Raw genomic sequence first — 71333 nt, 5'->3', positions numbered from 1 at the left:
TTATCTGAGGTAAGAGGGTTCACACCTTCAAATACCTTTTCTCGTCTGGTGTGTGAACGAGTTAAGGGACCCTTTTTATCCTGGGCGACGGTCAACCAGGATGGATTATTTTTGGTATTAATTTTCATTTCATTTCCTTATTGTCAGCGGCTTCTGATTTAATATTCAAAGCTGCCCTCTATAAATAGAGGGGTTTCCCCAATCCACAACCTGGGGACGCTCTGTATGGCTTGAGGATACAGCACAACAGTCTTCCCTTTCAGTATGTGTTTGCATACGATGAAACAAAGTTGACTTGGATTTGAAAGTGAAACCACATAATTCACACAAATATGGTTTGTCTTGTGTGTAAAGCAATCACATATTGCAAGGTGGGGTGACTCTGGCCACCTGGAGGTGACTTTGAGCCATTAAGAAAAATAAAAATAAAATAATAATGAGTAAATAATATAGGATCTCTGCTTTTTAAACATAATTTCTAGGTCCTATACAATTTCATAATTTTACAGACATATTGTGGTGCAACATCACACATTTTCTGTGAAGATAACTTCAATTCAAAATGGCCATTTGACTGCATGATTTTCTCTGCTGAAATTTATATTTTCAAACTTCTGTGAGTACAAAGAATAATTTTCATTGTTTTGTTAAGATTTGGTTATATTAAGCAGTAAGAAGGATAAACACTATGAAAATAAATTAATATGATAAAACACACTATTGGTGAGATTTGGAGGATGGCCAAAGTCACCCCGTAGAATGTGGACATGTGTGGGGTGAATTTGGCCATCCTAGTTCAGCATAAAATTGAAGATTGGCTATTTTATTTTGACAAGATATTGAATCTTTTAACTTTTATTTGCTGTTAAAAAAGACAGGAGTGTTTATACAATGATAATTTCTGTGTTTCAGTCAGAAAAATGCCAAGATCATATTGACCAGTACAAGGAAGGAGATGCTACAATTCAACTCCAGCATCCAGAAACAATTATGAACAGTACAAAAAATTCTACAAGCCTTATACTAGCAGGAACAGTAACAAGACAAACGCTGCCATTGTACGTTGTGTAAAAACAAAACTTCTCTGGTAAACATGGACTGAAGGTAGGTCAGACAAAGTTTGCTATAATCGTTCCAAATCTGTATGGTTCGACTACATCACTTTCAAAGATTGGTTTAATTCGATGGTATTTCCATACTGTATGAAGCTACAAAGAAAAAGTGCCTCTCATTTGTGACAACTTGTCATCAAACTTGAGTGAAGACATTCTAAGGCAATGTTAAGAGAATGACAGTCAATTCATTTGCTTTCCCCCAAATGTAACACTTGTGTCAGCTACTGGATGTTGCTTTCTTTGCACCAAAGAAGGCGATATGGAGACTACTTCTGTCCAGGATCATGAATGTACTGAAAAAAATCTAAAAAATCTTGTTCCCAAAACTTTTGAAGAACCTCACATAAGAACTAAAAACCAACAAGATCTTCTTGTGGCAGGCTTCAAGAAATCTTGAATATTTCCTCTTGATGAACATCAAGTTTTGAAACACCTTCCACAAATTCCATCTGATCCCTCGGAGTCAATCAGTGAGGTCTTTATTTCCGAGCTCAAAAGATTTGATATGGAGAAAAATTTGGAACAACCAATGGCAAGTGAAAAAACTGGAATTGCTCCAGGAAAGGCCTGTAATAACACCAGGGAAAAGCAGATATGCTGCTCAAAATGTCCCCTGTGACAGCAAGTCTCCATCCCCAGGTTCTTTGGGGGTCAAAATAGTGGCAGCTCCCAGTTATCTAGCAGCAGATCCAATATCTGAAATCGTTGCTTCCTCTTCAGATCCTGACACAGATACTGTTACCAGTCATACAAAGTCAAGCAAAGACGAATAGACACCATCCAAGAATGTTAAAACAAAAAAAAACAGACAAAACATTTTCGACATTTGAGAGTGATAAATGGCTGGTACCGTATCAATATATACCACATGTCAAATTTGTGCAGAATCAATAAAGCTTGTGGGTTATTAATAAATATAAAGTAATAGAGAGTTCTAGTCATTTCAAAATATATAATAAATCAATGTATACACTCTTGTTTTAATGTTGGATAGGCCATAGTCACCACATGCCAAGGTTGTTGTATACATCAAATAATACGAGGTACGTCCCCTTGATTGGGATTACTCTCACCATCACCATTGCCTGCAACCTCCCACCACACAATCACGTGGTATATTGTAGTAGCAAAAATACTCCCTTTTCCCAGTCTTAATAAAGTTTCTGTTACATTCACACGTGTCTCTCTTCTCTTAATCCTTTCACTAACCTTTTTACTAATTCAGTCACATACACCTGTATGAACATAATGTAACAGAGGTGACTTTGTCCACCTAAAACAACTGCCAACAATTACTAAGCATGTAATATTTGATAAAATGTCCTTTGTTCTCCGAGTTCCTGTCCACTTTCTTTATAATTCAACACCAGCAAAAATGTTGTGTGTACTTTATTTAAAAAGATTACAAGCATATTCTTCCTTATCTGGACAAAATTATCATACTTCAAAAATTTGGTTTTTCTCTATTTTTCAATTTCTTATAAGTTAGTTCAAGCTGGGGATGGGATATCCTGCCAAATGTCAGATATTCATCCACTATCTCATATATTCCAACTGAGAGATCCTTTTAATATTTTGACCATTCATAAGTGCATTTATTTGAATATTTGTACACCGGGTATATTTGCCTGGCAGTTTTTTTTTCATAAGTCTAATTGTTCCTATTAGTACTGGAATTATAAAAATTTTCTTAAGATTCCAGTTTCTTTCATGTTATATATAAGACCTTGGTATTTTCTTATTTTTTCCCTCTCAGCTATGTTTAAACCAGCATCATTGAGGACACTAACTTTTACTAAGGCTGCATTTTACTCCTTTTTTTTATTCCACTGTCAGGTGAAATAGCCCTATTTTCAAGAAATGTAGTTGTAAGGATCGCATAGTCATCGTGGATGGTATATGATTTATTTTCTACTGTTCTTTCTTGTATAGGTTTCCAAGATTTGTTGATGCATTTGATATTACACTTTTTCCAGTCCAGTGGATATATTTACGTACTTTATTGTGTCACGTTGTATAGTAGTCATTCTGCAGCAAAATTACAGCTGAATGTCACATGGTTCACAATCTCTTCTTCTGTACTTCTCTCCAGATCAGCTCGCCTATAACACCTTCTTTTTCAATATAGTCCTGAGTAAATTCATCCAAAATTTATATACTTCTGGGTAAATATATCCAAAATCTCTATAGTTCTGGGTGAATTTATTCAGCATCTATTTAGTACTGGGTAAATTCATCCAGAATCCATATAGTCTTGTGTGGATTCATCCAGAACCTATTTAGTCCTAAGTAAATTCATCCAGAATCTATAGTCTTAAATAAATTCGTCCAGAATCTATATAGTCCTGCATAAGTTCATCCAAAATCCCTATAGTCCAGGATGAATTGTAATACCACAAAGTTATTTGTATAGAAAAAATACACTTAACAAGTATGCTGTCTCTCCTTTATAATTTCTTTTATCATAATTTAGTCTATAGGAGCCTGCTTATCTATATAGTCCTAAGTAAATTCATTCAAAATCTATATAGTCCTGAATGAATTTTGATAACACAGTTATTTGCATATAAAAAACACATACTTAACAAGAATGCAGTATATCCTTTTTTTAAAACAATAACTTAATCATTTTTTAAGGTAGGGTGGGCCACCCATTTATCGTTTTGCATAATAGCCATGACCCAGCAGAAGCTTATATTTATTTTACTTCAGTTAGTTTTAGATCATGGGGTTCCATCTTGAAGCTAACAGTTAATTCTGTTACGATTTAAATTTATACCTGAGGGCTCTTTTAAGAATAGACGCTGTTCTCTTTATTGCTGCTATTTGTATTTCGTCATAACTTGGTCTTCCAGGATTGCTTCTAAGTATTTCTTAAGATTTTTTTTTTATTAAGCCACTTGATCCTACCACAACCAGTAAAATGTTTATTTCTTTCAGAGACAATGTCGTTTTTAGATCATTTTTTAGGTCCTGATATTTTATCATTTATTATCTAGCTCTATTAAGGCCAAAATCATTTGCAACTGTTACATTGATAATGAGCGCAGTTCTTTCGAGCTTGTTCTATATTATGATGTCTGATGTTGATGACCTTGTCTTTTATGTATTTGCATACCTGCATGTCTTTGTCATAGAACACTGTCAGTTTTCAGTTTGATGTTACAGGTCATGGTTCATGATTCCAGATGTTCGACAATCTGTTAAGTTGCATCTTTCCACAGATCTTCCAATGGAGGTATTTACACATTTTGTTGTGGTGGACAGTGTAAAGGCCATCAGACAATAAGATAGGGCATCTAAATATTAGGGGACTTGGGCTCTCAATCGCTGAGTGGAAAAACCTACAATGGCTTGTCGGCCAGCCATTTTTAAAATCCATTTGTGAGTAAGCCCTGATCTTAACTGGCTATAATGAGTCTTTCTTCATCAAATGGAAGTCTCCCACTTTTGAGCCATTAGAATGAAGCATCTTTGTCTATATATTCCTAGTTAAACTCCTTCAGGAACTTTGCTGCTCTTTATGTTGCTCCCATTCTTGTTTTCTTGTGTCTATCTCAATTTTCATGCACTTCTGTCTTTTATTTCTTGCAATCTCTGTTGCTGCTTCATCATATGCCTCGGCAGTATATTCATGTATAACATCCCTAAAGTTTTTCAGCAAGCTTTGTGATTGAGGTTTGTTGGGGTAAATGTTCATGGTGGTCCCTCACCATTTCTATTTTCATATTTGTTGAGCTTTTGATGTACTGCCCCATGCTTACTATAGTGGATTGATATGCATAGTTTATTTAAGTGAGGCAAAGACACATTAGTTTTGAAAGGTACATCCTGTCCAAATATTGGTTTTGTTATATTATTTTATGTAAGATTAGGAGTTTCCAGGTCTTTGTATCTAGTCTATTGATATTGCATTGAAACCCGTAAATAATACCAAAACCACATGAGATGACAGCGATTGCAATCTGGTTTATGGCAGTAATTTTGTATTGGGGCTTAATTCACTTGAGACTTGAAGATCTTTTTAAATCATTCGTTGACATCTATGCTGATGACACGACCATCTACGGCAACATATCAAAGGCTGTAAATGACAAAGTTCTCTCTGATTCTCTCTCCTCTGATCTCGAGCATGTGGTTCAGTGGGGGAAGATGTAGCTGGTTACCTTTAATGCATCCAAAACCAAACTCCTATCCTTACATCATCAACGCTCTGATTCCCATCTGGCATCAATTGTGATGGATGGCTCTCGTCTGGGTGAGACCCCATGTTTTGACAAGCTTCTGGGTTTGACCTTTACTCCTGATCTGAAATGGAACACGTACATCAAGTCTGTTGCCATGGTCGCTGGAAAGATGGTGGGATCCTTCTACCGCTCCAGAAGATATCTCACTACTGATGCAATTCTCTATCTATATAAAAGCAAAGTACGTCCAAGGATGGAATACTGTTGCCATATCTGGGCAGGAGCTGCTAAAAACAGCCTATCCTGCCTTGACAGAGTACAAAATAGACTTTGTGGCTTAGTGGGGGATGCCCTTTTCTCTACCCTGCAACTTCTCTGCCACAGAGGAGACGTTGCAAGCCTATCCGTTTTATCTTTATTTCCATGGCAGGTGCTCATCTGAACTCCAATCTCTGGTCCCCCCTCGCCAATCTTTCACGAAAAACACCCGTCTAGCTGAATCCACTATCTGTGCCTAAATCAAAACGCGGATTCCATGAACAAAGCTTCTTTCTTAGAACTGTACGCCTGTGGAACTCTGTTCCATCTGCCTGCTTCCCACCGGACTACAACTTGAGTGTCTTTAAGTCCAATTTTAACAAATTCCTAATCAACCGCCCCCTTAAGTAAACACTTCATCAAATCTCCACACTAATGTAATGTACTTGCAATAACCCTTATCCCTGAGTGGCTTCCGGGCCTTGATAAGTGGTGATCACTGTGTAAAAAAAAAAAGGGATACTACACATGCCTGTTCCACCGTATGTCTTATTTTTCATGCTCCAGTTACATTTTCTTCTATACCAAGGTATTTGTATGTGGCATCCTTTCCTAGGTCTTCAATAAAGCTGTCATTAAACTAAAGATTTTCAATTATTGTCTTTTTCCTTTTTCATTGTGCATCTGACACATTTGTTGTTATGATTTAATTTGTTGTTAAGAGTTATCCCCCTTGGGATTGACATTCATAATAAAAGCGCCCTCTGTTTCATTTTCCCGCTCGATCCTTTCAAGAGCGTACGTGTATTTTACAGTTAATAAAACCTTTCTAAAAGGCAATTCTTTACTTACTGATACTATTCACTTCAATTTTATTAACTGTAAAAAAAAAAAAATAATGGATCGAATCTTACGTCCCGACAGATTCGAGGTGGAACCTACATGCCCTAATTCCGAAAAATCCTATAGGCATTGGAAATTAACCCTCCAGAATTATATCCGCTCACATAATAACGGATTAATCGAAAACACTTCAGATAATTTCTTTGCCTTGATCAATTGTATTTCAGCCTCTGTTTTCGATTTAATAAGCGATAAAACCGACTACGATAGTGCATTAAGAACATTGGACGCCGCTTATTTAAAACCTGAAAATATTGTTTATAATAGCGATTGATGACGACGAAGCAACAAACAACACAAAATATAGATGCCTTCATACTACAATTGGAAATGCTTGCCAAAACATGTAACTTCGAAGCGGTTTCTGCTGAAGAAAACAAAAATCAATACATTCGGGAAGCTTTCATCGGCGGAATTTCTTCTTCGTCCATCCGACAACGACTGTTAGAAAAACCCATCCTGACTTTACAAGACACATATGCCACGGCCAGATCTCTTGAACAAGCAGAAAAGCATTCGATAAGCTACGCAAATAACTTTACTGTAGCAGCTACAAATAATCCTTCGGGCTACAATCGTATAGCTGTGACTAAAGAAAATATGCATCCAAAAGGGGTTTGTTTTTTCTGTGGAAAATCACGTCATCCTCGATATTTATGTCCTGCACGAAACGCCGAATGTAAAAAATGCAAAAAAAAATGGTCATTGGGCTAAAGTGTGTAAATCTTCTATTTCTAACACTCATACTGCTGTTCTTTACGACGACTCTGACTACCCCTCACCTTCTCTATCCTGACTAGGAACTAACTCCAAAGATGTCACATTCACTCAATGCCAAATTAACGGGCACTTCGTGAACGCTATGGTGGACTCCGGCAGTGTAAAAACATTCATTAATGAAAATACTGCTAAAAAACTTAAACTCTTCACAATACCTAAAAACAAAACTATAGCTCTGGCTGCTTCCGATCAACATGCTAAAATAACTGGCGAAGCTGTCGTGGATTTAATACTGAAAGATAAAACCCATTCTGGAATAACAATTGAAATCATTGAAAACCTTTTCATTGATTTAATAATCGGAAAAGATATTTTAAAAAAATATAAAAAAGTAACACTTAAATTCGACGGTCCTAGAGACAAACTTATAATTGGAGCCATAAACACGAATAATTTTTTTCCTACCATAAACGTTCCACCCCCTCCTCTCTTTTCTAATCTTTCTCCTCATACTACTCCTATTGCGACAAAATCCCGACGTTACACTTTTGCCGCCAACAAATTCATAAAAGAAGAGACTGCTAGAATGTTGAAAGAAGGCATAATTGAACCTTCGATATCTCCGTGGCGAGCGCAGGTTCTTGTAACTTCGAATGAGAATCATAAGAAAAGAATGGTAGTCGACTACAGCGATACCATCAATAGATTCACGGAACTAGACGCTTACCCAATGCCTAATATCAATAAGATGGTAGACGACATCGCTCAATATAACATCTTCTCTACTCTCGACCTAAAATCTGCTTATCACCAAATACCTATAAATCATGCTGATCGTAAATTCACCGCGTTTGAAGTAAGTGGCAAACTTTTTCAATTTACTCGTCTTCCTTTTGGCGTCACCAATGGAGTAAGTGCTTTCCAGAGGAGCATAGACTATATTATAGAAAAAGAAAATCTAACCGATACCTTTGTGTATGTTGATAACGTAACTATATGTGGGAAAAATCAAGAAGAACACGATTACAATCTTCAAAAATTCTACAAAATTGCTAAACAATATAACATCACTTTAAATGAAAATAAAAGCATAATTTCTTCTAGTTCTATTACTCTACTCGGCTACACCATAGAAAATAATCAAATAGCTCCCGATTATCAAAGACTAAAACCATTACTCGAAATGCCACCTCCGCTGAATCTTAAATCTCAAAAAAGAATAGTTGGAATGTTTTCCTATTACTGCAAATTCATTAAAAAATTTTCTGATAAAATTTTATTACTAAATCAAAACAAAGAATTTCCACTACCTCCATCTGTATTAAAATCTTTTCAAACATTGAAAAATGATCTAAAAGACGCCACTTTAATAACGGTAGATCCAAATAAAGAATTTGAAGTAGAAACGGACGCTAGTAACTATTGCATTGCTGCAACACTAAATCAAGAAGGTCGTCCTATTGCATTTTTTTCAAGAACTCTCAATACTAACGAAATTAAGCACCATGCAGTAGAAAAAGAGGCAGCCGCTATTGTAGAAGCTCTCCGTAAGTGGCGACATTTTCTACTCGGCAGGCACTTTAAAGTCATCACAGATCAGAAGAGCATCAGCTTCATATTCGACAATAAAAGAAAATCTAAAATTAAGAATGACAAAATGTCGTTGGCGTATAGAATTATCCCAATACAATTTCACTATAGTTTATCGACCTGGACCTGAAAATATTGCTGCTGACACATTCTCTCGCATCTCTGCTCTTACTTACAATCTACAAGATCTTTGTGATTTACATAAACAATTATGTCATCCTGGTGTTTCAAAATTAAGCCATTTTATAAGAACGAGGAACCTCCCTTTTACTTTGGATCAAATTAAGAATATTACTGACTCTTGCTCATCCTGTCAATTACTGAAACCCAAATTCGCCAATACCAATGGAGGGACTCTCATTCAAGCCATATTACCTTTTCAACGATTAAATCTTGATTTTAAAGGCCCTCTACCTACTTCTATACATGGCAACAAATATCTACTTACTCTAATTGATGAGTATTCCCGTTTTCCTTTCGCTTTTCCTTGCAGAGATATGACAAGCAAAACCATTATCCACTGTCTAAACAAACTCTTTTCAATTTTTGGTTTGCCTGACATGATACATACTGACCGTGCTTCTGATTTCTTAGCAAGAGAAATAAAGGATTTTTTACACAAAAAAGGAATTGCTACTTCTAAAACAAGTAGGTATCATCCTGAAGGTAATAGACAGATTGAAAAACTCAACGGTACCTTATGGAAGGCCATTCAAACAACATTACATTCTAATCAAATGAAACTACCTTATTGGGAAGACATACTACCGGACGCACTTCATTCAATTAGATCATTACTTTGTACTGCCACTAATATGACTCCCCATGATAGACTGTTTAAATATAGTCGTAAATCTGCTTCCGGAATTTCAATTCCTTCTTGGGTTAAACCAGGCCCAATATATATTAGAAACCACACTAAAACAAGTAAACATGACCCTCCTGTAACGCCTGCCACCCTAATAGATGTCAACCCTCACTACGCTTATGTTCAACTACCTTCTGGTACTGAAACCACTGTCAACGTTCGAGACTTAGCTCCAAACTCATCAAATGAAGAAAACTCTAATAATAATCCTACTACTTCAGAGACTTTATTTGAACCTTCTACTAATGAAAACATTGGTCATGAGGAAGACAAAAATCAATCGTCTGATCTTGAAGAAAATCAGATTTCACTAAAAAATAATACTGAAAATCAGCATTCCTGCCAATCTGTGCGGAGGTCGTCCCGAGTTCGACAATTCCCTAGTAAATATAAGGATTTTGTGACTAAATACTGAAAAAACTGCAGTTTGGGTTCATATGTTATTTGTAAATAAAATGATTCTTATGTGATTGTAAAAAAAAAAAAAAAAAAAAAAAAAAAAAAAAATTTGTCTCTAATTAATTACCCCTTACTTGAATACTTTAGGACGGGGAAAATGTTATGATTTAATTTGTTGTTAAGAGTTATCCCCCTTGGGATTGACATTCATAATAAAAGGGCCCTCTGTTTCATTTTCCCGCTCGATCCTTTCAAGAGCGTACGTGTATTTTACAGTTAATAAAACCTTTCTAAAAGGCAATTCTTTACTTACTGATACTATTCACTTCATTTGTCAAATCCAAACTCCATGCAATCGTCCTCTGTGAAAGTTTTTACAGTTTTTATCAGAGAGGCAAAGTGATTTTCTGTTTTTGCATAAAGCTTGAAGTCATCCATAAAGAGCAGATGGTGCACTTTTTTATTTTTCTCCTTTTCTACCTTTACGTAGGTTGCATCCAGCATCACATTTCTTTAGGAACTTGCTGAATGGGTCGCTTGTTAGACAGAAGTGCAATGGTTACAAGCTATCTTCTTGAAAGATATCTCACTACATACTGAGTATTGGAGTACATATTGTTCCTTCTATGTGGTGTAGAGTAATGGATGTTTTCCACATCATCATTTGCTTTGTAAGGAATGTTCTTATGTTTTCATAAACATTATATAATTACAAGCACTGCAATATCCAGGAATGAGGCACACTGTCAAATGCCTTTTTATAGCCTATCCAGGCCATTGCTAGTTTTTTTTTGGGGGGGGGGCGCTTTCTACAGTCCTCAAGGATGGTTGATTCAGAAGGAGTTGGTCATTTGTACCAAGATTATTTCTGTACACCCTTTCTGTTCTTTTTCTAGGTAACTTATTTGTTTTATTTTACTTCAGTCGAAATTCTCAGAAATCAAAGGGCCTACTACCTGGCGCTAACACTTGAACTCTATATGAGATACATAGATATTCGAATGTTCCATTAAAGTTTTTATCTTTCAAACACCGAGTTAGTAAAGAAATTGAGAACATACTTTTCCTCTCCCCAATTTACCATTTTCATGTGTTGTAATTTATCTTCTATTTTGGTCTCTTAGTCTTACTGGATTCCAGGACAAGAATTTATCTAGTCTGATGGAGTATCCAGCTTTGTGCAGTTACATAAGGTAACATCACTTGAAGGTGCACTATTCTTCATAAAAGCTAATGTAAGTTAGCCATAGTAAGGAGATCTTATTTGGGCTGTGAATACTATGTGATTTGTAATATTTGGTCAGGGTTTACTTCTAGGAAAAAGTATCCTCATGCCAGTTTGTTCTGAAAAACTCCTGTACAGAGAGGCCATAGACATGCGAGAATAGTGTCTAGAAGGCATTCACTTTTTTTATTTATTTTACTTCAGTAAGTATTAAGAGATCAAGGGGCTCCCTCCTGGAGCTAACACTTGATTCTGTTATGATTTAAATTTATATCTGAGGGCTCTTTTAAGAATAGATGCTGTTCCCTTTATGGCTGCTATTTGTATTTCGTTACAGCTTGGTCTTCCAGGGATTGCTTCTAAGTATTTATGAAGATTCTTTTTTATTAACCCAGTTGCTCCTATCACAACCGGTATAATGTTTATTTCTTTCAGAGACCATGTCGTTTTTATATCATTTTTTAGGTCCTGATATTTTATTATTTTTTCCCGTTCAGCTCTGTTAAGGCCAAAATCATTTGGGACTGTAACATCGATAATGAGCGCAGTTCTTTCAGGCTTGTTCCATGTTACAATATCTGGCTTGATGGCCTTGTCTTTTATGTATCTCCCTGCCTGTATGTCTTTGTCATAGAACACGGTCACTTTTCCATTTGATGTTATTGGTGGTGGTTCATGTTCCCAGATGTTCGTCGCTCTGTCAAGCTGCATTTCTCCACAGATTTTCCAATGAAGGTACTTACATACTTTGTTGTGGCGGGCAGTGTAGAGGCCATCTGCCAATAGGATAGGACATGCAGACATTAGGTGGCTTGGGCTCTCAATTGCTGAGTGGCAAAACCGGCATTGGCCATTTGCTTGTAGGCCAGCCATTTTTTTTAATCCATTTGTGAGTAAGCCTTGGTCTTGACTGGCTGTGGGTTTGCATGTGTCTGTTTAAATATGAAATCCTAGAAAATGGCATACCACAAATTTGAAAAAAAAAGTTTTTTCTCCCGTGTGTGTTCACATATAAATTTTCAACAAAGATTTTTCAGAAAAGTTTGATTCAACATTACAAAAATGGTTTCTGTCTATTTTTATTTATTTTATTCAAGTAATTTTTTAAGAGATCAAGAGTTTCCCTCCCAAAGCTAACACTTTATTTCATTATGATTTGGATTTATATCCCAGGGGTCTTTTTAAAATAAATGTTGTTCCTTTATGGCTGCAATCCATATTTCATTAGAATTTGGTCTTCCAGGAATTCTTTCCAGGTACTTCTTAAGATTCTTTTTCACTAAGCCAGTTGCTCCTATCACTACTAGTATAATGATTACCTCTTTCAGAGACTACGTCATCTTTAAGTCATTCTTGAGGTCTTGATACTTGGTTATCTTTTCCCATTCTGCTCTATTAAGGCCAGAGTCATTTGGGACGGTGACATCAATAATGAGCACAGTTTGTTCAGGCTTGTTCATATCACAATGTCAGGCTAGACGGCCTTGTCTTTTATATATCTGCATGCCTGCAAAACTTTGTCATAGAACACAGTCACCTTTTCATTTGATGTTATCAGTAGTGGTTCATATTCCCATATGTTTGGTCATCTGTTGAGTTGCATCTCTCCAATGGAGGTATTCACATACTTTGTTGTTGTGACCAGTATAAAGGCCATCTGCCAACAGGGTTTGGCATCCCGACATTAGGTGGCTTGAGCTTTCAATCATTAACAAAACCTACACTGACCATTTGTTTTTAGCCAGCCATTTTTTTAAAAAAACATTTTTGAGTAAGCCCTGCTAAAATGAGTCTTTTTTCATCAAATGGAAGTCTCCTACTCTTGAGCTATTGGAGTGAAGCTCAGATCTACTAGGAACTTCCTCACTCTCTTATGTTGTTTCCATCCTTTTCTTGTTTCTATCTCCATTTTTTCTTTTCATTCTTGTAATCTATGTCACGGGTTTATTGTGTATCTCAACAGTGTTCTCCGGTATGACTCGTTTAGAAAGATGATCATAATGATCTTTCACCATTCCATCATCATGTCTATTGAACTTTTAATGTATTGATTCATGCTTACTATAGTGGCTCGATATGCATGGTTGAATTAAGTGAGGCCTAAACCCTACTTCTTTTCATGGTAGGCATATCCTGTCCATGCATTGGTTTTGATAGGGATAGCGGTTTCCTGGTCTTTGTATCGAGTCTATTTATGTTATATTGAGGCCAATCTATAATACCAAAACCGTATGTGATAATAGGTATTGCAAGCTGATTTATAGTAGTAATTTTGTTTTGGAGGCTTAGTTACCATTTGAGGATCTTTTTCAGACCTACTATATTTTTCTGTTCTGCCCTACATCTCATTTTATATGTTCGATATTTACGTTTTTCTCAATACCAAGGTATTTGTATGCGACATCCTCTCCCAAATCGTCAATGAGGCTATCACTGCTATGAAGGTGTTCAGATGTTGTCTTTTTGCCCTTTTTTATTGTACATTTGTCACATTTATCAAATCCAAACTCCCTGCAGATATCTGAGAACATTTTCACAATTTCTATCAGGGAGACAAGGTGTTTTTCTGTCTCTGCAAATAGTTTCAGATCGTCAATGAAGAGTAAATGTCCATGAGTTCAGTTATATAATACTGCATAAATTCATCATGAATCTATATGGCCTGAATAAATTTACTCTTATTTTTTTCTCTGCCTCTACTGAAATTGTACCCAGCATCACATTTTTTTTAAGCTTGCTGAGTGGATCACTTGCAAAGCAAAATTGTAGTGCTGATATGCTATTGCCTGGAAATATGTCTTGCCGGATGCTAATATTTGAAGATTATATTGTTCCTTCCATGCGGTGTAGAGCAATGGATGTTTGCCATGTTGTCATTTGTTTGGTAAAGATCTTATGCTCTCATGGACATTATACAGCTCCAAACACCACAATATTCAGCAATGAGGCACACTGTCAAATACCTTTTTGTAGTCGATCGAGGCTATTGACAGGTTTCTTTGAACCTTTCTGCAGTCCTTAAGGATGGTTTTGTTCAGAAAAAGTTGATCTTTTGTTCCAAACTTGTTTTTGGTGCACCCTTTCTGTTCCTTTTCAAAATAATCACGAGGGCTATGACAACAGAATATTTTAATCATTGTTTTGACTCTCACGTATATATCAGACACAGTTAATCAACTAAGAACCCCATCATTCTATATAAAAGCATATAAAATATTAACGAATACATACTCGAGAGTTCAAACAATGAAAAGAATATTCTGTTGTCCGAGCCCTAATAATCACCATTGGCAAAGTGTGTTCACCAATGAACTTTTAGTGCTGAATATGTTGCAAACGCTGAACAACACACTTGACATAAGGTTTCATTAAGAGACCCTGTCATTTTTAAATCATTCTTTTGATCCTGATAGTTTTCTTTTTGTTATTTTTGTATCAATTTATTCAAGCTGCGGATGGAGCTAGTCATTTGGCATGGTGACATCGATAATGAGCGCATTTTTCTCGGGCACAAGATTACAATGTCTGATTATCTCCATTTTTTATGATTTTCTTTGGTTGATTTTAAGAGATCAAGAGGCTCTATCCTGAGGCTAACACGTGATTTCGTTACAATTTTAATTTATATCCAAGAGCTTTTAAGAATAGATGTTGTTCCCTTTTTGGTTGCTATCTGTATTTCATGTCAGCTTGGCCTTTCAGGGATTGTTTCCAAATATTTTTTAAGATTATTTTTCATCAGGCCAGTTGCTCATCTCGTATCACAACTATTACTATGTTTTTTAAGGGACCATGTCGTTTTTAAATCTTTCTTTAGGTTCTCATATTTCCATCTTGGTTTTCTTTCACTTCCATTGAAATTTTCTAAAATCAAGAAGCCTTTCTTGGAGCTAACATTTGATCTTTATATGAGATACATTGATTTTCGAATATTACATTAAGTCTCCTTTACATCTCAAATGTTGAGTTAGTAAAGAAGTTAAGAATATTAATTTTTCTGTCTCCAGTCGACAAGTAAAATATGTTATAGTATATCTTTCTTTAACTTACTAGTCTCTTTAACTTACTAGATTGCAGGACAAGAATACATCTAGTTCGGTGGAGTATCAAGCTTAGTGATGTTACTATTGGAAACATCACTTAAAGCAAATGCACCATTCCTTGTATAATGGGTTAGAAATACCAAGGAGGTCTTATTTTGGCTGCGAATACTATGTAATTTTGAATATTTGTCAAGCTTTACTTGTAGGGCAAAGTATCCTCATGCCAAGTTATTTGGACAAACCCTGTACAGATAGGCCTCAGATATCTGATGATAGTATTAGGAGGTATTCAAGCTATTTGTATATAAAAAACACAAACTTAACAAGAACACAGTGTCTCCTTTTTTAAAAATAATTTGATAATTTTTAAGGTGTGGATGGGGCATTCTTTGTATCACCCTATATATTATACATCATCCAGCAGAAGCTTACTTTGTTGCTTTTTATTTTACTTTTGTTAGTTTGAGGAGATCAAGGGACTCCCTCCTTGGGCTAACACTTGATTCTGTTAAAATTTAAATTTATATCTAAGGGCTCCTTTAAGAATAGGCATTGTTCTCTTTATGGCTACTACCTGTATTTCCTTAGAGCTTGGTCTTCCAGGGATTGTTTCTCAGTATTTCTGAATATTCTTTTTTAGTAAGCCAGTTGCTCCTATCTCAACCAGCATAATGTTTATTTCTTCAGAGACCATGTCGTTTATAGATCATTTTTTAGGTCCTGATATTGTGTTATCTTTTCCCGTTCAGCTCTATTAAGGCCAAAATCATTTGGAACTGTGACATCAATAATGAGTGCAGTTCTTTTGAGTTTGTTCCATATTACAATGTCTGGCTTGATGGCCTTGTCTTTTATATATCTGCCCACCTGTATTTCTTTGTCGTAGAACACTGTCACTTTTTGGTTATCAGTGGTGGATCATTTTCCCAGATGTTTGACGACCTGTCTAGTTGCATCTCTTTGCAGATCTTCGAGTGTAATTATCTACATACTATGTTGTGGCAGCCAATGTAATGACCATCGGCTAGAAGAATCTTGCATCTAGACATTAGGTGGCTTGGGCTTGTGTGTGTGCGCATGTGTGTTTAAGTGCAAATTCCTTGCAAATGTTAAACTGCAAATTTCACAAGTTTCATCTCTCCATAGATCTTCAAATGGAAATATTCACATACTTTGTTGTGGCGGACAGTGCAATGATCATCTGTCAATAAGATTGGGTACCAAGACATTAGGTGGCTTTGGCTTCAATGTGTGTTCGAACGTGTCTGTTTAAATGCGAATTCCTGGAAAATGATAAACCACAAATTTCACAAAAATAAGGTTTTTCACCTGTGTGTGTTCGCATGTGAATTTTCAATGAAGATTTTTCAGAAAATTTTGACTCGCAAACGTCACAAGAAAAAGGTTTCTCTCCAGTGTGTGTTCGCCGATGCACTTTTAACGCCGAATATGTTGCAAATGCTGAGCCACACACCTGACATGAATAAGGTTTCTCTCCAGTGTGAGTTCGCAAATGCACTTTTAATCCCGAATTTGTTGAAAAAGCTGAACCACAAACTTGACACTGATATGGTTTCTCACCTGTGTGTATTCGAATGTGCGTATTTAAATCTGTGTTTCGTAAAAATTTGGAACCACAAATTTTACAGGCAAAACGTTTCTCTCCAGAGTGTGTTCGTACATGTGAGTTCAAATCGGAATTTCGTAAAAATGCTAATCCACAAACACCACATGTATATGGCTTATCGCCTTTATGCATTCTCATGTGTGTTTTAAACGCATGATTGAACAGAAATTCAGAACCACAAATTTCACAAAGGTATGGTTTTCGACCAGTATGAATCAGTGTATGTTTTCGTAAAGCAAAACTGCTTGAAAATGCAGATCTACACACATCACAAGAATAAGGCGTATCTCCAATGTGCGCTTGTTTGTGTGTTTTTAAGGCAAAATTCGTTGAAAATGCAGAACCACAATTTTCACAAGAATATGGCTTTTCACCAGTATGTGTCCTCATATGGCATTTTAGATGCGAATTTCTGGCAAATGATAAACCACAAACCTCACAACAAAATGATTTCTCTCCAGTATGCATTAACATGTGCGTTTTTAAATAAGAACTTGTTGAAAATGCTGATTGACATACTTGACAAGAATAAGGTTTCTCCCCTGTGTGTATTCGTATATGCGTTTTTAAAGATGAATTCGTTGAAAAAGCTGAACCACACACTTCACAAGAATGAGGTTTTTCTCCAGTGTGTGTTCGAAGATGAATTTTTAATGCAGAATTATCATAAAATGCTGAACCACATACTTCACAAGAATAAGGTTTTTCTTCTGTGTGGATTTGCATGTGTCTTTTTAGGTTAAACTTTTGGGTAAATGCCGAATGGCACACATTACAAAAGTATGATTTCTCTTTGCCGTGTTCTTGCATGTGCTTTTTTAATGCTAAATTGTCTGCAAAGGCTGACCAACAGACTCCACAAGAATAATTTTTCTGTTCAGAGTCTGTTTCCATATCTTTCTTTGCAAAAGGAACTCTATGAAAATCCTTATTTACATGCTTACAAAAAAATATATGTTTGTTTCTTTAAAATGCTTGTCACAAGCTAGAAGGTTATATGGTTATTTAAGCCTTTGTGTATTCATATATTTACTTCAATAATAAATTATTAAAAATGTTGATAGACCTCCTCCTGTTTAAAAAAGTCCATTTGCACTTCTCTGCAGCCAGTATCTGGAAATGATGAAGAAATATTAAACAAAACATCTTGTAAACTGCTGATATATGCATTAAAATCAATTTAGCAAACTGAACATGAATAATCAACTCAATATATTAGGATTACTTATTAATACAGACACATAAATAATCAAATCGATATATCACATGAAATAATTAGTATATCTAAATATAATCAAATCGATATATAATATATATATATAGTGATAATCAGATCGATACACCACATATATGATTAATAAAATCATGATATATCATCTAATAATTAATATATATCATATACATAATCAAATTGATATATTAAATATAATATATATATATATATATATATATATATGAATAATCAAATCGACATATCATTTAATTATATATAAACAATCAAACCAGTATATCTGAATTCATATATGTATATAAATATAACAATTTATACAGCACATATATTTAATATATATTTTTCTATGAACTACATGAATCGCATTTTTTTATTCTGTAAACAATATAACTAAAATTGCAGCAATAAGAAGAGATGATGTATATCATGTCAGTCTGATATATATATATATATATATATATATATATATATATATATATATATATATATATATATATATATATGGTTTCCGCTAAAGCGTAACTTATTTATAAATGTAATTTATACACTATTAGGGCTAAAAAACTGAAATAGGTTTCATTAAAAAGAACAAGGTTGTAAGTTTTTTTTTATAAGAAACTTTAGCATTCTACATGCCCATCACTGATCCAGAGGAGCAACAAACATTCTTCAGGCTATTATTATCGAAAAAAAACCCACATTATTTCTTAAACTTTATTTTTCGACTGGGTAATGCTAGACAGTGCACTACAAAATAACTTTTATTTTACAAAATCCCACAGGAAGAAGTCTAACAAGAACAGATCAGGTGACTTAGCTGGCCAAAGGAAATCCGTTTTGTGGGAAATTAGCAGTTGATGAAATTGGCTCTTCCGTCAAGATGTGTTTTACGTCTACCATTGATTAGGTTATGTATAATTAGAGCTTATTGTTGTCATTATTTCTAGATAAGTATCACTATTATTTATTAGTTCTGTTTCTGGTCCTCAAAAAAATGTCCATATATTTTAGAACCACACTGTTCACATCATACCATTTATTCCAGGAAACATAAAGGCTTTACAATTAAATTATTTGGTTTAGTTAATGACCAAATTCGATAACTTTTTACTGTTTGGGATAATTTCTTAAATAATGTTATTCAACAATAATTGACCAGATATACTCATGGTTTTTAATATTCAGCAAAAGGTTCACCTTCTGTCTTTATTCTTTATCCTTGATGAAATTGCATTTTAATGGTTACAATTGAAGTTTTCTATTAAGGATTAAAATTTATTTGTATCTCAGCAGATAACTTTCTCATTGATTTTCTTTGATCATGATTAATTAAATTTCGTATCATGTAAAAATTTCAATATGCCCTTGCTGCGTTTGGATGGCTGACTTTACTTTATATAAATTCCCTTAGCATAATTAGTTTTCTTTTACTCAATTGTACTCGATATTTTTCTTGAAATCAACAAATTTTAGTGATTACAGATTAATGTTTAATCTTTTTTTCCACGATAAGTTTTTTCTGTAATGCTGTTAGTTGAAAATAAACCATGAATGAAATGTAAGTTTTGCAGATGTTTTTTATATTCATTGCGTTATAGGTATAATACCAAATAAAACTTTACACCTTACGCTTTTTAATATAAGCTATTTAAGCTTTCTAGAACTAATAGTCTACACATTACAATATTTATAAATCGACAACTTTTTTAGCAGACACTCTGTAGATATATAGATTTATATGTATACTAGCAGGCCTACCAGCTTTGCTCTATAATAAAATTTCTTAAATATATTTTAATTCATACAGATTATGTATTTATTATTATCATAAATGCAGATTATGTATCTATTAACTATTACAAAGAAAATTCTCTATCAATTATTATATTATACCTAATACAGTAGTGAGATGAAAATAAAAACCATTCCTATTATTTGTGTGCCATCAGCTAGAATCGAAACTAAAGCCTACAACTCTTCACCCTCAGAGCCCATACACATTATATATATATATATATATATATATATATATATATATATATATATATATATATATATATATTGATTGATTGCAGAAAATCCCCTCTGAACCAAAGTGCCATAGGTTTGCAACAACAGATGCCACATACAAATTTATTATACCACTATTTTATGTAAGTTTATTAGCTACTATCTAATGTAATTTTAGAAAGCCATTTTAGGCACATGCGGTCGTTATAATAACATCCTACATTCCCTCCTAGGAGCACCATCATCACAATTGCAAACATCTTCAGAGGAAGTAGTTCCTATTTCCCCCCCTAAATAACAAGTCCTCTTTCCACTCCCAGTAAGCCCAATATGTGGCTGCACCCTTCATAACTGGATTCTAAACTCATTGACATAACATAATCTTTCCTTTTCCATTACAAAAAATAATGAAGTTTTCCTCAACTAATTCCACTCCTTCTGATTGGATGAGCTGTGGCTATTCCTAAATTCTAAAATAATGCTATTAGCATGCTAAACCAACGCTAATACAACATTCAAACATGGCATTGTAATGATACCCACTTTTGGCATATGATTAAATTGCTCACCCACTTGTTTATTTAATTTCTTTCTCTCGTTTCAAAGACAAAACAACAAACATTCATGTAATCTCTTTTTTCTCTCGCTTTGAAGACGAAGCACAAACATTTATTTCCTCTCTCTCTTGCTTACTCGCTTGATGCGTATCTCACTACATATTCTTCCAATTATAAAACTATTTCTATACTTAACTGTTTATTTTCTTATTTACCACCTTTATGATAAAAATATATAGAAATATGCAACCTTTCTTTAGCAATTTTTTTTTTATATGCACCTGTTATCCAATTTAAAAAAATGAAATAGCCTGATCGTCGAAGACTGGATAAAAGCAAACAAAATACAGAGTTTTATAATTATATATAACATGTTTTTGTGACAATTATCAAAAATAATCACACAAAATATTTCTCGTCATTTGATAAATTAATTTAACAACTACATTAATCGTAAATTCTGTCATTATTTCAATGTCTCTCAAAAATGGAAATTAATAAAAGCATTGAAGAAAATAAATGCAGAAAATGCTTTTAATAAGTTTTACCTGTTACATCAATACTATTATTTATAAATTCAAAATAAAAGTTAATAAAAATTATACTGTAATATGTACATATAAATTAAAATAACTAATTACAAATCCAATCATATTTTATGAGAGTTTCTATTTTCATGTCAACAATTTGAAATTAGTACATCATTTTACTCTGGTGTTATTTTATCATTGGACTTCATATAAAAATGATTCTATTTATATCATAATTATGAAAAATATACTTTAATCATGTACATTTTACATAAAATGAATTATTGTGTATATTTTAATTTTATTCTTTCTAATTCTAAATAAATATAAATATTTATAAATTAAAAATTCAAAACATATATACTTTTCCATGTATCTATGACATAATTTTGGCATATTTATGTGGTTTTTAAAATTTGGCGTTTCAGATGAAAGTGGACGAGTGAGAGTAATTTACAAGCCTAAAAATGTTCCAGACTAAATTTTAACTTGAACCAAGAGACAAAAATGCTATTACTAAATGTAAGAGAAAAAACAGGGAGAGTAGATAATACAGTGGATGTGTTATCAGCAGCTCCAGTAACTTTCGCTTCTCCTTTTTTGTCCCTCAGTCCTCATGCAAATGAGTGATTTTTCTGACAAAGGGCGAAGAAAAAGCCGCGGTAGTACTTGGTGAATAGTAGTCTGAGATGTCGGAAATTTTTCTGTCTCTATGTCTATCCTTGTGGCCATGTCACTAGTAAAGGTGCTGGAGGTAAATGTTTCGTCTGGGCTGACGTTATCCGCCTGATAGTCAGGGACCCAAACCTTTGATTAACCACTAAGGAGGCTGTCCTATCAGCAGGTGCAAAGTACTGGGACTGCTGTATTGCCATTTGGTGAATGGACTCTGGACCATGCAGTAGTCTCTGGTGGGACTTCTCGATGCCATACTAGTGGGTAATTTTTATGGCTTTACCTTTTCATATGCTACAAAAAAATTTCCTGTATTTTCTCTCTTACTTTCCCTCTCTGTACTGCTCTAACCAAGTATGCCGACCTGTTCCACAAATCCCAAAACCTCAACATGAAACATCTCCAGAAAAAAAAACTCGAATAAACCTAGAACCCCATCTTCCAACGTAGACCCCTACTACCATGTCTCCTTCTCCAACATCAGGGGTCTACGTTCCAACCTTCCAGAGGTTGAAACCCAATTACAGGAGACGTCACTGGACATATTCTTTCTAAGCAAAACTTGAATAAGGCCGACCACTTCCCTAGATGAGTTCATAATTAACAGATACTCTAACTTAACATCTAAATTTGACCCCCAAGATCGCCATGGGCATGGAATATGTGCCTACATTAAAGATGGCTTACCATGTGGCAGGGATATCTCTAGAGAAGATCCTAATTTACCTTATATGTGCTTCCGGGTTGCACTTGCTTAAAAACGCCCGTCTAGCTGAATCCACTGTCAAAAACTTTCCCTACTCTTTATCTATGCCTAAATCAAAACGTAGATTCCATGAACAAAGCTTCTTTCTTAGAATTGCACACCTGTGGAACTCTGTTCCGTCTGCCTGCTTCCCTCCTGACTAAAACTTGGATGTCTTCAAGTCCAACGAAAACAAATTCCTGATGAACCGCCCCCTTTAGTAGACACTTTATTAAATATCCTCACTAACGTATTGTACTTATAATAACCCTTATCCCTGAGTGGCTTCCGGGCCTTGATAAGTGGTGACCACCTTGTAAAAAAACAAAACAAAAAAACACAGAAATATAAAGTAAAAAGAAACATCAATTAATCATACATTAACTTATCATGACTATTATTTTCCACATTGAATCATCTTCTAATCATAGTAAAACCAAATATGAATAGTATGCTTATGTAATGTATTGCACTTAGAAACATTCTAGATTAATATGTGAATTTGTTAATGAAACGAAAGATGAGTATTTTGAGTTACAGATTTCCTGCATAATTTTGCAGCCTTATCAAAATACCCCCTAAAAAGCGATCAACTTAATATGAAATGATGTTTCTTCCAACCTCAGAGCTAGCTTTGCATTTAGTTAGGGACAATAGGTCTTACCAAATATAGTGTTGATATGAAAATATAATAATCGATAAATGCAAAATGGAAGCAAATACTAAAAAAAGGATCTGAATCTCACTTAAATTTCATAAAAGAAATGGCTAATGAAAATTAAATATCTAACTCATAAAGTTATGTAATTATATGCTGCACATTTTTGCCATTCAAAATTCAAGTAAATCTTTTTATTAACATTATAACTCAATAACTTGAGTTTTATTTCTTCCGCCCGTCACACCAATAATTTCCTGGGTAAGGTTAACACTTTTGTCCAAACTTCCAACTTCTGTACACGTAATGCACCTTCTCTCAACTCCTAACGTACTTCTGCTAATTCAACTTATTGCTTTGAAATCCAACTTCAAAATGAACAACCCTCTCCAAAATCAACCCTGTTTATCTCCAACCAGGAGCATCTCATTTGCATATCGGGTGGTCACATTGCAGGCATATAAAGAGATGAGGCAGCCATTTTTGTTTCTTTCTTCTTCATTCATTTCATTCCACGACCGACCCATTGAATTATACACATGTGCTAATTAGGTAAGTCGCACGTTTCCCTACACTCCCCCCTGATCTCATGATCACACACAGGGCAGAGGGGCAGTCGTCTTTGTTGGGTACTTCTTTGAAGAATCGGGGGAAGCACTTCCTCATTGCCATCTTCCTCATTACCACCGTTATTGCCACCAGTCTGTTCCATTATCCCCTCTTGTGGTTCCCTATGTGGTGTTTCACAATCAGAGCAAGGGGGCAGTATCCGTCTTTGTTGGGTACTCCTTCGAATAATCGGAGGCATCACTTCCTCGGTTCCATCTTCCTCAGTATGTTTCATCATTCCCTCTCGTGGTGCTTTAGGTGGTGTTTCACAATCACGGCGGGTGGGCAGTATTCGTCTTTCTCGGGTACTTCGATGAGGAACTGGTGGTATTACTTCCTCATGTCCATCGTCCTCATCACTATTGCCACTAGTATGTTCCATCATTCCCTCATCTGGTTCTGTAGGTAATGTTTCTATGCTCACCTGTAGGGGCAGTAGGCGATCAGGATCATCCCTGAACTGTATGTGATCTTCTTCATTATCCTCAGAATCAGAAGAGGTATAACAGGGGTGGATATTTTTTACATGACATGGTACACCATTAGTCAACATGGTCTGAGGACTTATGATTTTGTCTAGTTTTCCTCTGCAAAATTTTACAGTGCACCCAGCATTTGGGGGTTTTACCCAAACACGGTCTCCCACTTGATATGGTGTATTGACAACACTAACCACTGATGGTGTGACATCAATTCCTTTTATACGCTGTTCATAGCAGTAAATCCCATTAGCTGGTGCAGTTTCTGGTGTCGCATCGTCCTTTGGTGTCACATTATACCAGTACACAGCTTCTGGAATATAATACTGTGTCCTGGCCGCAATTCTTTTAATGGTGCGGTGACACCGCTCCGCTATACCGTTACCTTCTGGAAAATATGCACATCGGTAACGCATTCTAATCCCCCATTCCTGCATAAATTTCTTAAATTCTAAACATAAAAATGTAGTGGCGTTATCAGTCAGAATTTCAAGTGGGGCACCACGTTAAAAAAAGACAGCTCTCAACTGTCGTATAATGCTAGATGCATCCTGTCGTGTCAACAGGCGCCATATCATGAAACGTGTCGGACAACACTCTGTCAAGGTAAAAAAATGCTTGCCCTCATAATGCGTTACATCCATTCCTACTCGATACCAGTTGTCCTCCACCTCAAGCTTCCCTTTTTGCCATTGGGATGGTGCTGGATCAATTCGCTGACACTCTTCACACGAGCGTATAGCTGCATTGATTGATGCTCTTGTAGTTGAGGGACACACTCTTCGGACAAAATATGTTGTCCTCCGAATTCCGGGATGTCCACTCTGCTGATGTATTGTACAGATCTGGTCAGGTTTTAATTGATCTGTTACGGCCGCACATGTCTGTTGTGGAGGATCAGATCCCTGCCTCATTACATCAATCCACCTCTTTGGTACTCTAGTCAAGCTATCAGCCAAATTCTGCATCGACGAAACTAAGGTAATGTCCACCTGCAAGCTGTATTCGTCAACTATACGCTTTATTATTGCCAGTCTCCTTCGTACTAACATCTCACTTGCAGCTCTAGTCTTAACTCGAGCCTTTCCAGTCAAAGTGTCGGTCAACCAGTGGTAAACACAAAACGAGTCAGTGTGGAGATGCACAACCTTAGCCTGCCATTGCAATGCAAGATTAAGCCCTTTTAACGTGGCATCGAGTTCTGCCAAATTTATATGCTAGGCATCATTTTTCGGACGAAGCCAGCATGCATCTTCCACAATGGCACCCAACTGTTCCAACACGATACCTGTAGCCAGTGAACTTGCGTCAACCCATGCATTCAGTTCGTTTCCAGATACTTGCCACTCACCCTGGGCAGGGTCGTTCCTATGTACTCTGGACAACATTGCAGCCATCATTTGCTGGAGATAATCATCATACACCATGTCGTCCCATCCTTTGGTTACTGCAGTTACTCATCTTTTTAATACTCCTGTTGCCGATCGGAGCCATCCACAGACAGGTAGATGTCCTACTAATTTACCACAAATAGAAAACACAATGCATCTTGTCAATACACTGAATAACTCTGGAATTGCGCTCCCTCGCTTCCATCCCAAAGTATTGCCCTTCTCATAGACCTCTAGGCCTAACACGGGCACCCCGTCCTTTAGGCGCTTAGGGTCTTTGCTTATTAATCCAAACGATTCCAGTTTTGCTCGAACCACATCTGCAGACATTATATCCTCATTAACGTAGATGTCGTCAATGTAAGCCGAAGCAGCTTTTGCTGTGGTCTCATCCTGCATCAAAACAGTTTTAATAATAGTTGTCATTATTAAGGGTGCTACGTTTAGGCCAAAACCTAAAAGTGTCAAACAATATCGTTTTCCCTTGATTATCACTGTCTGAAATGGCCATAATGACTCATGGACACGTAACTGCAGGTAGGCTCTCTTTAAATCCAGCAGTGCTACATTACTCCCTTTCTGACGCCACTCTCTTAGTTTAGCAGCGCACATGTCTGCGTTTCCAGTGAAAGCATCAACATGTTGATTCAATTCTCGGTAATCCATTATGGGCCGAATTTTGTCTTTAGTACTTCGTTCAACAGCCATGAGCGGAATTAATCCTTTGGGTGGTCCCAGACGTTCCTGTGGGTATGGTATTAACCATCCGTTATCAATCCACATCTGAAGTTCTTCTTCATATGCGGCCCTATTCTTTGTGGAAACTGCATACTCTGGAATGGTGTTGCACAGCCAATCTGGTGCCTGGCTCATAGTCCATTTCCACTTTGCAGTCCACGCCTTTTCCTTGTCATCAAATGTAGCACAGAAGTCCTTTTCTTCAATAGACATGGTTGCACAGACTTCTTTTCCTTCTCCAAGCATTACACCTCCAGTCGCTGTGATTATGACGCCTCCTAGTGCTTGTATTGCATGAATTCCAATCAACATGTCATAGCCAAGGGGTTTTTCTTGCATCACCAGAACATCAACTTTGGCTGTGTCACCCTTCTCAGTACAGATCGTAATCGTCCCTTCACCACAACATGCTCGGGATAAACCATTGATCGTCATAATACCAACTGGTTGCTCCCGCCACATCTGACAGTAATGTGCACTAACTATAGACCGGGAACACCCCATGTCTATGAGTGCTGAACACTGCACATCGTCAATTTTAACGGCAATGACCGGTAATCTTGTGTTTATTGGTTGGCAAGGGGCAAGGGTGGTGATAGTACCTTGCCCCCAACGTCGTTTCATGAACAGTTGCGAGATATGTGCATATACTTATTGCAGCAATAGCATTGTACTGTTCTCTGTGCTCGTGGATATACACACCTCCTATTACTCCGGCAATCCTTAGCAAAATAATTGGCCTCCCCACATTTATAGTACACTGGGCCTACACGCTTATTACTACCTGGGAGAGAATCTACATTGCCTTCATGCGGTTCGACTGTTGCATGTTGAATGCTAGTTGCTACTGCAATTGGCTCCTGTTCCTTACAGATGTTTCAAGCTTGGGCTAATAACTCGTCTGTTGTCAATTCATCAATTCATGACAATGCCCGCAACAGTTTGCTGACCTCCTAAGGTAAGCCTACTAAAAAAGCACATCTTAATATCCTATCATTAACCCCACCAAATGGTACCGACAACTTTCGTAGGTCTGCTAGGTACACACCAACGGTTTCCTTGGGGTGAAATCGCCGGCTCGTGAACTGTTGCCATGCAACAAATGGATCTGTACCAAACGCTGCATACAGGCTGTGTTTGATTGTATCCCAGTCTGGTTCATCTCCGAGTTGATGGTAGACTGCATAGGCCCCTCCGGTTAACATCAAAGGAATGACTGTGGCTGGTTCTTTAATTCTGCACAGTGTACAGATCTTTTCAGCCTTTTCCACCCATTCGACGACAGACGGTCTAGTGGTAGATCCATCAAACTCAGGTATCAAGCGAAAGTCGAATCTGTCCATTTTCTGCCTTTTGAGTCACTGCACACCGAGAGCTGAAATAGCTTATAACTCAATAACGAGTTTTATTTCTTCCACCCGTCACACCAATAATTTCCTGGGTAAAGTTAACACTTTTGTCCAAACTTCCAACTTCTGTACACGTAACGCACCTTCTCTCAACTCGCAACGCACTTCTGCTAATTCAACTTATTGCTTTGAACTCCAACTTCAAAATGAACAACCCTTTCAAAAATCAACCCTGTTTATCTCCAACCAGGAGCATCTCATTTGCATATCGGGTGGTCACATTGCAGGCATATAAAGAGATGAGGCAGCCATTTTTGTTTCTTTCTTCTTCATTCATTTCATTCCACGACTGACCCATTGAATTATACACATGTGCTAATTAGGTAAGTCGCACGTTTCCCTACAAACATAAACAAAATAAAAGTAAATAAACCATAACAATGAAACAACTGTTAATTGATAAAATACAAAAAGTAAATAAACTGTTTACTAGTGTAAAAAAAATAATCATATCACATATTGCTTCCTGATTGTCAAAGTGACACAATGGAATACTTCTGCCTTTCAGACCAAACAGATGCAACTTTTTTTTATATATTTTTATTTTTTTGCAAAACGTAAATAAACTAATTTTGTTTCTAATTACAAAATATTTCATTTTAATTAAGTATTTTTCATATTAAAAATTGAAAATTATGAATTTTCTTTAGGAAATAACTTGACTTGCAATGTTTCGTCTGTTAAAATTTTAATCACGTGATTACAGTGTACCATCAATAAAATATACCATTCATTCAAGTGTCGCTTGTTATGGATTTAGCTGAATACGATATTAAAAATCACTTTATTGGTACTTATGCACTTATGTTACTGGGCTGGCGGGTGTATTGTAACTATTCTGTACTTGCATCTAACAATTTAATAAACAAAAAAATATTGTAAAATTTTAAGGACCATTTGAAGTGTTGTGTAATTATTAAAAAAATTCAGTTGCTCTTGTGCTTTGTTTTGTGAAAATTAATTTTCCCTTAAAATCCAATGACTGCTCAGTCGAGGAAAGGAAGCAATGTGCACCTACCTTAAATGCATCTGGGAAGACCAAAACCACTGGGAAGAATCTCCCTTTAAATAACCAAAAGGTCATATGATTAACTGTCACCAGACCTGTGGAAAAAAAGCTTTAAAAAGGCAGAGAAGGCAAGACAATCTCTTTTTTGTTAGTAAGCAAGGCAAGTGCACACCGCTCTCCCTCTCTTGAGCAATCATTAATCCCCCCCCCTTTTTATTTTTCACAGTTTCTTCAATTTTGAATAATTTCATAATTATGAATTAATTCGCGTGTACTTAGAAAGAAAAGTAATATTTTAATCAGATTATTATCGATTAGACACTAAGCTGAAGCGGGAAAAAGGATGAGAAAGGGAAGGTAAGCAAAGAACTAGTAATTCAGACTTCGGTACTTATGCACTTACGTCACTGGGCTGGCGGGTTTATTGAAACTATTGATTCTGTACTTTCACCGAACAATTTAATAAATAAAAAGATATCGTAAAATTTGAATTTAACTTGAAAATACAGGTTAAAAAATATGGGTTTAAAAAAAAAAATAGCATAGTAACATGCACCACTTTATTTTACATATTTCTTTTCCAAAGGACTGTTTGAATACATTGATTTAAATTTAAAATATGTAATTATTCCTAAAAAAAAATAAGTACTAAAAATTAATGAGCAATGTAGGTAGACAAGTAACTTTTATTGGTCATGGTAATATTTATTTATCATATTTAAAAAAAAAAAAACTTTTGTTCGTTTGCTGGCTTCTTAGTAATATATCAATTCAATTCGAATAATAAGACAATAATCCGATTAAAATACTACTTCTTTTTAAAGTACACGTTTATTCATTCATAATTGTGAAATTATTCAAAATTGAAGAAATAAAGCACAAGCGGAACTGGATTTTTTTTTTTTTAATAATTACACAACAATTTAAATTTAAATCAATGTAATCAATCGTTTCTTCAAGTTTTACGATATCTTTTCGTTTATTAAATTGTTAGGTGAAAGTATAGAATAGTTACGCTACACTAGCCAGCCAGGTAACATAAGTGCATATGTACAAAAAAAGTGATTTTTAATATCGTATTCAGCTAAATCCATAACAAGCGACACTTGAATGAATGGTTTATTTTATTGATGCTGCTACACCGTAATCACGTGATTAAAATTTTAGCAGACGAAACATTGGGAGTCAAAAGGGTAAATAGAAACTTTCTTTATTATATACAGAAAAACACGCTCATCATAAACGAAGTTTATTTTTCTGAAGTAGGTAAACATTTTTCATTAGCTAATTGAAAAACAACTTCTTCGTCGTTGGCTGGTCGAAAGATGGATTTTATTAGGTACCGCCAAAAATGGCCGCAAAATCAAGTTGTTGTTTTTTAAAACGAAATTACATTTATTAAAATCCATTATTTCTGAGTAACTTTTTTTTTTCCAGAAAGATAAAACCCTGAATTTTATCATATAGAAAACAGAATAATGTAAAACTTTTTCTACTATTTTTAATTAAATTTTAAATGTTAAATTTTCCCAAAAAGTTAACAATTGACATTTTTTGTCTTGCACAAAAAACGTACATAAATATTAAAAAAAAAGGTTTTTGAAATAATTAATTTATTTATCGTCTAACTAAGATTTAGGATGATTTTCTAAGAGAATATGCAAAAATATTATAATATAAGTACCTGAATTTCTAATAATTCCACTTATTCATATAGATAACCAGATATTTCGCGTCGATCTAGAGTCTACAGCGACACTGTTTATGTTTGCGTTTGATAAGAAGAAAACTACGGAAGACCAAACAGACCAAAAAAACTTATTTTTCAGTGAATAAAATTTCAATGTATTATTAAGCTGAGGCTGGCCAGAACCAGATGGGTGACCATTTGTATGAGTTTGGTTTTTAATGTGTATGTGTGTGTGGGCCAGTTCTGATATTCAGACGTCAAAATAAGGTATGCAAACATTTTTTTTTTTAATCTATAATCCTGTCCCTTACAACAACACAATATCTTGTGTTCAGTTTCAGATGATTATTTTAAGCATATTTGTTCCCTCTTCAAAACAAGGGGGGGGGGGTTGTAAGCAAAAATATATATATATAAATATCGTTTATGAAAAATAAGTACACTGTTATAAAGTTCATTCTTCTCCTAATAAGCGCTGAAAATTTCGTATTGATCGGATAATTACCTGATTTTTGGTAGATTTTTAAAAAGACGGTCCGTCAAAAAGTACTGACCTGCCTCCCCCCCCCAGTTTTGGGGGTGCCTTGCTAGATTTTATAATTTATATGAAAATCTTCCTTTTGAGCGTCCTGACATAATGAATATATATATATATATATATATATATATATATATATATATATATATACACATGATTTCTAAAAAATAATGAAGTTGTTCTATTGACCATTTCAGCATGCTAAATCGGCTTTAAATCATCTGCAGCAAAATATTATTTCCTTAGTAAATGCTTGTGATCTCCCTTGGATAAAGACCAACTCTCAAATAAGTGCCTACTTTTTAAGGTGCAAAACAAACTAATAAGAAAAGGAAAAATGCGTTGTAGAATTGAATGTACAAAATAAATAAATAAATAAATACAAAATAAATACCCGAAGTTTAAATTTACTAATGCATCTTAATTTATTTTCTGACAGTTTTGAAAATGTGTGATAATCAAGCAGAATACGGACAGTGACTTTTTTTTTTTTAGTTAGGATTGTCAAGTTACTGATCAGCGCTATTTTTTAAAATCGTATTTCCAAGTTTAACTAAAGTTTTATATGTTGTTTTTTTTTTAATTCAATTGTAAGGTTAAAGTACAGAATAGGTACAAAACACCCCCCTCCAGTTAAGAATGACTTCTTAAATAATAACGTTATCATTTCAGCACGGATCAATAAGTGCATGAGTACCCAATCTTTACGATATTAATTTATTAGATTGTTAGATGAAAGCACAGAATTTAAAAAAAAAAAAAAAAAAAAAGAAGCCCACCTCCCAATATTAAGAATGCGTTTCAAAATAATAACGTTATTATTTCAACACAGTCCGTATTCTACATAAGTACGAAAATTGTTTACAATCAGATACTTTGATTTGTTTATGGTGTTTTAAAAAGCAGAGAAGACGTCTTTGTTTAGACGTGTCTCGATTTGCAAAAATTCATATACAAAACTAAGAATTCGGACGCGTCCATATTGTAAAAAAAAAAAAAAAAAAAAAAGACATATATTTAATACTTACTTTGTTTACTCTCGAATGATGTATCAGCGTTCAAGAATGAAACGGTCATTAAATAAATTAATAAAAAACGTAATTAAGTTAAACGGTAAAAGTCAACATCCAAAAATGGCAATCCGAAAAACAAACAAACAAACAGGTCCGCAGCAAATAATAACGGACGAAATTCAAATTGAAATGTCGAAACAAGTGCGATCTCTATGGCAAGATATTGTGTAAAATTAGCAAAATTTTATTTTTATATTATTTTAGTAGTTTAATGGAGGGAAATAAAGATAACACACACAATCTTCCTTGCACTTAAGAAATGGGCTGCCGGCTGAACACAAAAAAAAAAAAAAAAAACATTTGTAGGCATTCTTCACCTTTTCTATCCTCAGTCAGTGGATGAGAAATCCTTTATGACTGGGGCAATTTTAATTTTTGTTCCTATCCAGAGTGCTCCATTTTGGGAACTGTCAGAAATTTCGTGAAAATAGTGAATAATTCCACCCCATCTTTCGAAGCTTATAACTCCTTGAAAAATGCAATTGAAGCCCTAATTTTTTTTTCAATTAAAGGAGCAAGGACCAAGGTTTCATTAAAAAAAAACAAAAAAAAAAACAAAACAAAAACGTGTTTTTTTTTAAAAAGGTTTTAAACTTCGGACTTTACAGGTAAATTTCTAAAAAAACTACATTTTTTTTTGTTTTAAATTTGAATATATTATGTATTGACCTTTTCTCTTCAATTTGTGAGTAAATTAATTATTTACTTTTCTGTGTCTAAATTAATTATTATTAGACATTTCAAAATGGGAGGCGTGAATTATTCGACCCCCTGTCTTTCCAAGCTTATAACTCATCGAAAAATGTAATTCAAGCCCTAATTTTTTTTTCAATTAAAGGAGCAAGGACCAAGGTTCCATTAAAAAAAAAACAAAAAAAAAAACAAATAACGTGGTTTAAAAAAAAGGTTTTAAACTTCAAACTTTACAGGTAAAATTCTAAAAAAACACTATGTATTTTATTTTTTAAATTTGAATATATTATTTATTGACCTTTTCTCTTCAATTTGTGAGTAAATTAATTATTTACTTTTCGGTGACTAAATTAATTATTTACTTTTTAATAGACACTTAAAAATGGGGGGGGGGCGTGAATTAAAAAAAAAACGTTTGTCTAAAATATTATATTCGATTTATTGGAAAGAACATAAAATTTCACATTGACCCTGAAAATATCGTAAAAATAGAATCAATAGAAAAATTTTGATAGATTTTTAAAGTTTAAAAATTGAAAAATATTGAGTTCGGAAAATTCATTACTGCTAAAAAAAAAAAAAATTTCTATTATTTTTAAAACAACTTTAATAGTTTATTTTGGAAGTATAATCCATTAAGAAAATAAACAACCCACTTTTAACAGAGAAATTACGAGATTTTTATATTTTATTCGCAGTTTCGTGTTAGAGGTGTCAAAAATTCCTACAAAAATTCTGATACACCTACTGGATTTTCTCCACCTTAAAAACCGATCTTGTTTCTAACTGACCTCGTGGGGAGGCAAGTAAATAGGAACCATTATAAAAGGTAAACCTTTCAATTGCCAAAATACATTACTTAAGAAAATATGGCGGACCTAAAGAACCTTGCCCCCTCTCCATTTTTTATTTTATTTTCGTCTCTTTTAATTTTATCAGCGGATTATTATCGAATGGATACTAGTCTACCAGATTATTAAAACAAAATGCAGTAAAAAAGTCAATATTTAAATATTTGTTGAGGTGCTCAGTTTCTAATGCAACGTTTTACTAAATCGATCACCCATTTTAGAACCACTTATGGTTTTTAGGCCACATTTTACGAATTTAGCCCTTTTTTTAAGTTGTGTAGTAGTAATTCTTCTAACACACTCACCTCTAAAAGACAGAAGTTCTACTCTGTCTGCTGTCGATACACAGGGGCAGGGAAAAGAAGAAGAAGAAGAAGAAGCTGTAGGCATGGTTGGTTTTATTGGGAAAAGGCAAGATTAACTGCGAGAATTACAAAGACTTCAGAGAGGTAAGATACCAAACTCAAATAGATAAGCGGCTGTGCTTTTGCTCAAGACAGAAAACCAGTGATAGAAGAGAAAATTTTCTTTGAAAAGAGAGTTCCAGAGCATACAGCAGAACGTCCCAGCAGTTTTCAAGCTATTTCGGCTTACAAATGGCAGACAAAGCATTCAATATTCATCTGATTCCTGAATTTTATGGCATCGCACCTGATCACACAGTGTCCGAATGGTTGGAACAAGTGGAGCTGGTGTGCGAGATGTTTGGGGTTGATAACATTGAGCATGTTCTACAACTCAGACTGAGAGGTAACGCGCTGTCGGTATACTGGAGATTAACCCATGACCAGAGGGCAGATTTGAAGCAATTAAAACAAGCCCTCTTCATGGCTTTCACACTGGACTCCTTTGTGGCATATAACAAGATTGTCTCCCATTACTCTGAGTAATCTGTCAACGAATACCTGAGTGACCTGCAGGATCTTTCAAGATTAATAGAAGAGAACCCCTCTGATCAATGGCTCAATTACGCTTTCGTGTCAGTTGCAAGTATTCTCCAGAATAGAACAGATGACCCTGAAGCAGATTCTTGCAAGTGCCTGGGCTCTCATGACAGAGGAGGCAGAAGTGGTCAAACCTATTGCTGCAGCGGTCAGGCGACGCAGAATTCTTCCTCATGTGTCTGTGGACCACATTTAAACTCTGACTAGCAGGATGCAGTTACAGTGCAGTGCCACAAATGTGGAGGTCTTAATCATCTTGCCAGAGACTGCCAGCAACCTAGTGGCAAAGCAGGCAGGGTGTTTCTGGAGATACATTGTTATCGCTGAAAGAAGCAAAGACATGTGGCACCAAGGTGTCTCGGAAATGAGGAAAGGGGTGAGAAGCCCACACAAACTAGACGTAGTGTTTGTAAAGGTAAAGATCAATGGGTTGGATCGAATAGCATTGGTGGATTCTACTGCTCATCATCTCTTGTAAGTGGGTCGTTGTATCAACCCAAAGTACAGGAGAATATTGCAATTCTGATGGCTGGACGGAAATACCTGTTAAGCCATGGTGATGCTGGTATTAATTAACATTAGCCAACAAGAATCCCCTGAGGACTGACGTACTGGTGGTGAACAGCAAACCATTGGGATTTGACCTCCTTCTGGGGATGGACATCATCAATAAATTATGTGGCATACATATTAATAAGGGAGGTAAGGTACATTTTGTTGGGACAACTTTTGCTCTGGATACAACAATAGAGCTTTTTTTTTACATGGAAGTCATCACTTATCAAGGCTAGGAGGCCACTCGGGGATAAGGGTTATTGCGTATACAGTAATCAATGGGACAATATCACTTTAATCGTTAGAAATGGAGATCTGATAAAGTGTCTTACTTAAGGGGGCGGTTCATCAGGAACTTGTTTATGTTGGACTTGAAGACATCCAAGTTGTAGTCAGGTGGGAAACAGGCAAATGGAAGAGAGTTCCACAGGCGTGCACTTCTAAGGAAGCAGCTTTGTTCATGGAATTTACGTTTTGATTTAGGCACAGATAAAGAGTGAGGAAAATTACTGACAGTGGTTTCAGCTAGACGGGTGTTTTTTTGTGAAAGATTGGGGAGGGGGACCAGAGATTGGAGCTCAGACAAGCACTTGCCATGGAAATAACGATAAAAGAACGATAGGCTTGCAATGTCCCTGTTGTGAGAGAGAAGTTTCAGGGAAGAGAAAAGGGCATCCCCCACTAGGCCACAAAGTCTATTTTGTACTCTGTCAAGGCGGAATATGATGTTTATAACAGCTCCTGCCCAGATATGGCAGCAGTACTCCATCCATTGGCGTAGTTGGCTTTTATATGAGCAGAGAATTGCATCTGCAGCGAGATATCTACGGGAGCGGTAGAAGGATCCCACTATTTTCCAGCGACCTTGGCAACAGATTTGATGTACGTGTTTCATTTAAGATGAGGAGTAAAGGTCAATCCCAGAAGCTTGTCAAAACACGGAACCTCCCCAAGACGAGAGCCATCCATTTCAATTGATGCCAGATGGAGATCAGAGCGTTGATGATGTAAAGATAGAAGCTTGGTTTTTGATACATTAAAAGTAATCAGCCACCTCTTACCCCATTGTACCACGTGCTCAAGACCAGAGGAGAAAGAATCAGAGAGAACTTTGTCATTTATGGCCTTTGATGTGTTGCCATGGATGGTCGTGTCATCAGCATAGATGTTAACGAATGATTTAAGTATGTGTTTTGGGAGATTATTGATGTAGATCAAGAAGAGAGTTGGGCTCAGGATGGACCCTTGAGGGACACCAACATTAATATGGTGGGCTTCTGATTTCTATCCATCAACTATTATTCTTATGAGTCTATCGGAGAGAAATGATTTAATAATTGAGAAAATATTTCCAGTTATACTGTAGCTGGAAATCTTGTGAAGTAGACCCTTATGCCATACCTTGTCGAAGGCTTTTGATATGTCAAGAGCAATTGCCCTAGAAAGGAAGCCTTTGTCAAGAGATTCACTAATCCTGTGGGATATAACCGTCAGCACATCTGCAGTAGATCTTGCAGAGTGGAGACCATATTGTGTGTCACTAAGAAGGTTGTTCCTGCTGAGGTGGTTGACTATTTCTCTATTTAATATGGATTCCAGAAACTTACTCATAACACACAGGAGACGTATTGGTCTGTACTGAGAGGGAGATGACGTATCACCTGAATTCTTAAATACAAGGCAAACTGATGAGGTCTTCCAGGGAGTCGGAAAGCACTTCTCCTTAAGGCAACGCTTAAATAGTTTCATAAGTATGGGAGCAAGTTCTGGTTGAAGCTTTTTTAACACTATAATTGAGATGCCATCAGGGCCAGTTGCTTTACTGGAATCTAGGTTATTGATTAGCTTGGCGACCTCATGCACGGATATTTGTATGTTACCTAACTTGTTCTGTGTTATAGGAGGAAATATGGGGAGTTGATGGCCTTCGTTGCATAGGGTAGAATTAGCTGCAAAGTTCTTGACAAATAGTTTGGCCTTGTCTGACGCTGACGAGATGACCTCTGGTCCATTGATAATAGTTGGGATAGAATGCACAGTTCTGTTCAGGATCCTATTTGTTATTTGCCAAAACTGGTGGGAACCAAGCCGCTGATCAGCTACCTTGGATTTAATAGACTGGGCATATAGCTCTCTTGCATTTTTAATTACTCTTTTACAGTGGTTGCTGGTAGTCCTGAAAGCAGCTTTAGTCTCAGTGTATCTATTACGTTGGTAGCTATGGAAAAAGTGATTTCTGTGCGCGATAGCAGCAGCACATTCTGGGGAGAACCAGGGCTGGCTGTTAGGTTTTTGTTGGAAGTTTTGAGATGGTATGAATTGGTCTATACCTACAATTAACCATTCGGTCAGATCTGATACTACAGAGGACACTTCCTTTTTAAACATGGGGTACAGAGGTAAATCAGATATGAATGTACGGAAGCTATCCCAGTCAGCCATAGAGTATCGGTATACAGTACGGTGGGGGGAGGTACGTCTGGGGACTTATTGCATTTCGTTTTTATCTTAACTGATACAACGGAGTGGTTGGAGGATCCTAGAGGAGAATGAACGGAAAATGAACATAGCTCAGGGGAAGTTGAGAGAAAAAGGTCTAGGAGGCTTGCATATTGACCGGGTGTATCGGGCAGACGGGTGGGTTCGCGAACAATCTGAGTGAGGTCATAAGCAATGGCAAAATCATGACAAAACCTCCCCTCATCGTCTGTCTTATTTGAATGGGTCAGCCATTCCACGTTATGGACGTTGAAGTCACCACAGATGTGGATGTTAGCTGAGGGATGTGCAGACAGTATGTGGTCTATTTTCTCAGATATGCTCTTAAAGATAGTAACTCCACTGTTGTGGGGCCAATAGAGGGCAAATATAAATGCAGTGGTGTTAGCAAGTGCAACCTTGAAGCACATATAGGGTAAATTAGGACCTTCTCTAGAGATATCCTTGCCACACGGGAAGCCATCCTTAATGTAGGCACATATTCTATGCCCATGGCGATCTTGGGGGTCAGATTTGGCTGTTAAGTTAGAGTATCCGTTAATTATGAACTCATCTAGGGAAGTAGTCGGCCCTATTCCAGTTTAACTTAGAAATAATATGTTCGGTTTCGTCTCCTGTAATTGGGTTTCAACCTCTGGAAGGTTGGAACGTAGACCCCTGATGTTGGAGAAGGAGACCTGGTAGTAGGGGTCTACGTTGGAAGATGGGGTTCTAGGTTTAATCGAGTTTTTATTCTGGAGATATTTCATGTTGAGGTTTTGGGATTTGTGGAATAGATCAGCATACTTGGTTAGAGCAGTATAGAGAGGGAAAGTAAGAGAGAAAAAGACAGGAAAATGTTTTTTGTAGCACACGAAAAGGTAAAGCCCTAACAATTACCCACTAGTATGGCATCGAGAAGCCCCACCAGAGACTACTGCATGGTCCAGATCCACTCACCAAATGGCAATACAGCAGTCCCAGTACTTTGCGCCTGCTGATAGGACAGCCTCCTTAGTGGTTAATCCAAGGTTCGGGTCCCTGATTATCAGGCGGATAACCTCAGCCCAGACAAAACGTTTACCTCCAGCACCCTTACTAGTGACATGGCCACAAGGACAGACAGAGACAGAAAAATTTCCGACATCTCAGACTACTAGTCACCAAGTACTACCGACCTTTAAGCAGCTTTTTCTTCACCCTTTGTCAGAAAAATCACTCATTTGCACGAGAACTGAGAGACAAAAAAGGAGAAGCGAGAGTTACTGGAGCTGCTGATAACACATCCACTGTATTATCTACTCTCCATTAAAAAAAGTGGGAGGAGGGGGAATGGATGTAAGTGACTTATTTATATCTAAGTAGTAAGTCAACAATTCAGGAAACTTGAATTACCTTGTGTAACTTTCGGATTCGTTAATATCCTAAAAGTTTTACTTGCTACCATTAATATTTTGATTCTGATCTATTGAACTAAAGATTCACTGGGCCCATAACCTCTTGAATTGAAAGCTATCTTTAATTTCAGAATCGTTTCCAATGTGTATCTATTCTATACAAATCCTGAAGATGAAGAATTTTCAGATTCAGGACTTTATAATTTTGCAGGCAAAATGCTGAAGATCCTTCTCGTATTGGCACGAAAAAATTATATGCTTGAATGTTTAAAGATTCAATTTTTATCGAACAATTCTGGTTTCTGATTGTTTGATAACAGAGCATGTTTCAATTTGATTCATCAGTTTCCATCGACAGCGTTTATAAATATTTCAACAGTATGTCTGCACTTTCTGTGAGTGTGTGTGTGTCAACAAAGTTTCCCGACCATTCATCATGCAATATTACCACACACTCCTTATGGTGAGTTGATTGTTCACATGTCTTCAGAGTTTTCAATAAGCGGTCTCAATGATTACAAAACCCTCGGAACGAAGACATAACCCAACAAATTTTGTATTTCACTACTTATCTGCCCTTATCGTAAGACAATTCAAGCTAAAAAAAAAAGAAAGGAAAGATGTTTTTTGTGATTTCATATGGATATTAAAAGACAAGAGAATATGAGTAAGAGAGAGAAACGGGATAAGGGAAAAGAGGGAAAGAAGAGGGGGAAAGCAATAAAAAAATTAAAATTAAATTAAAAAAAAATGGTAAAATTATACAGACAAGACATGGAAAGAGAGCGGGGAGAAAGTAGAAGAAAAGAAAAGAAGGAAGGAAACAAAAAACTGATCGTATATAAAAAAAGTCCGTTGAGTGCCAGACGACGATCTGCACGTGACTCAGTCAGTCAGTCAGCAATCGTCGATGGCAACGGCGGTGGGGGTTCACAGGAAGAGCCAAAGACACCTCCAGTTCAGTGGGTAAACAGATGCGTCCAATATAGTTCGTGTAAAACCTCTCTGATTTCCTAAGTAAAGATATTTTACACGACCTATTGGACGCATCTGTTTGCCCATTTTAATTGGACGCGTCTTATCTTTTTCTGTTAACTCCTCCGCCGCTATCTTCAAACAATGCTCACATGGAACCGTAGAAATTCAATACAAGTATTTTAGTGGTGAATGCTCTGACGAACTGCAATCACTTGTGCCCCCACGACGTGTGAGCACCCTCGACAAACCCGACAGGCTGCTAAATCCCACCCCCACACTGTAGAGATCCCTAGATGTAAAAGATCTTTTTACTCCAATAGTTTCTTCCCCAGAACCGCTAGACTCTGGAATTCCATTCCAGACCCCTGCTTCCCCAACAGTACTGACGTGCAAAGTTCAAGTGTAACGTGAACCGACACCTTGCTGCCCAAATCCCTACATAGTACCCCAGTAGTTGTTGCCCCTGATAGTAGCCCCCTACACCAAATGGCAATACAGCAGTCCCAGTACTTTGCGCCTGCTGATAGGACAGCCTCCTTAGTGGTTAATCCAAGGTTCGGGTCCCTGATTATCAGGCGGATAACCTCAGCCCAGACAAAACGTTTACCTCCAGCACCCTTACTAGTGACATGGCCACAAGGACAGACAGAGACAGAAAAATTTCCGACATCTCAGACTACTAGTCACCAAGTACTACCGACCTTTAAGCAGCTTTTTCTTCACCCTTTGTCAGAAAAATCACTCATTTGCACGAGAACTGAGGGACAAAAAAGGAGAAGCGAGAGTTACTGGAGCTGCTGATAACACATCCACTGTATTATCTACTCTCCATTAAAAAAAGTGGGAGGAGGAGGAATGGATGTAAGTGACTTATTTATATCTAAGTAGTAAGTCAACAATTCAGGAAACTTTTGATGATAATCTCCCTTCCCATATTAATGGGTGGAAGTTTGTCGTTATCTATCGAGTTTGAATCATTGGAGTTTCACCTTATAATTAATTAAAATCCAATAATTAACTTTTATCAATTTGTAAAGTCGGCTTAATATTAATTTACATTCGAGTTTAGATCATTATTCAAGGTTTTACTTTAGGAGGTTCATTTTCATAGGTAACCTTTTCTTTGCTAATGGCACTGTATTATATTTCGAATGTAATTGAAAATAAGGCTAATTATATTAGATGGTTTGATTGGCTAGCCAGGAAGCAAGCATTTTCGATACAGACAAGCTTGCAGTAATAGTATATATTAAGTATACTACTTAAATAAAGTCCCAAGTTTATCTACTCTAATAGAGAATAATTTCCGGCATTTTTTTATCGTTAGTTTCCGGCATTTTGTTTGTTTTTATCGTTTACTTTGTAGCATGGGGGGTGACGAATAAGACAGGAGAATAGAGACAAATACATAAATAAAACAAGAAAAACAAGGTTAAAAGCAAGGTAACATAAAAAACATTTAGGATGAGTTAAAAAAAAATACTTAACGTGTTTGCCATAATGTTCTGTCCGCCGCCTTTTTGCCAACTGGTAGCTGGCATGTCGTCGTGTCTTTTTAGAGCGTAAGAAGATTTCTATTTACGGATAACTTGGACGAGTGCCTATCTATTTATAGAATAAAAGTCGTTACGTTCAGATGTGTAAAATCATAGGATCAAGGAGGAGTGTAGTAGTAATTCTTCTAACGCAATCACCTCTAAAAGACAGAAGATCTGCTCTGTCTGCTGCTAATAAGTGGGGGTTGAGAGAAGAAGAAGAAGAAGAAGAAGAAGAAGAAGAAGAAGAAGAAGAAGAAGGAGCGGTAGGCGTGGTTGGTTTTATTGGGAAAAAGGCGAGATTAACCACGAGAAGTACAGAGACTTCAGGAGGATAAAAGACCAAACTCAAACAGATAGCCAGCTGAGTTTTTGCCCAAGACAGAAAACCGATGATAAAAGAGAAAAGTTTCTTCCAAAAAAGAGTTGCGGGGTGTAAGGCTGAACAAACCAGCAGTTTTCAAATAGTTTAGCCTTTTTTTTTAATTTCGCCTTTTAAAATAATTTCACGTAATTTTTTGAACCTGACATCTTCGTTCTCTAACGAGTACATACATCATACAGACTTTTCTTCATTTTCTTTACTTTTAATTGCCGCCATAAGTGCCAATCCACATAAGCACCGAAAATGATGGTACTAGTGCATCTGTGTTACCGCGCTCAAATAGCAACGTTATTATTTAAAAAGCCATTTTTAACATAGGGCAGGGAAGTTGTTTTGTAACTATTCTGTACTTTCACCTAACAACTTAAACAAATATATCGTAAAAATAGAATGTAACTTAAATATAAAAAAAAGAAACGCAATAACATCAATGTCTAAGTCCTGAAAAAATATTATTCTATTATAACATATTGAAATATGTTATCATAGAATAATGCATTTTCGATGTTTATTAAAAAAAAAAGAAAGAAAACTACGAAAAATCGGTTGATTACGATTCATCTGACTATCTGTAAAGAAATAAAAACATTTTATTATTAAAACTTCTTTTTAAGACAAAGTATTTTAAAAATATCTCTAATTATATAGTAGAATGATAAAGTTGTCGCCTAAAAGAAAACAACACGACATATTTATTTTAAAACTTTTATTGAAAAAATCAATTAAGTTAACTTGATTATGTAGTAGAGCTGATATCTATTCAAAATCGCCGCCTTCAGCCTCAATCACGGCCTTGATATGGGTCTAGAACTGAGAGAATGTCTTTTCCACAAGCGGGAGCTCGGCAAATACTCGGCGGATGGTAGCGATCAGGTTGGCTTTGGTGTTGTGGAAGGTCAAGTTCGGAAAAGGTCAATGAAAGAAAGGTAAAAAGTCGTACCACTCTTTCTGAAGCCAAGCCTAGGTCTCTTCGGACTTGTGGGCTGGCACAGAATCCTTCTGTGACACCCAGGGTCTGTCAGTAGCCACCTTCGTTGAGCTGTGTCCTCAAGCGTGGGACCGCTCGGATTTGCATTTAGAATGTGGTAGTAATGATCCTATTGTTATAACTTGGATGGCAGAGAGCATGTTGTACAGCAGCGCATCTCCGATCTAGCTCGTTGAACATTGTGTCGCTTTCAGGCATAATAGAAAGCTTTGGGATTTGTACACTACTGGCCAAGTAATGGATGATCTACAGCAAAAACAGAAAACCTGTTTTTATCAAACGGAAATGGAATCATGTCGGCTTTTCTAGGGAGACAATTTTATCGTTCCACCCTGTATATATATATATATATATATATATATATATATATATATATATATATATATATATATATATATATATATGTTTGTGTGTGAGAGAGAGAGAGAGATTAAGACATAGAGAGATTTTCGTATAGACTGTGAAACGACTAATCCGATTTATTTTTTAAATTTCACACGAGTTTACTTCACGTATCTGGCATTTTTCTTTGATGGGTTTTAGGCATGCCTTTGATAAGTATCAAAAATCTGGATATTAAGAAGAGAAGACAACTAAAAAAAAAAAAGAAAAGGGCGAAAAATACAAATACATAGCGAATAAATGTTACAAAAAGAAAGATACGTTACTTTTCTACCTACCTGGATAAGTTTAGTGTGTTTTAACCTATTTAACAGCTTTTATTAAGTTCGAAAAGAAGTAGTGCTGAGTTGGTAAGTTAAACCGACAACAACATGGCCAGCCCTCAGCATGCCGTTTTCAGAGGGCCAATAATGCCTGAAAACATGAAAAATAAATAAAATATCGATAGAGATCCATCTGTTGCATAAGCAGACCCCCAGTAGGAATTTAAACAACAAATCTGGCCAGAAAACGTGACCAAGGATCACATGCGGAATCTTAGTGTGATCAAGGACGGCGAACAAAAAATTCGGCCACAAGTCTAGGAAAGCCCAGGAGATGGCGTCAAAGCGAGGTCAGGTCTTAGAACACAAATATCTGGGCAGCGAGGGACCACATTTTTGCAAAACAATGCTGATCGGGATGTCGCCCAATTGGAATGCCGGCTGGTGTGAAATAGTCATTTAGGACAAATAAAAAGAGACACAGCAAGAACAGTTAGAGAAGAACGACACAACGACACGAGAGATGTGCTAGCAACACAGTCTTCTATACACCACCCACCAACCCCATCACACGGTCATCAAATTTGCTAATCTGTCATTAAAAACTTAGTAGTAGTAGTAGTAGTAGGATCCTTCAGTCTTGGATAGACTATGGATACCCACGAAGGGTTTCTTGCGCGTGAAATTTCTGTGGCAGGAGGTGCGAAAATCTTAAACCACACCTCTCCTGAGAAGACGTTGTTAAATACCAGTGGCAAGTGAAGTATAGGACGACTGGAAACAAATGCCGAGATAAGCGGAGAGCACATACAGCGCCTAGAATTCCCAAATGGTCACCCATCTGATACTAATCAGGCTCAACGTTGCTTAACTTCGGTGATCTGACGAGAACCGGTGTGTCAACGCGATTATGCCGTATTAAAACTTATATGTACAGAAATGACACAACGACATATTTTAATAATTAGCTGCGTGTGTTTTCTGTTTCCACTAACGAGAGTTTTAGTAAAAGAAATTACAAAAATTATTATTTTTGAAATTAAATAGACTTAAACGAGACGACTCCGCCATCATAATCATCATAAGGGTCATCATCGTCATCGTCGTCGTCATCATCATCATATTCATCGTCGTCGTCGGCGTCGTCGTCGGTAGTGCAAACACTATCGCTTGCCTTATTTCGTCCTTTAGTTCTCAGCTCAAACGAATGAGTTTCTCATGATGTTTCTGACAAAGGAGGTAGAAGCTATAAACTAGGTCGGCAGTTTTGTTCGAGCAGTATGTAGAGCTTACTAAATTCTTTTCTATTCTATTTTTGTTGTTATGTCACTTATGCTGGCGCTAGATATAAACCGTTTCCTGGGCTGATGTTATCCACCTGATAGCCAAAGATCCGAACGTTAGAAAAATGTCCTACCAGCATGTGAAAAATACTGGGGATGCTACGTTGCCATTTAGTGAATGAAGTCTGGCAAGGCCACGCAATGCCGCATTAGTAGGAACTGCTACAGTTTTCAGCTTTTCAATGGACTACAAGTCTTCTATCACTTATTCTTTTGCCCCTATTCTCTCTCTCTCTCTCTTGTTTTCACTCTGCCCTGCTCTTGATAATTTTTCCACAAACTCCAAGACCTATTAAAAAAATATAAAATAACAAATCAAGAGAAAATCCAAAACTACAACTTCAACATACCCCCTCCACTATTAGGTCTCCTTCTCTAACATCAGGGACATGCGTCCCCGTATTCAAGAGGTTGGAATCCAATTACGATAAATAAAACCAGACTTTTGTTCGTGTGAAACTGGCATTAGTACAGCTGCTTTCTTAGTCCTTTTCTTCATCAAATTCTATTCTAACTTCACATCCAAACCTAACCCTTAATATCGCTATAGATATAAAATATGCGCCTATATTAAGAAGACCTGTGGAAATGTCATTTCCAGAGAAGACTCCAAACATCCGTACACGTACTTTAGAATAACATACAGACACAGAACAGCATTTATATTTGCCTTCTACTGCCCCGACAATGATTGAGCAGGTATTTTTGAGAGTATCGCTTAGCAAAGTGATCATGCCTTGTCTGGCCATCCCTCAGTAAACGTTCACGTTTGTGGAAATTTCAATATTCAAGTGAATTCTATACCATTGTCAGAGCGGATACACTTTACTGCAGTGTAGGGGGACATGCCAGCTACTTATTTTTTTAGTTGCTAGCAAGGTATCAAATTTGCTCTGTAAGAAATAGACCATTATTAAACCGGAATAATCGTCTATAAAGTTTAATGCATACCTGAAATTTTCTCGATCAATCGGTTCCATTGGACTATTCAAGTCACACTGTACCAGTGATAGGATTTTCGTTGCCTTTTTGTCTGGCATTTCGTTTGGGTACTTTGCCATTTTACCTTGTGTACAAACATCGCAGTTTGCTAAGTTTTTGAAGTTTTTATTCTCATTCTGTCAACCATATTCAGCAACTTTTTGATATCAGGAATATTGCAGTACCCAAGAATTTTATGACATGTCTGTAAATCATGGTAGGCGGTTTTTGATGGGACTACGCTGTTTAAATAATACAGTCTTCCATTTTCTTTAATGTCGAATACAGTTACATTCGGGTACACCAGTTTTGATTTATTGTGGCCAAAATTTAAATTTGCACTTTATATAATGGCGGCTTGTACTGAAAATATATTTTGTTTAAATTTTGGAACTAGAGGAGAGTTTTCCAGAATGCAGAAACAAAGTTCACCTTTATTGTTCCTTAGCAAAATTTTAGCATCGTCTCTCTTTAAAAAGATATCATTTACTCGCCTGTCGTCGGTTTGCTCTACAAAGTGACTCTGAGGGTTTAGGTTGAGATCGAAATTGATAAATCCGATTCCTTCCTAAGTACATGCGTGGAAACTACTGTGATTGGGTCGCCCACAATCATAGCAGGTTACATTCGTCCTTTTCTTAGGAGAAAAATTATTTTTTGGAAAAGTTGAGCTTTTATTTGAAGTAAAGGTACAATTTAATTTCAATGTTTTTAAGTGGGCATTTTAAATTTCATGATATTTGTAGATTCGTTTTTTTCTGTGACCATTTTCTCAGTTTCCTTGTAAAACTTTAGTTCTACCTTGAGTTGGCTAAAAGTCATATTTTTTTTCTATCTGAGTTATCATGGTAAACGGCTTAAAATCACTCGGCAACCCTTTAAGGATCATGGAGATTAACAGATTGTCGCTAATAACCTTGCCAGATGTTTTTAATGAATTTACTGTTGTATCGGATCTTAAATTATAATTTGTAATTGTCTCGGTTTCTGTAGGTTTTAGACATGTAATTTCAGTACATAAAGAGATAATTTTAGGTTTTCTTTTCAATAAATAATGCTCTCTTAATATGTTCAATGCTTTGCAGCCATCGCCAAGGCTTCTCGCTTTACCAAAGATAAACTTCTTTCATCTAAGCAGTGTATTAATTCGACAAAGACACTTGCATTCATTTCAATGAACTCAGGATCCTTTCTGTTTTTAGGTTACGCTTGAATTACCTTGTGTAACTTTCGGATTCGTAAATATCCTAAAAGTTTTACTTGCTGCCATTAATATTTTGATTCTGATCTATTGAACTAAAGATTCACTGGGCCCATAACCTCTTGAATTGAAAGCTATCTTTAATTTCAGAATCGTTTCCAATGTGTATCTATTCTATACAAATCCTGAAGATGAAGAATTTTCAGATTCAGGACTTTATAATTTTGCAGGCAAAATGCTGAAGATCCTTCTCGTATTTGCACGAAAAAATTATATGCTTGAATGTTTAAAGATTCAATTTTTATCGAACAATTCTGGTTTCTGATTGTTTGATAACAGAGCATGTTTCAATTTGATTCATCAGTTTCCATTGACAGCGTTTATAAATATTTCAACAGTATGTCTGCACTTTCTGTGAGTGTGTGTGTCAACAAAGTTTCCCGACCGTTCATCATGCAGCATTACTACACACTCCTTATGGTGAGTTGATTGTTCACATGTCTTCAGAGTTTTCAATAAGCGGCCTCAATGACTACAAAACCCTCGGAACGAAGACATAACCCAACAAATTTTGTATTTCACTACTTATCTGCCCTTATCGTAAGACAATTCAAGCTAAAAAAAAAGAAGGGAAAGAGTTTTTTTGTGATTTCATATGGATATTAAAAGACAAGAGAATATGAGTAAGAGAGAGAAACGGGATAAGGGAAAAGAGGGAAAGAAGAGGGGGAAAGCAATAAAAAAATTAAAATTAAATTAAAAAAAAATGGTAAAATTATACAGACAAGACATGGAAAGAGAGCGGGGAGAAAGTAGAAGAAAAGAAAAGAAGGAAGGAAACAAAAAACTGATCGTATAAAAAAAAAGTCCGTTGAGTGCCAGACGACGACCTGTACGTGCAGTCAGTCAGTCAGCAATCGTCGATGGCAACGGCGGTGGGGGTTCACAGGAAGAGCCAAAGACACCTCCAGTTCAGTGGGTAAACAGATGCGTCCAATATAGTTCGTGTAAAATCTCTCTGATTTCCTAAGTAAAGATATTTTACACGACCTATTGGACGCATCTGTTTGCCCATTTTAATTGGACGCGTCTTATCTTTTTCTGTTCTCCTCCGCCGCCGCTATCTTCAGACAATGCTCACATGGAACCGTAGAAATTCAACGTCTTAATCCACTGTGCCACAGGCCAATCCGACCCAAAACCGGCCAGAGGCTTAGTTGGCAAAAAAAAAAAAAAAAAAAACGTGGTGAGACGACTACAACTATGGAAGGCAGTAATTACTGAAGATGCAGTTAAGAGATTCGGAGTTCCTATCCCGTCACAATTACCGTCTGACGAAGGCCAGAGAAATAGTTGGCCGAAACGTCGTGAAACAACAACCAAAATACGAGGATAATAGTCTGCAATAAAATCAAAGAATAGATCAGTTTTTTACGTCCTTCCTTCTGTTTTTTTCTTCATCATTTCCCGTTCTCTTGCCCTATCTTGTCTTTATAATTTTACCAATTTTTTTTATTTAATTATTATTTTTTTATTGCTTCCCTCCTCTTCTTTCTCCTTTTTCGCTTCTCCCCTTTCGCTCTTTTACTCCCATTCTCTTGGCTTTTAATATCCATATGCTAGGCACCGCCAAAAATGGCCGAAAAATCAAGTTGTTGTTGTTTGTTAAAACGAAATTACATTTATTAAAATCCATTATATCTGAGTAACTTTTTTTTTCCAGAAAGATAACACCCTGAATTTTATCATATAGAAAACAGAATATTGTAAAACTTTTTCTACTATTTTTAATTAAATTTTAAATGTTAAATTTTCCCAAAAAGTTAACAATTGACATTTTTTGTCTTGCACAAAAAACGTACATAAATATTAAAAAAAAAGGTTTTTGAAATAATTAATTTATTTATTTCTTGTCTAACTAAGATTTAGGGTGATTTTCTATGAGAATATGCAAAAATATTATAATATAAGTACCTGGATTTCAAATAATTCCACTTATTCATATAGGAAACCAGTTACTTCGCGTCGATCTAGACAATGTTTACGTTTATGCTTAATAAAAAGCAAACTATGGAAAACTAAACAGGCAAAAAAAAACTTATTTTTCAGTGACGAAAATTTCAATGTATTATTAATGCTGAGGCTGGCCAGTACCAGATGGGTGACCATTTGTATGAGTGTGGTATTTAATGTGTATGTGTGTGGGATCCAGGCTCCCCAAAATGGGGGGGGGGCAATTTAAAGCAGAACAAAAAAAAAATTATTTCAGTGCGTTTGGTCCACCGTAGTCGAAAGGCGGCAAACGTTTTTAAACGGGATCGAAAAAAAATGATGCTATTTTTAACACAAAGGGCACAATATTTATCGAATTTTTTTTGTATCGATTCTTCAAAGCATGCCCTGTTTAATAATGGTCATGCTCGCTAAAAAAAAAAAAAAAATTGTTAATTTATTTATCAAAGATTTTAAAATGGCTTTTTTCGTAAAAATATTAAAAAAAAAATTTGTTTGTTTTGCTTAACTTAAATTAATTATTTTACTTAACATATTCACCGAATTTCACACTTCAAAACTCAAAAGCGGGATAATTAAACACAATCGAAGTTCTTATATTCAGACGTCAAAATAAGGTATGCAAACAATTTTTTTTTTTTAATCTATAATCCTGTCCGTTACAACAACACAATATGTTTTGTTCAGATTCAGATGATTATTTTAAGCATATTTGGAACCCCCTAAAACAAGGGGGGGTTGTAAGCAAAAATATATATATATATAAATATCGTTTAGGAAGAATAAGTACACTGTTATAAAGTTAATTCTTCTCTTAATAATCGCTGAAAATTTCGAATTGATTGAATAATTACCTGATTTTTGGTAGATTTTTAAAAAGACGGTCCGTCAAAAAGTACTTACCTGCCCCTCCCCTGTTTTGGCGGTGCCCACCATATGCAATCACAAAACACCATATTTTTCCTTTTTATTTTACCTTGAATCATCTGAAAATAGGGCTGATAATTTTTATCCTGTCTATTGAAACAATGTGTAATGAATTAAGTTTATACACCTACGGTTATAATAATTAAAACATATTTGGCTAAACGAACGTAATGATCACTTTTTATTCTTGTTTTTTTTTTTTAAACCACATATGCCTCTTAATTAGGAGCATTTATCTATCGTTTCCATCGTTGATTAAAATTTCATTTCCGTCTTATTTTAATAACATTTTAATGAAGTGTATTATTCATATGATTTATTTAATAAATTTTAACTCCTTAACCTATTTTATGTATTTAAGTTATATGCTAAATCTCTAATTTTCCACCTCCTTATATTGTAAACAAAGCTTCGTTATTTTTATTTATCGTACAATTTTAGCCAATTCAGACGATCTAAGGGGAACCACTCGTGATTAACACATTAATTCAATTTTAATTTTCTATATTTTCGTACTTTTATTTTTTTACTATATTATAGTAATAATAATTTTATAATGATCTTTTTGTAGAGGCCAGAAAGGAGTTATCGCCCTTTCGCTCAGACTTGGCATAAGTGGAGTTATCCCCCTTATAAAAGAACAGGCGAATCGCCATTATGTGTTTACACTCATCGACGGCGACACGCTGTCGGATTGGGAAACCAGCTTGCTTAACGCAAACTGTACACTTTTGTTGCTATATTATTTTATATGTAAATTTTATCCACATTTTAGATCCATATTTGTTTATATGTAATTTTATCCTCACACTAGATCTGTGTAGGTAATTTCTCAGTTAAATTATTACATATTCATTCATTTAGTCTATTGTAATTTGTTATAATCGGATAGCCTATATTTGAAATTTATCATTACTTGATTTCTTATTGTCTTGCTACATCCATCATCGATATGCCATTATTTTTCAACTCGTTTATCAGTCATTATTGTCATAAGTTCTACGAACCTATTAACTAGTCACCTCGTTATTGCGATTTAACCTCATGAGATTATTTTAGGCACCGCCAAAAATGGCCGAAAAATTAAGTTGTTGTTGTTTTTTAAAACGAAATTACATTTATTAAAATCCATTATTTCTGAGTAACTTTTTTTTTCCAGAAAGATAAAACCCTGAATTTTATCATATAGAAAACAGAATATTGTAAAACTTTTTCTACTATTTTTAATTAAATTTTAAATGTTAAATTTTCCACAAAAAGTTAACAATTGACATTTTTTGTCTTGCACAAAAAACGTACATAAATATTTTTTAAAAAAGGTTTTTGAAATAATTAATTTATTTATTTGTTGTCTAACTAAGATTTAGGGTGATTTTCTATGAGAATATGCAAAAATATTATAATATAAGTACCTGGATTTCAAATGATTCCATTTATTCATAAAGGCAACCGGTTACTTCGCGTCGATCTAGAGTCTAGATCGACACTGTTTACGTTTGTAGTTGATAAAAAGCAAACTATGGAAGACCAAACAGGCCCCCAAAAAACTTATTTTTCAGTGACGAAAATTTCAATGTATTATTAAGCTGAGGCTGGCCAGTACCAGATGGGTGACCATTTGTATGAGTTTGGTTTTTAATGTGTATGTGTGTGGTATCCAGGCTCCCCAAAATGGGAGGGGGCAATTTAAAGCAGAATAAAAAAAAAATTATTTCAGCGCGTTTGGTCCACCGTAGTCGAAAGGCGGCAAACGTTTTCAAACGGGATCGAAAAAAATGATGCTATTTTTAACACAAAGGGCACAATATTTATCGAATTTTTTTTTTGTATCGATTCTTCAAAGCATGCCCTGTTTAATAATGGTCATGCATTATTCGGCTCGCTAAAAAAAAAATGTTAATTTATTTATCAAAGATTTTAAAATGGCTTTTTTCGTATAAATATTAAAAAAAAATTTCTTGTTTTGCTTAACTTAAATGAATCATTTTACTTAACATATTCACCGAATTTCACACTTCAAAACTCAAAAGCGGGATAATTAAACACAATCGAAGTTCTTATAATCAGACGTCAAAATAAGGTATGCAAACAATTTTTTTCTTTTTTTTAATCTATAATTCTGTCCCTTACAACAACACAATATGTTGTGTTCAGATTCAGATGATTATATTAAGCATATTTGTTCCCACTTCAAAACAAGGGGGGTTTTGTAAGCAAAAATATATATATATATATATATAAATATCGTTTATGAAAAATAAGTACATTGTTATAAAGTTCATTCTTCTCTTAATAATCGCTGAAAATTTCGTATTGATCGGATAATTACCTGATTTTTGGTAGATTTTTAAAAGACGGTCCGTCAAAAAGTACTGACCTGCCCCCCCCCCCAGTTTTGGCGGTACCTAGATTATTTAGTATTTAGTATGGAAAGTCCTATGTCTTTGCTGATAAGTCAGACACAATAAACAATTTAGAAGACAACATTTAATGTGTTACTGCCGAAATACAGCGTAATTTAATACATCGAGTTTGTGAAAACCAAACCTTAGATTAAGCTATATAATGCACGAGCCGTGGGACAATATACCTGAAATTGTATTTAAATGTGATTTTAGCCACAATTCCAAGTTTTATCTTCTAAAATTAAATTTTACCCCAAATCTGATTTTTTCCCTGAAAATTAGATTTTATACTTAAATCCGATTTGATCATCTAAAATCAAATTTCAGCCGCAAATCTGATTTTTATGACTTAAAATTATATTTTAGCGCCTTAAAGCCTATTTTTATAAGATTTTTTTCCCTGTAGGGGAAATTGTGGAAACCAAGAGAAGAGCTTACCAATAAAACGTCCGCGCATGTGTGCCTCATGTGGAATCAAGCTGCCAGTGTGAGGTGAAAGAATCAAAATGGCGACACCCAGAACTTTTATCACTAGTGATCTCGTAAAGTGAGGCAAAATCTCGCTGCTTGTGTGCATAGTAGGTGGGCCTCGACGGCATAAAAGTAAGTCACATGGAGAACGCAGACGGACGGTTGTAGGAGAATCCTTGGAGAGTGTTGTTACTGGCTCACTTTGCTTTCTTGGATTTTTTTCCTTCCCTTTTTTGTGTTACAAGCTACTCCGGCGTTATGGACAAATTCGATCTGAGGTTGATTCCCGAATTCAACGGCTTCCCAACTGCCCCGTCTGTCGTCGAATAATCTGCAGGCTGTTCATGATAAAAGAGCCGCACTGGTCATCCTAGTGAGCAACCCGGGGATGACGTGGACCTAGAATAAATCAGGCAGGCAGGCACTGTATACAGCTTTTGGTATAGTCCTCTTCGCCTAGAAACTATTTACTGAACAACGGCTCAAACTGGGCGAAACGGTGGACGTCTTCCTGGTCGATGTAAGGAGGTTGGACATACTGTTCAATGGAGCAAACGACGGCCTATTAGGATGCGCCGTTTAGGCAGGTCGTCCAGCCGACATTAATCAGTTACTACGAGCGTCTTTGAGGCTTAATGAGCTTGGACTGGACGAAAAGCCCGAAAAATTTGGAAAAAACGCGGTACCGGTCACGGCAGCTATGAAAGCACCCGAACCACCAACAAAGGTCCCAATATGCTACAAATGTGGTGGATGCAACTAATACAAAGGGCACAAATAACAAAAGAGAATGAGGGCGAATACGCTGTCATCGTTGCAACAAGCTAAGCCACATAGCGCAGAATTGTTTGTGAAACGAGTGTGCGGGAAAGATAGGTCTTCTTCTTCTTCTTCTTCTTCTTCTTCTTCTTCTTCTTCTTCTTCTTTGTTATATACACACAGACACACACAGACACACGCACAGACACACACATACACACACGCACACATATGTGTGCGTATGTGTGTGTATATGATTATATAAATAGCTAAATATATAACATACTAACATATGTATATAACTAAATACCTATATATATATCTATATAAATAACTATACATAACTAAAGAAATAATTTTATATATATATATATATATATAATTATTTCTTTAGTTATGTATAGTTATTTATATAGATATGTATATGAGGTGTGTGTGTGTATACACACACACATATATATATTATTATTATTATTATTATTATAGTTATATATAGTTATATACATAACTTTATTTAACTATATTTACATAACTATACGTAATTATCTCCCTTACACCATCTAAGTATATTCGCGTATTCTATCTATAACATTTCAAATTTATCTCCCCTTATTACAGCCGCTGAAACCGATGCTTTTTAAAGGAGATTTGAAATTTAAATTACTGGGACATCTCCATCGTTTAGAGAAACTGTGAAAAATTTTGAGGTAATATAAATTATTGTTCGAGGTCTATTTTAAGTTAACTGCTTCTGATGAATCGCAATCTCTTCGAATTCATCTTTTTAACAATGTTAAATGGTACAGTATTTTTGGTGTACTAGGCAATAATTGTGACAATTACTAATTGTCTGTATTTTTGAGATGAGGTGTTTTCATTGATTGAGATTGTCGGACTTCCTCATCTTGGTTGTTATAGTCACAACGTTTCGGCCGTTTTGCCCTCCGGCCTTCATCAGGTGTTTTGTATCGAACTGGGGAACCGTTTGTTAGGAGTCTCGAACCCAACCCTTTATTATTATTATGGGGGTACCGTGTTCGGACTCCAGCTAGGCTCTGGGACATAGTTGCTGATTCTCTGTTTTAAATGTTACTTTTCACTGCCTTTGTTCAGGATTGAACTCAGCACCTTTGAGTAACTGTAAACTTTGATACAACGTCTAGGACCACTGAGCCATATGTCACTGGAACACCTGATGAAGGCTGGAGAGAGCAAAACGGCCGAAACGTTATGACTATAACAACCAAGATGAGGAACTCAATCGGCGCACTAGGTGTATCAGAATTTTGGGGAATTTTTAACACCCCTAACCCGAAACTGCGAATAAAATATTAAAAAAAACAAAACAAAAAACTCGTAATTTCGCTGTTTAAAGTGGGTTGTTTATTTTCTTTATGGAATATACTTCCAAAATAAACTATTAAAGTTGTTTAAAAAATAATAGAAATATTATTTTTTTATTTAAAAAAAAAGAACAGTGTTTACAAAATGTTTAAAAAATGCCGGCACGTCTTCATGCGGACATTTTTTTATGTAATGAAATCAATTGAATTTTACGAGTTGAATAATTTTCAATTTTTAAACTTTAAAAATCTATGAAAATATTTCTATTGGTTAAATTTTTACGATATTTTCAGGGTCAATGTGAAATTTTATGCTCTTTCCAATAAATCAAATTTAATATTTTAGACAAACGTTTTTTGTTAAATGTACTCCCCCATTTTGAAATATCTATTAAAATTTATACGATTAATTTACTCACGAAAGTTAAATATATCACAAATTGAAGATAAAAGATCAATAAATAAAATATCTTTATTTAAAACAAACAAAAAAGAAGTGTTTTTTTGGAAAATTACCTGTAAAGTCCAAAGTGTAAAACCCTTTTTTTTAAACCACGTTAATTTTTTTTTAAATGAAAGCTCATGTTATGCTTATAGCGTCAAATAAATACTGGACGGTGACGACATTTTTTTCTATTACATTCAATGTTTTCTTTTTTTATATATTTAAAAATAAATCACTCGATAAAGTAGAAAGAAAATATAATAATCAAAAACTCGTGTATTTCATTAAGAGAATTAAAAAAAAATAGGTTAATTGGATTATTTGTATTACGGCAAGCATTATAAGTGCATGTATGCTTTTTTTACCTAAGGAGGAACAAAAATACTAATTTTGGTTAACAGCACGCAATAAAAAAGAGACATTAATTATGTCCCTTCGACAAATCCGTATTTTATCTTTTCGAAATAACGAGCAGCAGCAAATTTTATCGAATGGCGCAAAACGGGTTAGAAAAAGTGATTTTCTGCTACCCTTGCTTTAAAAAATCCTTATATTTAAAAAAATACATAGAATATAAAATATAAATATGGACAATTCTTAAAAATAAACAACTGAAGCACCCATTGCTTGTTTTTTTGTTTTTATTTACATGTAAGTGAGTTTTTGGCATTGATATATATTTTATAGATTTTAGTATCAGTAAAAAATTCTTGAATTTCGTGAAATCTTTTTTTAGAAAACTGATGAAAAAAAAAATTGTATTTTTTCGATTAAACGTTTCATTATTTTAAAATTTGGTATTTTCTCATTTTATTGAAAAAAAATACGGTTTGAAATTACATTTTCATATTGATTATAAGCTTCGAAACAGAGACAGTCTAATATAATCAGATGTTTATTCAAGTTTTCAATGGCGGCTTATACTCCTAATGGTGCACCGTGATTTGACCCGGTTTAAAAAATAACCTATAGATTATATTAAAACTGTATGTCTATCTATCTATCACCCAGATTTTCCATAAAGCGTTTTAGCGTTTTGATATGGTATTTGTCAGTATCTACTACCATCTGCGCATGCCCATACACGGTCCCCATTTTCACTTTGGTTATATATATATATATATATATATATATATATATATATATATATATATATATATATATATATTAGAACGATTAATCGGAATCGGGAATCAGAAAAATCGGAACTTTTTATGGGGTATGAGAATTAGTATCGGAATAGCAAAATTTATTGCCTAATTTCCGATTCCAAACCGATTGTTTTTTCTTTTTGTTTTTGACAATAAAAAAAAATGAAACAAGCAAAAATTGTTTTTTTATTAGAAGTTGTCTGTTTACAACATAAGACTGAGAGGGGCCACAGAATTGATTATAAATCTCATTAACAGATATAAATTTGATTCACAGAGTTTATTTATTTTATTTATTGGTCATTTATCGAGAGATAACTTGCCTATTCACTTTGTCAACTTTTCGCACTTATTTGCTAAATGTCTAAATACTCCGATCCGAGGGAGTTCACTTTCTTCTCAACCTAATATTTAATAGTTTATGCATTTTCTAAATTTGTACATTTGATATGCTTTTCTTCCTGCTGTGTTCTTTTCTATGACTGATTTTATTGTTATGTATGCATCTTTTAAAAAGCAGATTGAAATGTCGCTATCATTATCCTACCGCCTCTTTTTGACTTGCTATGTACCTATTTACAATACCCCCCCACGGGACAGAGTTAAACACCAGGGTCGTTTTTTAACGTGGAGAAAAGGAACAAAAATTAAAATTGTCTCAGTCGTGCAGGATTTCTCCTCCACTGACAGAGAACAAGAAATTGAAGTGCAGCATCTGAAGAATGTAATCGAGGGAGAACAGTTTTGTAATTGTTGCTGCTTTGTTTGACTTAGAAATTTTACTGTTTATTTCCTGTACTGATAAAAAGACTTTCTATCTATAAACATTGAGTTCGTCTCGGAAACGTTCACATAACTGTTGTTGATGTCGACTATTGGAACAGATATTAATAAACAGGTTTTAAATTATTTTTTCGCAGAACAGTAATTATATATATATATATATATATATATATATATATATATATATATATATATATATATATATATATATGTATATGTATGTATAAATGTTTACAGGTACATAATTTCCTTTCCAAAACAACTTCATGGCTGGCAAGAGGTGAAAGTCAGAGGGTGCAAAGTCAGGAGAGTAGGGAGGATAGGGGAAATTTCATAACCACACGCCCGTGCTTCTGATCTGGCGACATGCGAGTTGTGGACCGGAGCGTTGTCCTGCAGAAGGAGGGTACCTTTGCTGATCTTGCCCCGCCTCTTGATTTTGATAGCTTCCCTTAATTTCCTCAAAAGTGAAGCATAATGGGCTCTGGTGATTGTGGTACCCTTTGCAAGGAAATCTGTCATCACTACTCCGTCCTGGTCCCAGAAGACTGTGAGCGTGACCTTGCCAGCGGAGGGTTTCACCCTTGCCTTCTTTTGAAGTGGTGAGTCCAAGTGCTTCCACTGCACTTTCATCCTGTGTAATCAGTCTTTTGAAAAACTCATCTTCTTGGCACATCTCCAAATTCATCCTCGAGCACTCGACGCGTTCTCGCTTCTGGAATAGTGTGAGCAACCTGGGAATCCATCTGGCAGACACCTTATGCATATGCATATGGTAATGAATGATAGTTTCCACAGACCCTGTACTAATCTTGACATCTTGGGCTATTTGGAGAGTAGTAATGCGCCGATCTTTCAAAATGGCAGCCTCAACTTGACAGACAGATGCCTTATCAATGGCAGAAGTGGGGCGACCAGGTCTGGAAACTGTTTCCACAGACTTCCGGCCATGTTTGAATTCACGATGCCAGCATTATACAAGGTCATATGATGGAGCATTATCACCATAAGTTTCTTTCATTTCATCAAAAGTCTCCTGTGGTGTGCGTCCTTTCAAATACAAAAATATCGGATCACTGCTCGACATTCAACAGGCTCCATTTCACACCTGACTCAGTTCAAATACCTGTAAAACAGAAACCACAATTAGTTCAGAGCTGTAATTTGCCACATAATCCGTAGAGATATAAATCATTGCACATACAAAATTTCAGCTGGATCAGACAACTGGAAGTGGGTCAGGGGCATTAATTATTGCACGCCACTCGTAATAATTAAAAGACATTATTTCATAGAAAAAATATCTATTTTTAATAATTAGAAGACATTATTTTATATAAAAAGAAAATTATTTATATTTTATATAAAAATAAAATAATTTATTTTTAACAATTAAAAAGAGTCGAAAACCCATTCTCGAATGTCCGTCGCCGACTGACGTAAAACTGCATCAGCTTCTTCCCTGGCAGAGTCCAACGCTTTAACTGTTTACACCAATACAATTCTTTTCTCTTTGCAAGAGAAAGAGTGATAAGAAAAGCGAGAAAAATGAAAGAAAGAGAGAGAGAGAGAGAGAGAGAGAGAAAGGGGAAGAGAAAGAGAAAGAGAAAGAGAAAGAGAGAGATAAAAAGATAAAGGGATAGAGACATACACACATGCTAAGTAAACAAAGAGATCGAAATATTATATTGATTTTCAATTCTGAGAACAGTAACCAAGTTTGATCTTTGCCCCAGCACACCCAGTTATATAACAATTGTGCTTGGCAACCGTCACTTTTTCTCAATCTGAGCTAAGTTGATATGTGCTGACATTTTGAAATAAAACTACACCCATTTTATTTTACTTATCTTTACTACGAGGACAAAAAATATACTGGTCAAAAGCTTTTACGTGTATGGAGCTCAAGACCCCCCCCCCCACCGACTTTATTCATCTAATTCATATAACTTTCTGTGTGTGAGTTCGTTCCTTATAAACTCTAAAACGACTGCGACTTTTTATCTAGAAATTTCACACAAATGTACGTTATGTGCCGGGCAGTGTTCTTAGATAGATTTTGTATGGGGATGCCTTCGATAAGTATCGATAATTAATAATCGAAAAAAATTCCTGTGAAAGAAGAAACGTGCGATTTTAACTAAAATTAAAGAATTATTCAGCCTCTCATCACATGTGTATTTAAGAAATTTTATTACTACACAAGCAGAAAAGCCAAGTATGTAAAATCAACAGTAGACTCTTTGATATGACAGGGGCGCTTTCGAAATGAAGGTTTCTGTTTAGAGCAAATTGAACCATAATACTTGAGTTTTGTATTTTAAAATTAAATTCAAGCTGTTAAATAATTTTATAAAATCAACATTAGGTTCTCTACAGTGCAATGAAGACTACAATATATTGTAGACTAAGTCACTGCGGCTGTGGATCCCCAATCGATGTGATTGAAAAATGAGCGATTTTACGGGATTCGATAACAATAAAATACGGGAGGGTGAAACATTCGTTGACCTAGCTGGTGCATCTGCTACTAATCTCTTTCTCCTGGACAGGGTTTTAAAGAGAGTCGCTAATCTGATAGGTCCTAAACAGTTATCTAGGTTTCAAACTCTGTTTCATCGACGAAATGTTGCACCCATCTGCCTGTTCTACAAGTATTTTAATGGTGGATGCTCTGACGAACTACAAACCCTTGTACCCCTTCGACGTAAATACCACCGACAAACAAGACAAGAAGCAAAGTCCAACCCCTACACAGTAGAGATCCGTAGATGTAAGAAATCCTTCCACTCTAATAGTTTCTTCCCCAGAACTGTTAGACTTTGGAACTCTCTTCCGGGTTCCTGTTTCCCCAGCTGTGCAGAGATGCAAAATTCGAGTAATGTAGAACAAACATCTTGCTGCTCAACTCCCTGCATAGTACTCCTGCAACATGTCCCCGATAGTAGACCCCTACATCAAAGTGGCAGTGTGCCGTGTTTGGAGTTAAATTGGAATTTAAAAGAAAAATACTATGCAGAGAGTTGAGCAGAGAGGTATATGTTCAGATTATACTAAAAGTTCTGCCATGTCATTACAGTCAGTGAAGCAGAAACCGGGAGGGAATTCTAAATTTAAGCAGTTCGGGGGGGGGGAAACTATTAAATTAGAAAACTTTCCAACATCCAACTATATTTTATATAAGTAAAAGTTTAAGGGTGGGATTTTGCCAGCTTATCGGATTAGTCGAGTGTATTTACCTGGAGGAGGACTAGTCATAAATGCTTTGAGCATGTTGGATCAAATTCCACAAAAGCAGGCACATTTATGAAGTACTGAAATTTTGCAAATGATGATTCACAGCATGTATTATTTGTACATAAGATTGACTTAAGTATTTCCTTATTCAACGCAGTTAAAAAAAATGACATTTTTCAATGCGAAACAGTAAGCAAAAAGGTTTTATATAAACCGGCTATAATTTTGCTAGCTAGCTTAAAACTAAAGATTATATAGAAATACACAGTGCTTTTAGTACGTTTCCATGTTTTTTTACAGGCATTTATAACTGTTGTAGACTCTTGAAAATTCACTATGTTATTGCTATACATCTTATGAGATGACTGACAAATTTTAGGATTTCAGGTTTAAATCAACAGCTATATCAGTAATTGGAATACACCCTACTAAATCATGATTGTCACAGCTGGTGAATTTCAAAAATGCAATGTGAACGTGAGGACACTTTAGCAAAAATATATGCAATAAAATTCGGTTCTAAACTTGGAAAAATGCAACAGATGCGTATGAAATGTTTCAGACTGTGTTTGGACCATCTTGCACCAATCAGGCATCAATTTCTTGAGTGGCATAAAAGAATTAAGGAAGGTAGAGAGTCTATAAGGGATGATGAAGGGTGTTGTAGGAGTAGGGATGTCAGAACACCACAGTTGATTGACCAAGTAAAGAATTTTATGGACAAGCACGTCGTGTGTCTATAGGGATAATAAGTGCACAATTTGATGTCAGTGTGGGAACTATACACATAATTATTCGCAAGGAAATAAAGATGTGGTAAATTTGCACAAATACACCAATCCGCAAGTACATCCTTGTCACAGACTCTTTGTCCAAGATGGGCGAGCCAGTTCCTCACCCTCCCTATAGTCCAGATCTTATTCCCTGTGACTTATGGTAATTCCTTAAGCCCAAGAAAGCCTTAAGCACTGTATTTATGAGAAAATTAAGAGGCCGCGACAAAGACCATTGACACGCTCACACAAGAGGACTTCCATATGGCGTTCTAGAAGTTGTTGGAACCGAACAGGTGCATTGCAACCAGAGGAGATGACTTCGAAGGGGAAAAGAGTTTCATGCGTGCACTATTAATAAACGTGCCCATACGAAAAATGTCTAGAATCTTATTGAAGGCACCTCCGATATACAGATGCAAAAAAGTAAAGAATGTTCAAATCGTGAATATTTATTCAGAAATTAACAAGATCCAATCAATGACGTTAGTTAAAATAAACGGGAAATCTGTAAATTTATTTTTAATGCGGAAATTTGTAGAATTTTTGGTAAAAATATTCAGATTAATAGTTTTTTGAAGTATTATCTTGAAATCCTACTAAAAAAAAAAACAAACACCTAGAGTGTAGATTTCTATCAGTTTTGTTTTATTTTCAAGTTTTGAGCGATTAACGCGACTAAGCACTGACAGCCTTATATCAGCCATTTTGTTGTTTGAACTTAAATGATCGACACTATCTGCGTTTAAAACTTAAAAAAAAAATTAAATAAATAGTAACTGGGTAAAATAGTAATTTATCCTGCCTTTGGTAACAGTTATTTTTTTGTATATTTGTTTCTTGACAACTTGTTTGCTTTGCTGTTTATAAAACAATCCGAGTTCCAAGTTTATTGTCTCATTATTATGTTAATAGACAACATTATTAAAATATAAACACAATAATAATCATAAATACTAAAAACCAAAGAGACTCAATTTTAAAAAAAACCTTGTCAGAGAAAAATAAATATGTCTCAGAACAAGAAATGTTTCTTCTAAAGAAAATGACTGTCCAGAATTGAAACTAATTAAAACACAAACAAAAAAGACATAAAAACTTTTATGATATACGTACCCGTCATGGAACAAAAATGCCATATTCCAAAAATCACATAAATTTTCGCGCAACGAATTGATAAATGCCAAACACTAAATCAACAACAAGACGAAATAAAATATTATCTGAACATTTATTAAATTAAAATAAAAATGTTAAGCTTTTATAAAAATCTAATTTCGATATATATATATATATATATATATATATATATACATTTTTTATGTATTTAACAATGCACGCCTTGGTAAAAAAAAATGAACCCTTTTAGAAAGTGTATATTTTTAGTGCCACTACACTATAATAGCGAAATTCAGAAAACGAAAATAATCAATTAAAAAACAATAGTATCTATTGACCTTTTGTGTAAATTTCAACTAAAACCAATATGTACTTAGCTAACATGCAAGAAATACTTAAACATTATCACATTATTAAAAAAAAAGCACACGAGTTTTAATCTTTATTTAAAAAATAACCCTCACCATTAAGAACACCTGATATTGTAACTAGAGAAGTAATTCGATTGTTAAAAATAAGGCAATTGCTTATACTTATCATCGTTAACACACAATTTACATGGTGAAACGATAAAATTGTCGCTCTAGAAAAGACGACATGATTCCATTTCCGTTTGATGAAAACCATTTTTTTTTGTTGCAGACCATCATCTAGTTGCCCGGTTGTTTACAAATTCCAATCGCGATAGGAGTCTTCGATCATGTCTGAAAGTGACACAATGTTCAAGGAGCGTGATCGGAGATGCGCTGCTGTACAAATTATGCTCTCTACCGATCCAAGTTATGACAACAGAACCATTGCAAGCACCCTCAAAATAAATCGCTGGATTGCCACGAGTAACAGGGGCTTGCCCATGGTAATGAAAACAAAGTTCCGGCCACGGTTATTGTATTTGGTGTGGTTTCAAGTGAGGGCCACATCATGCCACCTCACATCTTCGAAGTCGGCTTGAAAGTTAACACCAAAGTGTTCCCTGATGTGCTGAAGAGTGTGGTGATCTGGCATACCCTGGGTGTGGCAGCAGGACTCGGCGTTGGCTCAGAAGTCCAAAATTACCCAGGCTTGGCTTCAGAAGGAGCGATACGTCTTTGTACCCTTCTCCCACTGCTCCCCCTTCTTCTCCAACCTTAACCCACTGGACTACTTCGTTTGGTCATACGTTGAGAACATCACCAACATGACCTCCCACAAAAACAAAGCTAGTCTGATTGCCTGTATCCGTTGAGTATTCCGTCGGCGCTGGTGGAAAAGGCATGCTACCAGTTCCGGACGCGTGCCGAAGCAATGATTGAGGCTGAAAGCAACTACATTGGATAGATATCAGCTCTACTACATAATCAAGTCTCTTGAATTGATTTTTTAATAAAAGTTTTAAAATAAATATGTAGTATTGTTTTCTTTAGACTAACACCTTTATCATTCCACCCTGTATTTAAAAAATTGGCAATATTCTTACGTTATTTACCTCCCCATTAAACTCTCTAATTTTTTTTTGTTAGCCAAAGATTTATTTTTGCTAATTTTCGTCAAAAATGTGCTTTCTATAAAATTGTTTCTACCTTATAGCTTTTCGTGAATTTTGGATATATTCATTACTGCAATATGACATTAATTAGGACCACTGGTTTGATTTTAAATGTAATATTAAAAATTCTGAATTTCTTTATTATAGTGTAGTTTCACTGATTTTCTTTAATTAACATTTTTATGAACAGACTGTCGATGAAAATAAATTCCCAAATGAATACAAGTGGTTATTGTATACATATATGACAAAAAATAAATAAAATAAAAAAAAAACGAAATTTTATAAACTTTAAGAACTTCTCCTGTTTCTCTTTGGAGTTCTCCATAAATAAAAATATTTCAAAAAATAAACTTCACAAGTTGAATACACAAAACTATTTTAAGGGCAGAGAGGAATGTAAGGTCACTGGAAAAATGATGGGGTCATTCTACCGCTCCAGTAGATATCTCCCTGCCGATGAAATTCTCTACCTGTATAAAAACCAAGTACATCATAGGATGGAGTAGTTGCCACATTTGGCCACGAGCTCCTAGAAGCACCTTGTTTTGCTTTAACAGAGTTCAAAATAGACTTCGTATCTAGTGGGGGATGCTTTTTAAAATTTTATTTTACCTGCAACCTCTTCCCCAGAGAAGAAATGTTGCGAGTCTGTCTCTGCTCTATCAGTATCTTCATGGCAAATGCACGTCTGAGCTCCAATCTATGGTCCCCTCTTGCCAAACTTTCACGAAAACACTCATTTACCTGAAACCACTATCAATAATTTCCCCTACTCTTTATCTATGTCTAAATTAAACCTGGGTTCCATGAACAAAGCTTCTTTCTTAGAACTGCACGTTTGTGGAACTCTCTTCCGTTTGCCTGCTTTCCAGCTAGATACAATATGGTCGTCTTCATGCCTAACCTATACAAGTTCCTGATGAGCAGTTCCCCTTACGTAATCCAATTCACCAAATATCCACTACTAATGATTACTACGATATTGTTGATTTACGTACACTCGTTAACCCTTACCCTCGATAACCTTGATAATTGGTGACTCCTATGTAAAAAAAAAAAAAAAATAAAAATAAAAAACTGACCCCCCCCCACAATAAATGAGTATTTTGAAATGAAAAACAGTAGTTGATATAAATGTCAGTTTTTTTTTTAAGAATTAACTATTCGATTAATACTTTAATTTTATTCACGACCACTAGACTCGCTAAAATGAAAATAAAACCGTCAGCTATTTCTTCCAAAAAACATTATATCCCCACCTATTAAATTTGGAAGTGTCAAGTTCGGTCTTAAACTTCGGAGAATTGTAGGGTACGTACCCTCGCTTTGCGAAGAAATCCAAAACATATTCCCGTTCCTTCAGTGGTAAATGAATCCATTCCATTAAGACATGAGTTATGTTTATAGCGTCAAAGAAACCGAATCCACCGCGAAGCACCTTCCCCTCATTGCCTTCTACATCCATAACCATCACAGCTTTTTTACGTGGCATTAAAATGATTAGGTCATCCAACGTTAATGCCGTCTTATTTTCATAATGCAAAACACCTCTCATTTTAGGAGCCTGTTTTTGGATCAACATGGTCATCCCAAGGTTAACACGACTCACAATGAATTTGACAGTTTCGTGTTTATCTGACAAAGGTTTCGTAACAAGTGTTATATATTCTTCAAAACGGTTAATAACAACAGATTGATGGAGTTTATCTATGTTAATATCCAGCGCCTCTACGGCCAGAACCGGTCGTTTAAGGTTAGCTGCCAGGAGGCTGAACATTCCAAGATTTGTGCCGATATCAATCAAGCCGTAGTCCGGGTTTTCATAGAGGATCCTTTGAATGCTATCGCCGTGCTCTTTTTCCCACACACCGGTCTTGAGGATGACATTCGTTATGGTTTCCCTGTTTTCATGGATACAGATTGGTATTTTCCCACGCATCGTCGAATAAGGGACGCAATGGATGGGCAGGTTGAACGGTTGCTTATAGTTGAGCACGTAATCCGGTAATTTGTTCGAATACCTGTTGAAGAATGGAAAAAAACGCACATTTCTCTGCGATGTTGTTATGAAAAATAACACAATAATCGAAATGAAAAGAACCGATATAAAAACGAAGGAAAATTTCATTTTTTTTATAATCATTTCTTTTTTAACTACGCGTTATGGATAGAAAAAAAAAAGAAAAAGAAAAAGCACGCTGCTTGAACTCTGAAGCAGATACACTTTGCGTAAATGTTTCAACAAAAGTTATCTATCATGTTCTATTATAGCCAAAAAATATATATCCTGCTATATATATATATATATATATATATATATATATATATATATATATATATATATATATATATATATACATGTATCAGCCCACCTTTTTTACGACAGGTTTGTTCAGCGTTGTTCTGTTAACGTTTTCCATGCAGTTGAGATTAAATAATTATGTTTCCATGGTTTCAATTCGATGTTTTATCTTTTCTTCTTCTTCTCTCTCTCTCTCTCTCTCTCTCTCTCTTTCTCTCTCTCTCTCTCTCAAACAACTTTTATTTTTGTTTATTTTATTTATTACATTTTCAATCTTTATTCTTTTGTTTGAGTCTGTCTTATATTTACCCTACTTCCTATTGTTCATGTTTCATTTTTCGGCACGTCTAGCTTCACAATAAGGATTGAGTAAATATTAATATCAGAAACAGGGACAGATTGTATAACGGCCGATAAATGTACACTGTAGTGAGTTAAATTATTATTATTATTATTATTATTATTATTATTATTATTATTATTATTATTATTATTATTATTATTATTATTTACTCACTAGGAGTAGTCACACAGGCCATATTCAAAGATTTATCTTTGAGAACAACTTATGGTGTTCTCTGGAGTCTGAGTAACAAGTCTCCTCAGATTTCCAGTACTCTCCACCACTTTCGATGAACTTTGCAAAAGAATTTGCGTTATCACATCAGCAGCTTACCATTGATTTCTCGCTGACAACAACCATTGGGCTTAACTAGAATTTTGGTGGCAAAAAGCCTCCCCCAAATCGCAATCCTCTTTGCTCTCATCTCAGCGGAGGTTTGGCTTGTGTTTTCTTTTCTCGGTCGTTCCTTATTCCTTAACCCTCCTTGATTATTCAGTGTCAGTTTTTGGTGACTATTATTATTATTATTATTATTATTATTATTATTATTATTATTATTATTATTATTATTAGTCAAACAAACCATCATCAAAGATTTTCCTTCGAGAACACTCTATGTTTTCCCTGATGTCTGAGAGATAAAAATGCTCTCCAGATTTCGAGTAGTCTTCACCTGTTTAATAAAACTTGCAAATTAATTAGCGTTATCAAAACAGCCGTTTACCATCGATTTCTAATTAGCAGAGGCCATTGGTCTTCACTGGAATTTGAATAAGCCTTCCCAAGGTTCCAGTTGTCTTTGCGCTTATCAAATGAAGATCTGGGTTTTTCCTGCCCAGTCTTTCCATCTTACTTGACCCTCCTCGATTATTTGATGTCGTACCAGTTTATGCAGTTACCATTTTGTAGGCAGACTTGCAATTATACAGTTTCAGTTTTCTTGATTTCGTGAAACGTTTCTTTATAGCAGTTCTATATGCCTGGCTTGCGTTTGTCGCTGATGCGTTTTGGCTGGAGAAAAATAAATTGTAATTATTCGGTTTCAGTTTTGTTGGTTACATGTGGTGCTCCTCTACTTTTTTCTTTTTTTACTTCTGTTGCACTTTCTATGTAGCCCGTTAGAGTTCGTAGATCATGGATAGCAATCTACGCATTCAAAAGTTTTCCTTAATATTTCATCCATTTTCATTAATATTTAATCCGTTTTTATTAATGTTCTCCGTTTTGTCTTCAGTCATCCTTTTGATTCCAATTTCTCCCATTTTTTTCCCAAAGTTTTTCAGAATTGATCCTAATGTTCCTACTATTATGGGTGTTATCTTTACTTTCTTCATATTCCATATTCCTTTCAGCTATCTGCCTAACTCAGTGTATATGATCCGTTTCTTAGTCTCTTTGATATTCACCCTGTGCTCTGTTGTTGAAACAGCGAAATTTACGATTTGGCAGGACTTTTCCTTCTTGTCAATTATTACGACATCTGATCTTCTTGTTTGAATGGATTTATCTGTCTGTACGTCACTAAGGCATAGGATTTTATAATTTTCTATTTTCACATAATACTACCGGTTTCATTTTGGTCTAGTTTTCTGAATTCGCTTATTATGTGGTTTATCGTTTCGTTTCTTTGTCCACAGTCTGATAGGCTTACTTTGCTAAAAATTGTATCTTTAACAAGTTCAATTATTACTGTATATATATGCACGCACACACACATACACACACACACACGCGCGTATATATATATATATATATATATATATATATATATATATATTGCTTTTAAAATATAATTATCCACTGACACGTGTTTCGTCTACGACTCATCAGAGTGGCTGAATCTAGCGATATGAGTCGTAGACTGCGAAACACGTATCAGTGGATAATTATATTAAAAAATATATATATATGCCGCACCCCATATGGGGGTACCAAATTGGCTAAAGGTAAAATTATTTCCAACTCGCATTTAGGTAAAAATGCACTTTCGTAAATAACTAAATTCATTCAAAACGTATCGCAAAAACTAAAACAAATAACATCTCTCTCTCTCTCTCTCTCTCTCTCTATATATATATATATATATATATATATATATATATATATATATATATATATATATATATATATATATGCTAATGTTTTAAACAGTTGGTCAGGTAAATGTTTTATATATATATATATATATATATATATATATATATATATATATATATATAAGTTTTCCTTAATATTTCTGCAATTTTCATAATTGTTATCTATTGTATCTTCTCCGCCATCTTTCATATTCAAAACTATCCTATTTTTTTCCAAAGTTTTTTTATTGTTGCTGTTGTTGTTGTTGTTATTGTTGTTGTTGTTGTTGTTGTTGTTATTGTTGTTGTTGTTGTTGTTGTTCTTCTTCTTCTTCTTCTTATTATTATTATTATTATTATTATTAGTAGTAGTAGTAGAATTCACTAAAAGTTCTCACACAGGTCATAATTACTGATGATAAACCTGGTGTTCCCTGGAGTTTGAGTAACAAAATATTCTCTCCAGATTTCCAGTACTTCTTCGATAACCATGACGCATTAATAAAATATTTTCGAAGCTCTAGTTCAACCGTTTTATTATATGGGTGTGTTCCTGTTTACTCGAAATACCTTAGGTCAGGTCGTGATACAATGAATATAATATTTGCTGTACGACATCTTCAAAAAATACATCGAACAATGCGCAGCTTTCTGTCCAATTTATTTTATGGTCCTAACAATAGCCGTCGACATTGTCAACAGAGAATTTATTTACCTTCTTTATCAACAAGTTAGGTACAAGGGCAATGTTTGATGAACCAAATCCCCAACCCACTTTTCGTCCCACGTATCTGATAACATTCTAAAGAACAGTAAGACATGTGATTTCTTGAAAACGAATCGTGAATAAGCATTTCCCTTCTGGCGTATGTTCTCACATATTTAGTCATGTTATGAAAAACCAGTTCACCTATCGTTCAGGGTTCAAAACCACTCGACAGAATTGTACCAAATTTGTTATGTAGTATCCCTGAAATTTCCAGGTGTAACATGAGTGACACTCTCCTCCTCCACCTCTTCCTCCTTCTCACACTACTACTGCTACTACTACTACTACTGCTACTACTACTAATGTAACCATTTAAAACTATAAAAGAATTTATCTAAGTAATCTGGTTAATGTTGTGTCAAAATATACGTCGTGCCTTCAATAAGTTTCTAGACATTGTTTATACAGCAATTTAAAATTCTCGTAGACTCTTAAAAATTTAGAATGTATACAATTTATTAGATGACTGACGAGTTTTTATGATTTCAGGTTCAAATGAACAGCTACAACAGGAATTGGAATACACCCTACTAAAGCCTGATTGTTAAAGCTGGTGAGTTTCCAAAATGTAATCTGGACGTGAGGATAATTTAGCAGAACGATATGCAATCAAATTTTGTTTTAAACTTTGAAAAAATGCCACAGAAACCTATGGAATGCTTCAGACTGCTTTTGGATAACCTTGCATGAATCTAGCATCAGTTTTTAAATTGCATAAGAGATTCAAGGAAGGCAGAGAGTCTATAAAGGAGGATGAGAGGTGTGAGAGGGGCAAAGGAATCAGAACACCAGAGTTGATTGGACAAATAAAAAATTTCATGTGTGTTTTTCGTCGTGTGTCTATAGAGATAAGGAGTGCACAGTTTGATATCAGTGTGGAAACTGTACACAAGTATTCGCAGGGAACTGAATATGTGAAAGATTTGCGCGAATACACCAGTCCACAACTGCATCCTTGTCAGATGCTACTTGTCCAAGATGAGCGAGCCAGTTCCTCACCCTACCTATAATCCATACCATACACCGTGATATATATATATATATATATATATATATATATATATATATATATATATATATATATGAGACGAATATTGGCTGAAGAGAGCTTGATAAGGATACCTTAAACGGGCATTATTATCGGGCTTGAAACCGACGGTACCAATGATCTGTCTCAACTAACAACTTTCTATACACAAAATATAAATACGCTCTTACATTTTGGATTTTCCTTTTAATTGAGCACTCTGCTGGAATTCTTTAAAAAAAAAAAAACTAATCATATATATATATATATATATATATATATATATATATATATATATATATATAAAGCTGAACGACTGTGTGTGTGTCTGGTCACGAATAGGCTCCTATATGGTTGACTATTATAGAAAACTGATCACATATAATGATAGAAGATGTATCGAGACACAGGAATGGGTATGTTTGATCTGGCATAATGATGATTCATTAAAATTATGGGGTCTGCGTACGCGCCTGGTCCACAAAGTATGGAAATAAAAAATAAAAAAAAACGTTTACAAGTGTTTTTGATATAGATGTACATAATAATACTTTAATAAGTATGTTTTAACTTAAATAGAGATGGTATAATA

The 71333-nt window shown here is 35.2% G+C and overlaps 2 protein-coding genes and 1 pseudogene across 3 annotated transcripts; all 3 read right to left on the bottom strand.

Moving 5' to 3' along the window:
• Positions 1-10841: 10841 nt before the first annotated feature.
• Positions 10842-29098, bottom strand: LOC145246174 (uncharacterized). Of its 2 annotated transcripts, none has more exons than XM_080108047.1 (2): positions 28986-29098; positions 10842-18048 (listed from the first exon to the last, which is right to left on the bottom strand). In XM_080108047.1, exon 2 carries the CDS (start codon positions 17827-17829, stop codon positions 16537-16539), a length of 1293 nt encoding a protein of 430 aa, XP_079964173.1. In that variant the 5' UTR covers positions 17830-18048; positions 28986-29098; the 3' UTR covers positions 10842-16536. Both variants share the same exon structure in this region, with proteins under 2 accessions (XP_079964173.1, XP_079964174.1).
• Positions 29099-44550: 15452 nt separating this feature from the next.
• LOC145246359 (5S ribosomal RNA) lies at positions 44551-44667 on the bottom strand (annotated as a pseudogene).
• Positions 44668-62925: 18258 nt separating this feature from the next.
• LOC145245713 (uncharacterized) lies at positions 62926-66523 on the bottom strand. Its single transcript, XM_080107245.1, has one exon. It carries the CDS (start codon positions 66366-66368, stop codon positions 65454-65456), a length of 915 nt encoding a protein of 304 aa, XP_079963371.1. The 5' UTR covers positions 66369-66523; the 3' UTR covers positions 62926-65453.
• Between the last annotated feature and the right edge of the window lie 4810 nt (positions 66524-71333).

Source organism: Euprymna scolopes, chromosome 23 (genome assembly GCF_053919585.1).
Source record: "Euprymna scolopes isolate OS-2025 chromosome 23, ASM5391958v1, whole genome shotgun sequence".
NCBI lineage: Eukaryota > Metazoa > Mollusca > Cephalopoda > Sepiida > Sepiolidae > Euprymna > Euprymna scolopes.
The sequence above is the reverse complement of the archived record's forward strand: the minus strand, read 5'-3'. Positions and strand labels throughout refer to the sequence as shown.

Bases quoted from the DNA above. Each gene is read 5' to 3' on its own strand.
- LOC145246174 (XM_080108047.1), bottom strand. From the start codon at position 17,829: ATGGAAACAGACTCTGAACAGAAAAATTATTCTTGTGGAGTCTGTTGG.
- LOC145245713 (XM_080107245.1), bottom strand. From the start codon at position 66,368: ATGATTATAAAAAAAATGAAATTTTCCTTCGTTTTTATATCGGTTCTT.